Source organism: Pollachius pollachius (genome assembly GCF_949987615.1).
Source record: "Pollachius pollachius genome assembly, chromosome: 12".
Lineage (NCBI taxonomy): Eukaryota > Metazoa > Chordata > Actinopteri > Gadiformes > Gadidae > Pollachius > Pollachius pollachius.
This window is the reverse complement of record NC_136945.1, coordinates 3,659,470-3,731,558: the sequence shown is the minus strand read 5'-3', so window position 1 is coordinate 3,731,558 and position 72,089 is coordinate 3,659,470. Positions and strand designations below refer to the sequence as shown.

General features: G+C 43.6%; 1 protein-coding gene across 1 annotated transcript; it reads left to right on the top strand.

Moving 5' to 3' along the window:
• Nucleotides 1-19,493: 19,493 nt before the first annotated feature.
• cntn6 (contactin 6) lies at nucleotides 19,494-54,426 on the top strand (the record flags this gene model as incomplete). The annotated part of the gene is made up of 22 exons (XM_079747457.1): nucleotides 19,494-19,551; nucleotides 23,242-23,416; nucleotides 24,713-24,888; nucleotides 26,527-26,622; nucleotides 35,726-35,929; nucleotides 37,577-37,679; nucleotides 37,985-38,169; nucleotides 38,544-38,686; nucleotides 39,471-39,600; nucleotides 40,087-40,243; nucleotides 42,669-42,796; nucleotides 43,473-43,648; nucleotides 44,400-44,517; nucleotides 45,355-45,513; nucleotides 46,172-46,321; nucleotides 47,592-47,662; nucleotides 48,543-48,777; nucleotides 48,922-49,037; nucleotides 51,849-52,044; nucleotides 52,746-52,858; nucleotides 53,722-53,896; nucleotides 54,341-54,426. The coding sequence occupies 22 exons, from the start codon at nucleotides 19,494-19,496 to the stop codon at nucleotides 54,424-54,426; spliced, it is 3,150 nt and encodes a 1,049-aa protein (XP_079603583.1).
• Nucleotides 54,427-72,089: the final 17,663 nt, after the last annotated feature.

Below are 72,089 nucleotides of genomic sequence, written 5' to 3'. Positions count from 1 at the left end.
GATTCTGATAGTGTTTAGGCCAGCAAAGAAGCCCTGCTGGCCCTGACAGCCCGCCACTGAGTGTTGGGCATGTGAGAAAAAAAAAAAAAAGCGTAATGCATTATGTATTACTTGTTACTGTCATTTCAAAGTAATTAGTTAGATTACAATATTACTGTCTTTGAATTGTAAGGCATTACACTACTATTACATTAGTTTTGCATTGCTTTCACCAAAATAACAGGAAATATGGATTTGGTGTTCTCAATAGAACTTCTTGTGGTTAATGCAGCTCATTACAGAGCAGGAGGTGATGTGGTATGGCATAATGACTGAGCTAGGCTTAAGGCTAACAAAAGTATAATACAATGGTCGCAGTTATGATTCAATGTGAGTTAGAAATATTGTAACTTAGGTATTCATATTGAAATCAATAGAGCTAGAGCCTACTATGTATATTGTTAAAAAAAAATAACATTGAGCCCACTTTCTGGTTTGTCTAGGATGAAATAGAGTGGTTGACACACCGACATTTTTACTATTGGTCCTGTCTCGGGTATTTGGCTCATTTCGAATCGGCCCTGCCTGCTTCACAATGGCTGGCTATTGGCATTCACAAAACTGTCCTTAAAACAACCCTAAACTTTCGTTTTCAGAAATGTGCAACTCACCGAGTTGTTAGTGGTGTTCGTTGATGTCCCAAATCAAGTATCGTAGCAAAATACTGTTTCTGTCGTGTTTTATTTGGCATTTTGTAAATCCATTGATTTCTGTTGGAAGACTCATTGCTCGTTGACCGGAAACGGAAAGGCTGGTTGTAGTCTTTTCGCTCCCTTCTAGCCCTAATGTTGAGACGGAGAACCGAGCGAAAAGACAGCCCTGGACTCTGCTGATGCCGTGATCTTCTCTTCTAGCAGTAAGAGGAAGTAAACATTTGCACAGATTTTTTTCTCCTCTGCGAATCTCGCGGTGTTGGCGAATTTGTATAAAAACAACACACAAGGTAATTTTGCTTTTAAAATGCATTGTAACGCGCGTTACTGAGATTTGAACAGAGTAAAATGTTTCCTTTTTTTTTTGTAATGCCTTACATTACCGCGTTACAGCAAAAAGTAATGCATTACAGAAATGCATTAATTCTGTAAGGCGATACTCCCAACACTGTGTAGTATATGCAGTGCTTAATTTGTAAAGTGGGAGGTCCCGGAACGCAGAGGGGGGGTGGATCCGGCGACTTAGTACGGGGGTTAGAGGTAAAGAAACAAAATAAAAATACACTGCCTACTTGGGTTGTACCGATGGACGATTTCATCGTCCGTCGTGATGGCTGACTGACATCATGATGGATATCAGCCACACACTAATCCCAGTCTCTTATTTAGTTAACCTAAATACTTTGCAGGGATTGCTCTGTAAATTAAATTGAGAATATAACTGATGCATATGCATGCTATTCTAAATACGGCAGCTTTTGCCAGAGATGTGACGCGTTAGTCTACCGAGATTTGATCGCATTTCTCGAGGCGGATTACATAGTGCCATGTCGCCAAACAATGACTCTGCGGCTGGAGAAAATGTACAGCGAAGCAGCAGCCTCCAGCCGTGAGATCCTGCCCTTAGCAGAGAAAGTTGCCATCACCGACGGGTTGTGCAGAGCGCGAACTTGCAGACCCGCTCAATACCAGAGAGGCACACTGCGGGAAACATGAATTTTCGTTTCCAAATATGTTTTTTAAAACGAAGGAGGCGCGCAGGATCAATATCCTAGTTAAAAAGAGTTAGACGGCCAACACTGACACATTTTGCCGATTGTAAATTTACATGAGATATTGTAAACGTTCACAATCCAGCTCTGTGATATTTAATTTATCATAATTTCTATTAACTTGTGCGTGGCGCACACGCATGTGGTCATGAATGGTAACTGTTTTTTCCTCTCTGCTTGCTCATCTTGGGATTTGTTATGTAAATTAATATATGCATAATATTATTTTATTTTAAACATGTTTTTATTTTTTTATTTTTTTACGAGAGGTACCGGATCTGCCCAAATAAGTACTGGAACACAGGGAGGCCAAAATTAAGAGGTGCCAGATCTTGTTCCGGCAGGATCAGGCTCAAATTAACCACTGAGTATATACCTCTAACGAGTTGTTAGGGTGTTTGAATAATCTGTCGTTTCAGAGCAGTATCACAGAATGTTGGCCCGGTTCAGATTTAAACTATTTTGTCATTTTTTTGTGTTGTTTTGAGAATTCACGTTGGGTTAACTTAGATAACATAGAATATGTTTGTCTATTAAGATACTGTCCTCAAGATTGGTGTTATACATTGCAAAATAAAATCGTTAATGTTACATGGAAGGATATTACCAAAGAAAACCAATCAAAATGGTGTTCATCTCATATGCCGTTATTAGGCTGAGATTAGCAGTAATTTAGCTATGTGATGGCAAACATATGAGGGTCAACTCAAGCCAAATTTGTATGTGCTGTTATTGGTTTGATCTTGTACTTATCTTAGATAAGTACAGGATGAACTAATATTTATTTTGACACGCTGGTTGACTGTGTTATGATTTCTTAAACTGTGCTAAGCTATCATGCTACCATGAGCAGCTCAGTGAGAGGAAACCATATTAGAAATAAACCTGCCAAACATGCCGTTTGTAGGTAAAGCCTACAGGAGTCTGAATCCTGCGTTAAAACATCCATTTATCAGCTCACAGTACATTGCAATGTCCCTTGACTACCCTTTGTAGATTCAATGTTTCTTTAAACAATATAGGTTAACTTGTCATTCTCTTTGATTCCACTGTACAGAAAACCTTTTGCTTAGTATTTCTGAGTCTTCACATTTCTTTCATTGCACTCGTTCTAGACTCACAGTCTGTGAGTCAGTCTGTGAGAGACTGAGGACAATCTCCCAGGTTTCATTCTTTCAACTGGTTGGAACACTTGGAGACTTTATAAAAAAAAACCTCCCTTGCAGAATCAATCAAATCTCTTCAGGGTGGCCCTTCATATTGGGGCGGTGACATGCAGGTTGTAAACAATGTCATACCAACACGTCTTTCTTTTCCTGGGTAAAATATATTTAAACAAATTCGATGGAAAATCTTAATTTCACCAAACTTTTGGACTGAGCACACGTCTGATAAAATGGAATCAAATAATGTAACAATGGCTGGGACATTCATTTTCAGTGTTTTAAAAGGTCTGTATTACAAAGCGTACACGACATCTCCATCTTTCTCTTAAGGTATCATTTTCCGAAAACTGTAAGGGGCGTAGGTCTGTTAGTGGCATGTTATCCATGCTACTGTTCCTTCCATTTAGAAATCCCCATATGTTTGGCAGGAGGCAAGGTCTCTGACTGGCTTGTATCGCCAGCACACGCCATCGGATCATCAGGAATTGTAGGCACAAATATTCAGTAGTAGTGAGAGACTATTTAAAGCAGAAGTTTTCAAGGCATGTTTGCCATAACAGATTGATGGTACTAAAAATTACAATTACATTACATTACATTACAGTGTCAAGTGATGATTTTCTTTCATAGATGCATACATTTTATTTTTAATTCAGTTAATAGGTCATAGCTTACAAGTAAGATAGTGATTATGATTACTAGATGCTACTAAATATTACAAACCACACCTTTAAGCGACATTAAATCCTGCATTCCTTTTTTATCATGTTTGTACTTATTGTATTTATTTATTATTTTCGTGTCCAAAACCCCCTTGACACCTTCTCCGTCTTACTCCCTCTGTTGTGTTCTCTGGCAGCTCTGTCGCTGCCAAAGTGTCCTCTCCTGAGCTCTGGGCAGACACAGGGCCAGACGCTGCTGGGTGAGATAGCAGAGTCTACCGCTTTGAATGCTGGTCTATCAGGGGCCGGCTGGCTGGCCGGCCAGCCGGCTGGCTGGCTGGCTGGCTGGCTGTTCGGCACCGGATGGGATTGAAAGCCCTGGACCTCCATTAATCACATTTAAATCAGCATCCCACCGTATGTCTCCCCTATGCTCTTTAAACCTGTACAGCTGGGCTTATCTCAATGTGGGCAGATTAAGTCACACTGTCTTGTTTGTAATTTTCCTTGTTCCCACTGTGGTGTATTTGTGATCACTCTTGTTGTAATTACCCCCATAGTTGCTTCGTCCATAATTGATGATGTCAATAATGTGTCTACTACTAAAAGACACATACGGTTTGTCTGTACATCAGATTAGTGCCTCACTTCTCCAAAAATGATCCATCATTTGAGTTTTTTTCTCAAATGATTGATCTGTTTCACAAAACTGAGAAGTTTGATGCAAACTGTGCACCCTCTCTGTTTATGGGCCTGATGAGATCTTATTGTCATGGTTGAAGATGACAGGCACTTTTTGATACATCTATCTAAAATATACAGCTTGCAAAAAAAACAAAAAGCTCTAATGAGAGAGCAGTGAGAAGACGCCTGTGTGTTTCTGATGATAAGTTCCATGTTTGACTTTAAAGACAGCCTGTGTCGTATGGGACCCGACATGATTAGCCTCAGTCTGTTTGCTAGAATGTGTATTCCCTGCAAAGCTCTGCCATAAATTGGATGATTATACTACAGTCTTCCTAAATTAGAAATTAAGCACTCAATATGCATAAAAAAATACTTAAAAAAGTTTAAAAGATTTGGCTATTCCAATTTACATTGGGACAGTATTATTAATGCAGGGCTTGTTAAGTTGCATTTCAAGTAACATCTATGTTACATTTCGTTATAACCAAAATAGATTTCATGATTTCTTTTTTTTTAATGTTTGCTTGAAGAAGTCAATCAACGTTAAACATCCTAAAGTGCCCCTGAAGCAAGGCGACTCACTTATAATATACTGAAGAATAAAACTTATGTAATAATTATAATTAATTACATTTATATGCCACTGTTCAAGGTACTTCAAGCACTTCACATAGTGAGTCAGTGGCGGCTGGTGGTTTTTTAAGTGAGGGAGGTAGGACTGCGTGCTTGGTTGCCATTGGCCTGCTTGCACTGTTGGTGTATGGTGGCATAAGAATGTGAGACTCAAGTTGTTTCATGGTGTTTTGCTGAACTACAAAATAGTAGGGAGGGATAGTTATGTGAATAAAATTGATACACAGCCACCTGTGGCATCACTGTAATTTGAAAGCTGGTGGGCAGCATGTCTTTGAAATCGACTACAAGGGCAGAAGGAAAGGATGCAAAGCCCATTAGTCAAATCAGGCCAACTCTTGATTTGTAAAAGTAAATAAAAAAAACTGGGCCTATTTTTGCCCTCAATGACTGAAGTTATTGGTTGTAATTTAGCTATGTTTATTTTTAGTTACAATTGTTTTAAGAAAAGACTCAAGACCAAAAGTGATGCCGTTTAAAATGCATCATGCTCTGAATCATTCACCCTTTCCAGAATATCAAACAGAACAGTCAGAGTAACAAACTAGTAAAAGAACGAGAACATTATTTCAAACAACCTGATCTATAGGCATGGTGCCTAGCTAGGAAAGTCACATAGCAGCACCAACGTGAACTTGACACTTGTCGTGGCGTTTGGTTGAACTATCAAGAGTTTTTAACATCAGTGAAACCATGAACAGCCCACATTGGAGATTTGCCATTATTCATTAGCAAACAGGGCAAGCAATACAGTCGATTGCTAGTAATGCTACCAGTAAGCCATGAGTACCTAGCAAACCATGTAGCACCCACAACACTGACGTTGCCATTACTTTTGGTGATCTCGATTTTGCGAAGTGGTCTACTTTTTTCTTTGGTCGCTAACTTAGCACTGTAACTCAATGAATGGAATGCTTTGTAATTAAATGAACAATGTCCTTTGTTACCAATGTTTCCATTGTACACTTTAGTCGCAAATGTTAGAATCTCGTTATCCTTCAGATGATTTCACCTGCTTTGCGTCTTTTAGACTGACTGACCGACAATGCAGGCAGAGCGGGTTTGTTATCGACAGCGTTGCCAGATTGGGCCAGATTTCCCGCCCATTGATAATTTTTCCAGCCTAACGTGGATAAAAGTAGCCCAATTGGGTGGGAAATCTGCCCACTCTGGCAACACTGCTCACCAGCCAGGGATCCTGCTTATTGGTTCATAGCGCAGCGCGAATAGATTTTTGTGTGAATCAGACGCCACACCCACTCAGAGGGGTGTGGCGTCTGATTTGCGCACACCCACTCAGAGGAGGACGTTCCTCCTCTCTCCCATTGAAACCCATGTTATTCACCGGCCGCCAGTACTTTCAGGAAAATGAATGGGAGTCAACGGAGGCTGAGGGAGGACCTTCCTCCCTGAAGTAATTGATGATAGGGGGTACTAATGTCCCTTTACCCAGGGAAACAAACATTATATATTTAAAGGCATTAAAATAGTCATATTTAAGGGCATTAATTCATTACAGTATTGTATAGTATACATTTTTTATTCTCAACAATATTTGGGAGGATCTTCCTTCCTCTCCTCAATGGAGAAGCCTCCACTGTATTATGTGTGTTCGTGGGGGTAGCACTATGCGCCACGATGCTCACCACTCAGGACTGATGCGATCCAATTAGAGATGGGGGGATGATTAGTTGCCACTCTAGTTTCACACCCAGAGATTACTCAGAGTATTTGTGCCTTCAGTGTGTTTTACTCTAGTGTTACCAAGGCAACAAAGTTCAGCATAAAGTTGGAGTGAAAGTGAAAGCAGGTGGAAGACCGTGGCAAGCAGAACATATAGATTTAACACACTTCCAAATAAAGCAAGTAATTAGCTCAGGAGAAACACCCGTCAGAAGTCGATTGGATAGTGCGTAAGTGAAAAGGCGTAAAGTTTGAGGGCTGAAAAGTTGTCATTTTGCGTTCATTTAATCAGATTGCCGTATTTAAATAATTGACAGGTATTGATATCAATAATGATGAGGGTAGTCTGAGTGTGTTTACATCAGAATGTAGATCAACTAGAGCTGATCAATTAGGGAAGAAAGGCAGGTGACACTTTTGCATTTTATGTCCTGTGGAAACATTTGTCAAGATTTTCGTATCCAGCTCATAGTTCAAACCAGAGTTTTACACTTGTCAAAGTGTTGGTAAGTGGATTCTCTTCCTGAAAGAATGTCCTCTCTTAAGGGATCCACTATCAATCATAAAGTTGTTTATGTGCACAACATTCTCTGAACCCAGTGCTGCCCTTCACTCTGGCACGAGGGTAAATATTTGTGAGCACTTAACCTTCTGTGGACAGAGTGGTCTGTAAAAGGAAAGGGTTATAAGATATCCTTTTAAAAAGCCAGATACCTCTCCTCATTGTGAAGGTCAGAGAAGACACTATGAAGACACTATACAAATGTATTAGCTTTTTACCCCAACCTGACCATGGTCATCTTTCTGAACTCTGTCTGGTATAACAAACTGAAAAGAATCTGATCAAATCTTTGTTTTTTACATCTAACAGTAGGGAACTGAAAAGTGTACCTGAAGACATTTTTTGTCATTGAATGCTACAAGTAGTTTCACATTGTCATTGCCGTTGTCTGCATGGAAATCTCAGCCCTTTTCTGACTTTCTCCATTCCCATTGGATACTCCCTATACACTTTCTTGGAAAAGACAACATTACAGTGAATGTAGCTATCCGTCATCAAAGTGCATACTCCACTCTCTCTTTTCCAGGTGGCGCTACAGAAACACAGTAGCATTGAGCCACCTGGTTATATGAATATTGAGCGAGAAAGAAAAATCCAATTCCAAATGATTGTTGGTGATCTATGTTGAGACACATGTCAATTCCGCTTCAGCCTACAATCGGTCCCAGAAATAATTTCTGTTTATATAAATACATTTATGTCATATTTAGATAACAATATATACTCAATACCAACATATCTACTCTGAACAGGTTCCTATTTTTGGAACCAGAATATCGGCTCAGTGTTACCAAACATTAGATTTATAATTGTGTTAGCAATGAATTCCAGTCATGCACTACTTAATAAAACCCACACATACTCTTCACATTGTGTCCTATATGAAAATTTGTCATCAACTTGGAATCACTCCGGCAAAATACCGCAGAACACAAAGATATTGAGCAATAGAGGTGTTTTAAATCACGCCGTGGTAAGGTGGCAGTGCAAATCAAACATATTCTCTTTGCTCCCAGAGTGTGACATGTGTGATTGACACAGCCTTTTTTTTTGTTTTTTTTCGCCGGCAATGCTTTGTCCCTTGTAATGCATCTCGCTGTTCCATTCCAATAAGCTCTGCCACCAAACTAATTGGCCTTGGTGTGAAATCTCAAATTGTCCAACAGGCTCTGACAGGCAAGGGGAAAAATACTGATTGGTTCAGCTGTATTAAGCCTTAACAAATACAGTATGTCTGGTGTTCGCCACAGTCCATATATGTATATATATATATGTAAATATATATATTTATTTATATATAAATACAGTATATATTTCATTTTAAGTTAAATAAATGATGCATCCATACTTTCAAAATACTTTCATGCTCGTAAAAAATGCCTTTTATTCTCACACCTGTAGGTCGTGTTATTTGCACTTTTACCCACTGGCGACACCAGCCCTTGAACCCTGTACACAATGCCTACTTTATGCATACATCAGTGTATGCTGCCAATCAACAACTAGCAACCACAACAAGCCAACCTTGTCACCAGGGTCTCGACTTTGTGTCCCCTGTATGTCAGCATAAAATGCGTCGGTGCTCCATATCCCACTGCCTTCTTACCGCTGTGCCGTTTATCTCTCACTCTGTAAATGGAACCTGACAGATTTACATAATTAGATTCTCCCTTTGACGCCTGCATCAATCCCAACACCCATTAGAAGGAATTGGGTGAATCTTATTGTCATATTAAATTGTATTTTATTGAATGCGTCTGAGGTATGCATTCTTTATGGGTTTGTTCTCCACTGTGTCATGATCTCTTCCCGGATGCAACCGGATGACAAAGACAATAGACACTCGCTGTTACGAAATTGCATGCAAGGAAGACGGCTAAGTGAAGTACCGATAACGTTGCTATTTGTTTCCCACAACACACCTACTGCCGATGTTCCCTTTAATTGGTATTAGTTTATTTTTAATTGATTTAGGTAGTCTGGTTTATCAGCATGACAACATGCATCCGCTGCCGCGGGAACAGTGTTGACAAATAACACAGACCGCCTTTGAAATATCTTCTGTCACTTTGCATCGTGAAGATGCTGTTCGATAGCATGATGATCAAATTAAACAAAACACACAGCATCGAATCAAAGCAAAATGATTTTCACTGCTATACCCCTGTTTTCCTTCCACCATAATTGCTCGTCAATGCCAGTTACTGTGAACTGTTGTGCTGTGATCATTTGTCATTCCCTTTGGATTTGATAAGGCACTGCTCAGACCTCCTAAGACGTTGGGTGGCCAGGTCCTAGGTTTCCCAAGATTATACTTTTGCCCTACACAGTATCATGCAATTATTCCACTTACCTCAGGCAATAGGACTGTATTTTGGAACAAAATATAAGCCAATCACACACATAACCTGACAAAGCCTACAGTATATATACATATGCACTATGCCATGAACATCTAGAAAACCCCAGAGTCAGGTGATAATGTCACCATTGAACCTCTGAATGCAAACACAACACATTTTACAGAATCAGCTGCTCAAACCACGCCAACACCTGCAGTCACCAGTGCGCCTCTCGGCCACAACCCCACCCCCCCGGAACATTTAGTTAATGAACTCCGTCTGCAATATTGCCATCGATTTAAAGTGACAGGAGGGGGTGTGCGAGGGGTGTGTGTGCAAACTACAGAATGCTCCTCCACTGCGACATCGAAGCCCTAACAGGATGGGAGGTGAGAAGGAACCTGGTGCAATGCTGACTGCAGCAGCCATGCCGTGGCCCCCACATCGGGGCCCCCCTGAACATGCCAGATAGCAGCAGCGCAATTAAAGGAGCGGAGCCCTGTCTAATGAGCCAGCGGCATGAGGAATATACGGGGGCCACCAGTGTGAAGGACTTGGCATTTAAAAAAAAGCTTTTGAGGGGCTGCTTGTGTGCTTTGCTCTGGGGGACACCCGATAGACTGAAACCACTGAATGTACTTCATCTTAAATAATGGCCATACGGGCTCCGAGAGTCTCCATAGCTAAGCGAAGATCCCAAAGAAAATAGCTGTTCTGTTGAGGACTCACAGGCAATGAATCCTACGCTATGGCTCTCTTTAGTTGCTTTACTTAAGTACATTCTGCTACTAATTACGAGGTTGTACTACCTACTTGCTGACGGGTCAGAGTTCCGCTTGTGCTGTGTTTGTGTTTTCTTTTGCCAAGCAACTATGCAGTCATTTGGCAGTTACTTTTTTTGCAAAATATAGTGCTTTAAAAAAAATAAATAACATGCCATTAATGATGGCAATGGTAGACTGCTAACATTGGGGTTTGAGCCTTTCACCTGGTAGTCAAACACCCCAACCAGTACACTAGCCTGCCCCCTATCAACTTTCCCTATGATTGGCTGATAACTCTTATCTAACTCATGAAATATTTTTTCAGTTATCTTTTATCACTTAGCCAGGACATTGCCTTATTAAAGATGCTCATGTGATGATGGCTCATATCTATGAAATAAAATTATATTTTTGAGCATTGAAGACGGTAGGATTCGTAGCCACTTGCTTGAGTGCATTTCTTACTTTAGCCACTTGCATGAATAATATTGTTGTGAATCTTATAGGATTTATTCTGGTTCAGTACTAACAAAAAAACATTCTTAAACCTCAGTAGACCATGGTTAATTGTGGCTCAACCATCGATCTATTTAAATAATTTGAGGAATGTTTCTTGCAACCCTATGGCAATACATCTACTCTATATACAGCAAGCTATTAGGGGGTGGCAGACATGTTTTTTTTGTTTTATTCCCTATCATAACCCCCTCACCCCCCTTAGAAGCTTCCACCATTGTCTCCATCTGTGGTAACAGCAAAAACCGCCATGCATTTTTGATGACACTACGGCACTGGTGGGTTTTCATCCCTGGGTCCTTCTCTGTGTTCCTATAGATGCCCTTCACTGTAAATTCCCTGCCTTGGGAGGCTCACAGTAGCTTTGTTTGGGGCTCTGCAGGGACTTATGAGACAGTACTGTGAGGCCACAATGTGTTGGATTGGCATGTCCCCCAATCTCCCTCTCCAGCTCGTCATGGAAGTGCGTATCTGAATTTAGGGAAGCTAACCTTTTTTGATGCAAAAATGAGTCACTTGCACTTCTGATCTAACAGAGGAGATGATACAATGTTTGTTGCTGCTCTGAAATATGCCAGTCGTCGCCCACACATTATTAACATGAGTGACGGCCACAATTGCAACCGGCAGCCGGAAGTAAGCTGTGTCAACAGAACCACTGACTGGCTATGATGATATTGTGCGCTACGATGATGTGTCCGTTACAGAATCAGCAATTTATAATCGTGCTCTGTTTTTTTCCTTTGGCATATTTCTTTTTTTTTCCCTTGCCTTTTTCTTGGCATGTGGAGATGTCATTGCATGGCTGTGAAATGTGTAGTTTCCACAGCCCTCCCAAGAAAGCTATTGATATTTTGCCAAAGGGTTTGCCGCCTGCCCTTAAAGTAAACCCATTTATTAATTTACCTTTATATATAAACATGTATTTTACTACCAAGATAAAACATCTGATCAGGTGCTTATTTTGTGAACCACGTTATTGCCAACCTATATCCTGAATACATAAAGGTCATATTAAAGGAGAATACAAACACTTTTACAGTGCATGAAAGTACTGGAAGCAGACCCTCAGTGTGAATACTAGGTTTCTATAGTGTATTTCTTCCTGATATTTATATATTATATATTGCATCGCTTGTCGTGCAGCTGTATTGATTCGTGTCACAGTTTCACAATTCAATACTCCCTACACAAATACCCTGAGAATCAGCGAACCCAGCCAGGCTTTGTGTTTTAACAGTGTCACACTAATGACAGTGTAATCTGCCCCAGTGGTTCATATTTCCAAATTAAAGCACACCCTCACCAGTGACTGTAGAATCGACATTACCATGGTTTCTGTTTACACAAAATCCCAGTTGATCCCAGATGTCATTAAAAAAGCTTAGACGCTATGTAAAAGCAACATAATTTCTTTCTGCCTCCCCAACCCTAGTTATCTGAAATTAAAATAAGGTTGCGTTAAGGTAATTTCTAACAGGGTTGCTGTCTGATTTCAAAAGCACATCACAATCTTTATTTTAGCAGCTGCCGATGGCAGATGGAGTAGCAGATTGAGAAGACACTCTTTTACCCGTCACTTTCATTTTGAATTAAATAATTATTATTCAATTATTAAGCTAAATAATTTTATCGAGTGGGCGATAGACATCTGGCAATTCAGATACATCACTAACCCTAACCCTAACCCTTCTTGTACATCACTTGTATCAGAGGTAATCAACTGACATGGAGAGAGACTGAGGAAACACAGTTCGGTATTTGGAGACGTGTAATTGATTCTATGAATAATTCACATGAGGCTCTTAAATGGATGTGGAAGGATGTTTTCCTTATAATTCATAAGCACCACAAGTTATCTTCTCATGCTAGCGGCAAGATGGATAGTGGTCTACCTTTGGTCAATTGGGAAGTAGTGAAAGAAATATGAGTTTTCTTCCACTTGTATCTGCCAATATGGCACTGAAGGCTAATGCTTAATGCACATTTTAAAATTGTATTGAGCTAAAGGAACACCAGCAACTATGCAGGGCTGTATCTCTTACTATAGCCTAGATTGCATTGGTAGGTTTATAATGTTATGTATTTCTAACAATCCTAATCCAGTTTTTTTTTGTTCTATTCACATATATTTTAAGTATGAGTTCAATCTCCTGGGCGAATATTCTCCCTAGGGACTTTCAAACAAATAAGGTTAGAGCAGAAGGCAAAATTATTATTGTTCCATTTTTATCACAAGCAGATAGTTGAGATGCCCTTCTCATACAACTTGTGTCCCATTAACTTCTTTTGTCAGGACGTACGCTAGAGAGAGAGAGAGAGAAGGGGGAAGAGAGAACGAGGGAGGACGAGAGAGGTTGCCTGCTGCTGAACTGGTTCTCCAGTGCCTTTTATTGAGACCAGTGCAAGCAGGGGCTCCTGCCACCTGCAGAACTACAATTAATCTTTTTTTATCCTCCCAACCCCCTGCCCACCTCCGCTGGAGTCTGCCCTGCTGGAGACCAAATTATGACAACCAATGGCCTCTGTGAAAGGGAGTGCTTCCAACATTAAGGTCACTATGATTGGTTATTTTATGTTGCATCCATTTACAGTCGCGGACAGCGCCAACCATAGCCTCCTGTGTTGGGCTTTCACTTGTCGCTTGTTGTTCACCTATTATAGTGTGTTATTTTGCCGTCTCATCATGCTATGCTAAATCCACCTGCTGGCTAGCCCTTTTACCTTTCATATGGAAATTGTTTGCTCTGATTGGTTGGCTAATTTAAAACCATGATGGTTGAATTGACTACAATAGCTACCAGCTAATAAGGCAACAAGCCACGTTCTCCCTTATACGGACAGCTGCTTCCAGTGCCGACTAAACTTGGACAATGGCAAGCAACCCCACCTCCCTTCAGATCACATTAAGTGCTCTATCTCGCTTTCTCGCTCCCTCTCTCTCTCTCTCTCTCTCTCTCTGTCTCTCCCTCTGCCTCCCTCTCGGTGATTGTGTGTATGCTGTTGCAGAAGCCATCTGACTCCACTCTCTTATTGAACACTCCATCTGCGAGGAGGAGGAACACGGCTCTCTTAACCACACGGTACAACCCCCCATGACGATGGCTGTCTGCTGGTCTTCTTAGACAGCCTCGGTAGCATGTATTGATGGCAGCGCCTTATTCTAGTATTTATAGAATGTAGGGTTTAGACATTATAGCAACAGTTCAACAGTGCAACAGTTGCTAACTTTTTACTATTTACTGGTTTTGTTACCGTCAAAGCAAAATATGTTTCCCATAGCGCTTGTGATTTTGTCTTTTTTTTCAAGCTACAGGTCATTCATAAGCAGGTAGGGGTCTGGCATTTACTCAAAGAGGCCTGCGGGGAGACTAAGGATATTGGGGTTCAAAGCTAGAATTTTTCATCTAGGTGTCACAAATTAGTCAATCATAAGAGTTATAAAATGGATGTGCTATTCAGAGCAATGGGATGGTTACCTGCCCAGACTGCTAATTGCATAAAAATATCAAAGAAAGCACATTATTTGTACCCCCTCCAAAATCATCTTCAATCAGTGGGCCTATTATTTGCAATGGTGATGGAAAGACAGTAGTGACTTAACTATACGGAAACGGTAATAGTATACAATCTACTAGCACAGCATACATTATTTATATTCAAATTCATGAATACCACTCAACAATGGATATTTGCTAAGTCCAAAAATTTCTTAGTACAACATTGTGCATGAAGTAAAATCAACAAGTGGAGCATTCAGGACCAAAAACTTGTTTTCTCTTGGATCCAATTTCGTCTAGCCTTTATATCCATGTTTTCCTGCATAGCTATCCTCTCCTCTGTGTGTCCTATGTTCATGTGTGCTCTACTTATCTAAATTTGAAATCAAAGGAACTCATCTACGTTTCTTCCCTCTGCTTCATAATCTCTAACGGACGTAGGCTGTAATGTGTACTTCTAGATCTGATCATGGCCGCTTCTCTGTGCGGCTCCAGTGTCTGTTTCACTGACTTGGATCCGGACAGGATCCATCACAAAATGACTCAATTGTATAATTTGGCAGGAAGGGGGTTGAAGGAGTCTGTTGCCACAGAATACGTGGCATTTCAGAGACCCCCTCTCGCTCCCCTGTGAATCGAGTGTTGGTATTGCTTACTCGGGCATGCTCCAAAAAACATAATTTAATTACTTCTCACAAGGCAGAAAATGTTAATTCCAGCAGTCACGTGTTTAGCCTATTACTCAGGAACTAATTTAGTGGAACATGGCTCACCATCCACACCCACCCCACCCCCACCACAACTTCCCCAAATGCTTCCTTTTTTTTCCATCGTCCTAGTTTATTTGTAAGCGTTCAGCACAGGAGTACGGAAGTAATTGGGAAAACGATGAGCCAGACCAGTAGCGTAATCCGGATACGTGCGTTAAGCTGTACCAATATCCATACCTCATATAGTCATGTCGCCACGGCTATCTCAATATCGCGGCGCCACTACTGCAGCTGAGAAAAAGAGGCGGAAGCACATTATCTCTCGCCACGCTGTTATTAGGGATTATCCCTGACAGATAGTGTTCCTTGCAGGCACCATTAGCTTGGCTTCATCCTATTTGGAGTCTCCAACACCTGCGACCAAACCATCCTCTGGCCATAAGAATTATTACCATTATATATATATTTTCTTTTACCGGGGTGATAAATTAATAACGGGCGTCACAAGCAAGTGCTTTTAAATTTCTGGAGGGTGACCGTGAAAGGCATGCTTCCCTGAGGGGGGCTAGAACATAGAGGCATCATTGAAGTGGTAGAGCTTTGCCAGATGATGGAGGAGGCGGACCGCTGCCAGTAACGGGATGGGAGCCGTCGATGGGAAACCAGAATGCCGGGTCCGGGGAGGGGCGTGGGGAGGGATTGACTTTGAACGCCAGGGAGGGAAAAAGGACACTTGTGTTCCAGGACGAGGCGGACAAAAGAAAGTTGATCGTCTCCAAAGTGGAACTGGACAGCTGACAGTGGCAAGCATAAATTAGCATCGATCATTGAGCCCAGCAAGGCCACTAATGACATTGTGCTCCAGGGCCCTTGTTAGACAACCTTTGCGATTGCGATGTACTTCCTATTATCTCCTGAATCACAATGTGTTTATTCACTATTCAATGCATTTTTTTGTGCAAAGTATTGATTTTGTTTTTCAGCCTTTTCATGAAATTCTGAACTGAATGAGTGATATAAAGGTTAATAAGAGACAAAAACTTGTTGAGTGTTGAGGCCAGTGCAAAAGTGCCCTTAAGATGACGCACCACTGGGCCTGCCGGATGCTTGTTCAAAAGAGAGACAATACCCACATTACACAATAAAAAAGACTCCAACTTCTCTTGAATGTCAACAGAAAGGTTAGTGTTTCATTGCTTTGCGGTTGCAGCATGTTGCTGTGGTTTTCGTGGGAAATGTATGCCATTAACTTCCACTAAAGCTTTCTACATTAAAGTGTAAATGAACACCCTTTTTTGCTAGAATTGTAACACTACGAGACAATAAAACCTGTTTTGGCCTGAGAGTTAGAAACAGCAAGGTGTTATCCACATGGTGACGACCCACACCAACTTTGTGAGAATTGTTTTAACTATTAGAGTACAGTGATTGTGTATGAACAATTTAAGCATCCGAGAAACTTTCCGCTCTCTCAGACTCGGCCATCAACATCAACCGTTGCCCAGATGGGGCTCCACGCATCCAAACAAACATCCATACACATGGTATTAGCATATCCTCTCACTGTAGGTGTTCCTTCGTGAAGTTGAAATGTCTCGGAAAAGGCATTAACTTTCCCGTCACGAAAGGAACGTGATTTGAATACGGAGCAGAATAGAATGTTCACCAAGTGTTTTGTGGACACTTTAAAAAAACATAGGATTTTAGACCTGTTTACACTTAAGTAATTACAGTCTTATATTAGTAACTGTGACGTATGGCATCGATAACGCTTTAAGACTACATCTCATTAAAGTTATATTAACACATAAAAAAATAAAAAATACGATTTGGGGCTCACTACCCCTTTAAGGACCCTTGTTTTTTAGTTTTAGATCTTGTTGGTTTTAGAGTTGGTGAAGCAAATTCAAAGAGTGCTTGCCTCAGCTCAACTCTCCTTTCACCTCGCTCTACCTTGTCTGCCAAATTTAGATCCAACAGATACAAGTTCTGCTTCATCTTGATAAAAGTATCACCATTAGGTTGAATTGGGTAAAAAAAAATAAAAAAAGAAATACCTCTTTGAACGTTCATTGTTTTACGTTGAAGCTCCACTCTGAGAAGCTGTAGTTTATGAGGCGAGTCCTTGTTTTGCAGGTGCAATTGCCACATTTAAAAGTTGAAAGTAATTTCAACAAAAGTTTTTTTTTCTTCTTTTGCTATTTTGAGGGCGTTCTCCATCTAGATACGATTTACACCAGATTTATCGTAAAATTTCAAAAGGTTTTGTATCTACAATTTGAGTGTATATTTGATCTAAAAGCCAATTATTTCTTTATCATTCCTTCACAAATTTTTCCGACACAAAATATATATTTATTAATAGATCTTAAAGTCAATATTATTTGCCATTTCCTGGGTTGATTTTTCTTAGACTGAGGACTAATTGAGGAGGGGGAAGTTGTTACATTAAATCGCTTACAATTTCAGAACTCTCATGGTACATTATTTTACCCATGCTCATTGAGACATAGAAAAATAGAAAGAGCATCTTAAAAAAGAATGGTGATTGGAATCAACAACTACGAGCCCAATATTTTGGAGGTTTATTTTTGGGTTCAAGGTTTTTTTCTTTTTTAAAGATATTGAACGACTTGATTACCGGAATGAGTCCCATGTGTCTAGTGACGGATACCTGCCCTGGAGACGGTTAGGCAGAAGCACTCATCTATAGAACCATTGTTTGATCCATACCTCCACACAATATGCAAATTAGAAAATGTATCATTCCCTTGACAACAGCCCTTCTAAAATGTAATTAAAACTGAGATGTCTCATCTTTCAAAATGCTCCCAATGGTTCAACATCTCTGTTTAGAAGTGTATCCTAGTAGCAGAAAAAAGCGGGTAAAGAATTGTGTTGCCAATAGAGCTCTGGTGTAGTTCTAACGCATTTAGACTTTAAAATAAAGGTGTAAGTGACTGTATGTAAAACAGATTAATCTGACTTGCCATAGGTGTATATTGGTTGAAACTCTTAGTCGTTGAGATTTAAATCTTGTATCCAGAGTGTGCACGGAGAGGAGGTGCTATTCGAAGACATCCATTGTCAGTGTGTTGATGAGAGAGAGAGCGAGCTAATGCAGCTCTGTAATGGTATTAAAAAATACCTCCCTACAACTCTGGTGATTGAAAATGAAATTGATTTAACGCTCCCTTTGTAGGTATAAAGGGTTCATTTGAACGAAATAAAACAATTCTTATTTTCATGGGATTATATGTGCACATATGTTTATGTATAATCTACTGTTAGTTGGGTTGGTTAAAATCTAAATAAGTAACACATTTTAAATAATCTTCACCGTCAGTGAAGTCTGGAGTGAGCCTTAAATGCTTAAGTAAGTCATAACTCAAATCCTTTATTACTCGCTGACTAGAGCAATGATTACCATCCCTTGACTTTAAGTGGACCAGTATATTGTCATCAAGACCTTTCACGGACCACCTCATAATGGTAAACAATTGATTAATACACATTTGGAGGCTGATCAAAGAGTGACCCTTTAAACACAATTATTACTGCAGGAAGACCAAAGCCAGTTGGAAACTTTGGAAAAAATATTGAGCAATGTTGCTATTGCTCCGTGTTTTTATTAAGCAAAAACAAATGACCCAAAAACATCAATGGAAAACATACAAATGAAAAACAATTGAAAATAATGGAACGTACAAAGTGACACAATATTTTAGATAATAAAAACTCATATACTCCTACATTTACCGAACAATATTTATAATATACTTATTTTCAGTTCTCTATTAATTATTATTAATTATTGTACATTTGTCTATTTGAAGACTAAAATCTCACATACCTCTGCGGTACCCTTACGTACCACTAGTGGTTCTACAAAAAAAGGTAAATAATCACCGCTAAGACCCACTCAATTGCACAAAATTCTGCATATCAACGATAGACTCCAGACGCCAAAACCAGAAAGTAAAAAAAACATAATAATTTCACACAATGTGTAAAATGTTGAGCCGATAGTAAGCATCGCTCTTACGTCGCCGTGGGCAGAAATCTGCCTGTGTTCATCTGTTGTCGTTCCTCAACTGCTCAAATCTGCGCCTCCTCCTCCCCTCCTTGTACGCATCTGGCCTCCCTCCACCCCTTCCATTAGCTCCCGGGAGAGATCCTTTTTGCTACATATCGCCTCCTGGGGATCAGCAGTGAGCTGACCCTAAAGTGTGGGATCTAGCTCCGCTCAGAAGGATGACTGCATTATTAAAATGGCTTGCCAGGAGGTTTTCATCTCCCTCAAGTTGGAGCCATTTTGGAGCCTAAGGAACCTTGAAAGCTTGCCTGTGTGAGGCCCGACAAAATATCTGCGATGCTCATTTCCCTATGTGCTCTTTCTTCCACAGCCAAACGAGAAGAAGGAAATACAGACTTGGCCGGGGAAATATCCCTCTCCCCCCCCTCCTCTCCACTACACTCCGCCGGCAACCGACTTGGAAGAAAGGGACTCTATGACCTTGGAAAATGAAGCTGTTACCATGGGAACTGTTAATCCTTCTGTCACTCAAAGAGTGCCTGGCTGGTAAGATGTCTCTCACGCTGCCTTCGATGTCACACCTGATCTGCATACATACGACTTTGGGGAGTGTTTGCCTCTTTTCTTCTGATTCTTCACTGAGTAATCGTGTCATACGGTATCTCTCCCATCCGGGGACCCGCCATTCTAACATCAAACTAAACAAAACATATTTTCCGGGGACTTTGACATAAAAAAAAACTTTCACAACTTTATGTCAAACTACTGTTAAAGTTCTAAGACAAGGGAAGCATGTCTATCACCTTCACAAAGGGATATTAAAAAGTGCTTTGGAGAAATAAAGTCGCAGTCAAAACAGCAGTGTGATATGGTTTTAAATGGGTAAGACATTAAGGTGAGGGAGATCCATACTGAAGGAACAGGGATGAAAGGCATTTTGGCCCTGAGTAATTTCTAAAGAAGAAGCGTGAGCTTGAAATCAATTCCATGATGGATTGGAGGCCCCTATAGAGCGCCCAGGTGTGATGTGCTCATCGGCTCCCGCTGAGAAGATTATTCAACCTAAACCTTAGCTGTTGGAAATAAATGAAGGGCATATGTAACCCTTGTTGGGACATTATTTGTTTGCTGTTTTATAGGTCCCTTCTCAGCAATATAAGCAAACATATAATGTCTTCATTTGTGAGTAGCTTGATTATTTATTTTTTAGTCTATCTTTACAGGAGCAAAAGTACACAGCAACATTTTAAACTGCAATCATCAAAAAGAGAGTAAATTCATGTCTTCCCTTAAATAGCAACTGAACCCAGCCTTCTTTCTTTCACCAGCCCCTCAGCGTGGCAAAACTGCAAGGTTTTTGATCAGTATCGTTTTAATGTCAACAACAGGGCGGCTTATTATTGCATCCTCAACTATTTTCAGTCAACATCACTCACCGATAAAAAATGGCTGGTTACTCTTGGATTTAGTTTACTCCTCCTTGTCCTTGATTGCCTTTTTGTTTCGTCAAGCAATTCTCAGTGGAGGCAACCGCTATGAAAATGTAAGCAGAATTCATTCCCAACTATAATTACTTTAAGTGCAACGTAAATTGTATGGTAATCTGGTCCCCCCCAAAACGCTGGGTAGCCCAAAAAAGCGAATAAAGAAAACAAAGAAAAATAAATAAACGAAAACGATAAGAGTTCTGCATCCGCGGTGTGGATTGCTCACCTCACTGGTCCTATTGTTGTTTTGTTCATTGCAACCTGTTTCAGCTCCTAGACCACAGAGACAGATATAACGTTGACAAGTCCAGCTTGACAGATATATTCTCCAAACCCAAGAGCCATCCCGTTTACAAGCCATCAGACAGATGTATTTAAATTTATACAGTCTTTGGAGCAAGGGTCCATTGTGCTGTTATTTATGCTTCTATCTTCATTGATTTAGCATTTTGTCTGCAGTCAGCAGTTTGTGGCGGTGCTACGGGGCGGGCGTGCCTGGTACAGTGTACATATGGCGGTGTGTAAAGGCATCACATCAAAGTGGAGAACTGAAGAACCATGCCGGCTGAGCCTGACAGTTAGCGGTGGAAGTACACATCTACATCTCTCTGTCTATTATTGATGCGTGTACAGCCCATAGAAAATCCTATTACTGAATTTCGGCTCTCTGTGTTTGTGAAAGTGTGTATGTGTCCATGTGTTTGTTTGTGTGTGTTTGTGTGTATGTGTGTGTGTGTGTGTGTGTGTGTGTTTGTGTGTGTGTGTGTGTTTGTGTGTGTTGGTGGGTGTGTCTGCCTTCGTATAATTTGATGCATGCTTGTGAGTAAGTGTGTGTGTGTTTGTGTTTGTATGTGTGTGTTTGTGATGGGGTTTGTGTTGGGTGTGTTCCTGAAACACCGGGGATAGGGTCACTTTTGTGTGTGTGTGTGTTTGTGGGTGTGTCTGCTTTTGTATAATTTGATGCATACTTGTGAGTAAATGTGTTTGTGTGTGTGTGTGTGTGTGTGTGTGTTTGTGTGTGTGTCTGTGTGTGCCTGCATACAACTGGATTCATGTCTGAGTGAGTGAGGGGCTGTTTATATATGGATTCATGTCTGAGTGAGTGAGGGGCTGTTTGTATATGCCTGTGTGTGCATGCATTTGTTTGCTTGCGTGTGTGTGTGTGTGTGTGTGTGTGTGTGTGTGTGTGTGTGTGTGTGTGTGTGTGTGTGTGTGTGTGTGTGTGCGTGTGTGTGTGTGTGTGTGTGCATGCGTGCTTGTGTGATGGGATGTGTGTTGGGTGTGTTCCTGAAACACAGGGACTAGGGTCACTTTTCAACAACCGGACTCTGAAAGGTTAATTAATTCGTTGAATTTAAAGGACACCACAACCGTTTAGAGACAGGAGCGGCTCAATTTAGGAACTGAGAGCCCTGCCCTGTGGCCATGATGTCTCCCTGCAACTCATTAGAACAATGATGATGACCACGATGAGAAAGATAATGACATGGGGAGGAGGCCACACACTTGCTATAGAAGTGTCTCATCTCTTCAAAAAGTGCAAAAAAGAAGACAAATCACATAGACTGGAGAGACAGTGGTGTACTTACGAGAGAGCCACTGACCATGCAGCCGCCCGCAATGCACTGACTGATCTTCTGTAATGCAGAAGCACACATCTTCAAATAAGTGTGTGTGTGTGTGTGTGTGTGTGTGTGTGTGTGTGTGTGTGTGTGTGTGTGTGTGTCTGTGTGTGTTTCTGCGGAATGCGTACCGGTGTGTGTTTATTTGTGTGTGTGCATGCGTGAACATATTAGTATTTGTGTGTCTGTGTGGAATGCGTGTGTCTGTGTGTGTTTGGGTGCCTGTGCTCATCGGCATCAATGGAAGATATGATAGATTTGACAGAGTAATTAGCGAAACACTGGCTAATTACTCCAGCGTATTGATACTTCTGAGGTTGTGCACCAAACCGACCAGCCTACCGATCAATCCCCCGGCGCCAGACCCACCCACCAGAGGATGAAAAGGGCCCAAGGGAGGGCAAGGATAAGAAAAACAAACCGGTGCCTAGAAAGTCCCACTATTGATCCCTGATCGATTATTTCCTATGTCTGGTTGCTGTTCTATGTTTTGTTCTATGAGATGTTCTATGCAAGGGATGTGGTGAGTGTGCGTTTGAGTAATTGCAGGCATCATGTTAATACATCGCAGATTAATTAGGCGATTAAAAACCGTGTTGAAAGGGCTGTTGGTAAGATTCAAGAGCTATTATTTGAGTGTAATTTGTTAGAAATGGACTAGCCATCTGACAGCTCTTAATGAGTGAAATCCACTGTTAGAATAACTGTTTGGAGTTGACTGGGCCTCCCTCTGTGTGAAGCAATTTGACTTATTTCTTACTAATCAGGGCATCTTTACCAGGATTGGTTAGGGGAATACATCTTGCCTGTCAATTGCAAGTGTGTGATGCAGCACTTCACAATGGCGGAGAAATGTATGAATGGATGGCATGAACAGAGAGCGGGAGATTTGTTTTGGTTGTTTACTTTCAAAGTCTGTTTGCTCTCACTCTCTCTCTTGCATTCCAGGCATCCTCAACACTGAACCATCACATAAACTTCACAAACAAGTGTAGAACATACAGCTCATGTTCACATGTGTGTGTATACATTAGGATAAAGCAAAAATAAGTTCTGCAATAAGAGAATGAAATGAGAATAGATATGCATGGCGCATGGTGTGTTGATGGTTGTGTTGCTGTCATCAGGGTCTGTGGCGTGGCATCGCGCCCCCTCCACTGCTGGGGCCTCCCACGCCGAGAGCCCCCACCATGGCCCCGTGTTCACCCAGGAGCCCAGTGACAGTGTGCTGCCCCTGGGCGCCCATGATAACCAGGCCTTCATCAACTGCAAGGCCAAGGGGAATCCTCCACCACGCTACCAGTCAGTGTTTACTATCTTTAACTGATTGACAGTTTATGGCTCAGCACTGTGTGCACTATACTTTTGTTGTCACTCGCCTCTTCTTGCCTGCATTCCTGTATTTCTCTCTTTCTCTCGCCTTCACTGTCTTTCTATCTATCGCTATTCTTACTCTCTTGCTCTCTCACTTGCCTTAACTTTCACGCATCTCTCTCTCCCTCTCTCTATATTGCTGTCTCTGGCTTTCACTCCCCTGGCTCTCTCTGGCTTTCGCTTCTATTGGCTTTCTCTCGTCTTCACTCTCTCTATCTCTCTTGGTCGCTCTCTGTTCCTTCCCTTCTGTTCTTCTGTCCGTGTCTCGCTCCTTTGTCTCAGATCGACAGATAAAATATGAATATTCAAAGGTGACTTTCATCTGAAACACACACATACACACATATACCCACAGACACCTACACACAAACACATACACACACACAAAAAAGCAAAGTGGATGCTTGTCCATCCACTGTGTGTAACCAGACAGGTGTGCCCTGTATTGATAGACGCTCTGTTACTGCACTATTCCCACTATCTCTTTTCCCTGTCTTCTCCTGGTGGCATATTTAGGACATTTTAAAGGAATAAGTTCTCCCTTCTTTCTTCTCCTATCCAGACAATTCTCCCTGGCCCCATGAAAACATACTGCTTTCTTCATGTGGTTGTGTGCGAGTGCACGTTTGTCTCTCGTGTCTATATTTGTATGTCTCTGTGTGTGTTAGTTTGTCGCTGTCTGTATGTGTGTGTGTGTGCGTCTGTGTCTCTGTTTCTTTGTGTGTGTGTGTGTGTGGGGGGGGGGGGGGGGGGGGGCGGGGGTCTGGTGTTAATACGTGGGCATGCATGCCTGCGTGTTTAAAGAGTTCTACAAGTTTTCTGGGACGACCCCGCTTTCATCACATTTCCCATTTGATTGCAATTCCTTCATCAGCCCCCTCAGTTAAATGTCCCCTGTTTGCGTCTTCAACTGCTAATCCCGGGCTTCTAAATCTGACCAGTCGTACCCCGGGAGAAACATCAGACATGTCTAGGATATAATAGCCTGTCGCTTGCAGAAATCCCAGTCACAGAGAGACAACGGAAGTCTAGCTGGCTCTAAAAGGCAAAATAATAACAATGAGGACCCGTTATGGTCGTAATGGGAGGGCCCATTAGAAAACAAACAACCTTCTTCTTCAATCCCTGCGTGACGGAAAATGTACCCATTAAATGACCCACACAAATAATCAACACCATTACCCCCACCCAGCCCCAACATCATCATTACCCCTCTGTCCTCAGGTGGAGGGTGGACGGAAGGGAGGTCAACCCCACCCTGGACCCCAGCTACAGCCTCGTCGAGGGGAACTTGTTGATCAGAGACCCCCTAGCCACGCAGCACGGGGGGGTGTACCAGTGTATCGCCACCAACGCCATAGGGACCGTCGTCAGCAAGGAGGCCAAGATCAAGTTTGCATGTGAGTCAGTGACTTGTTTTGGTGGATCACTATGGCTGTGGTGACGCCTTATTCCCTGGCTGGGACCCAATTCCTCAAACAAGCTGGAAGTGTCAAGAGAGAGGGAGGGCTTTTTGAGTATTGTCTCAAAACTCCATAGTTGTAATTTTAGTCATCGTTGTTGTTGTGGTAGTTGTTGTTCTTTCCCTCGTCATGCTGGCGTGTGTATTTGTGCTTCAGCGGGGACCATTTGCTGACATACATAGCTTGCAGGGAGTAAGAGATCGGCTGACGAATGCTATTCATGCATCGTGTTTTACCATTCATTTACCTTCTGGGATTAATAAATGAAACATATTGACAACACATTCATCTTTTCTATCTTTTAGAGTACATTTTTGTCACTTCTTCCATTGGTTGGCGTACCTATGTCATAATGCACCATGATATCCACTGGCGATATATCTCCATTTCATACTGTGTGTCATGTTTTTTCCATCGTAAAGGAATGGTGCTAATCTGGGGGCTGATGGTTATGGGCAGCCATGAGTTGGGTTCAATTTGTGTGGTTACTGGAGTGTGTCTGTGTGTGTGTATGTATGTGTTTGTGTGTGTGTTTGTGTGTGTGTGTGTGTGTGTGTGTGTGTTTGATTTTGTGTTTTAAGCATGTATGTCTGGGTGTATTTTTTGTGTGTGTGTGTGTGTGTGTGTGTGTGTGTGTGTGTGTGTGTGTGTGTGTGTGTGTGTGTGTGTGTGTGTATATGTGGGCGTGCAAATGCAGAGCCGGGATTAATAGCGTGTGAAAAGTAATTTCAATCTCCCTAAATCTGATTTGTTACCCTGGCTTGCCATGTCTAGTGAAGTGTCCAGTTGCGAGTTGGAGAGAAGCCATTGTTTGGGTGGTACACATTCTCTCCATCTTACTATCGCAGCAGTATCAATAATGCAGTACAGGTGGAATTCATTAACGGATGTTTTTTCCAATTCGTCTCTTAATTAGATTTCCCCCTCCCCTTGTCCCCCCTCTGTCTCTTGAGCCGAGTTCCACTTCATCATGACTGATATTTGCTCCAGCTCTCCTGGGATGCGCTTGGTATTTTCAGGTGCTCCGGGTTTGGTATTTAGACCAATCCTTGCACGCAGCAACATTTAATGAAAGTTTTTTTTCTTTTTGTCAACCAACCTCCTCCTCCAGTATCTCAGAGGGATTAATTCTGCGGTGATATTAGTGAAGATGCTAGCGCTTGACATCCAGGCACATGCACAGACTGGAATACACTCCTGGGAGGTAAAGGAGAAAATAACGTTCCCTTGCCTCAGATTTTCACAGGAACCTAAAAAGAACTGTCAGAGCCTCAGAAACTTTTCTTCTGTTATTATTATTTTGGTTTGCATGTACAGGATAGTCTAGTCTAGTGGAGCAGGGGATTGTAGTGGTTGTGTATTTTGACTCCCACAACAGAATGTTTCTGGGTTTGGAACCCCAACATCTGCTGTTTAGGCATCCACGGAGAGGGGGTACCGAAACCCCTATCCCTGCCTCTTAACCATACGCATTTTGAATAATTCACTGTGATGGCTTTGGATTAAAGCACCTGCTAAATTACTTAATATTAGGAAACTGTTGGTGTGTGTGTGTGTGTGTTTCTCTCTCCACAGTTCTACAGAACTTCAGCCGGAAGTTGAGGAACACGGTGTCGGTGCGAGAGGGCCAGGCGGTGGTTCTGCTGTGTGGTCCGCCCCCCCACAGCGGAGGTACTGGAGCACCTTATGTTCTCTCTAACCACCACCTCCCTTCTCTGTCTCTCTCTCTCTCTCTCTCTCTCTTTGTATCATTGTCTTCACCGGATGCATACACATTCCTTGCGCCAGCAGTCTCAATTGTTTCCTCCCCTGCTACTTTCGCTATCTCCTCCTAACACCAGTGTGTGTCTGTGTGTATGTGTGTTTGTGTGTCTGTGTGTGTGCGTGTGCGGGCACCGTCTTCTTTTCATGGCTAACCCCCTCTTTCTATTGTGACGCCCTTGTTTCAAACACGCATCCTCTTGCCCTCCATTTTCTAGGCTTTCTCCTTGTCTGTCTGACAGAGGGCCTTTTTTCTCTTCTTTTCTTTTGGATCATGGCTGGCGGATCAGCCAATGTTCAAATGTGTGTGGATATAGTAATATATATACCTCCAAAACCTCAATAAACAGCCCTATCGTTAATAGCTAGTTTATACTGCCCCTAACTTTGAGCTCAGCTTTTTATTTTATTTCCCACGTATATTTTTTTAATGATTCCCTTTTCTTCTTCATGTATCCCCCCCCCCAAAGCCAATATGATCTGTGACCAAACCGTCCTCTATAAAGTCTTTGGCATTACGCTGTGCTCCTCCTCCCTAACAGTCATGTCTGCCGGTGTTGGCCAGGTTATCTGTAGGTAATAATAAAAAAGAAGGAAGAAATGAAGGAAGGAGGAAAAAAGGAAAGGTGGGTTCTGGATCCGGGGAGAATTTATCCGGCGGCCCAGCTGTGAGCCGGCCCGCGTGTCTGTGTGCTGCTGATTAGCAGACCCTCAAAGTGGCTGTGCACTCCTGTGGCCGCCCGGTGCCCACTGGCGCAATTTCACGCCAGTGCGCCAGTTTTTCAATTTTTTCTATCCGCTCTCTTCCTTCCTCGCTCCTCCCTTCCAACCAGAAACACACGTATCCCCCGCAAGGCTCTCCAGCGAGACATTATGGCAATTTACTCCCCCCCCCCCCCCCAACACCCCGTTCTCACCACTACCTCTCTCGTCACCTCCCCCACTTCACGAACCCCCCCAATTACAAAAGAAAAAGGTATTTTTTTCAGAATCGTCATCCTTTTCTCACGGTCTGAGGCCCATAATGACGCTATTGTGCTGTTTTATTTTGAGACTTGAACAACAAAGCAGCCCAAAAAATTTGTAAAACGCAGGAACGTCTTTCCTCTGACCAATCAAGAGTTGGACTGGGTCGGCGGAGGACCTGAGATTATGTGAAGGGGCGCTGGGTGCCTGGACCCCAGGGGCCTCTGAGACCGCTGGCTCCTGAGTGGAGTCCCGCCTGGGTCTCTGTAATCATGAAAGGTCTGTTTGTGGGCCGTCTGTAACCGCACAACTTCTCTCTCTTGCTCTCTCTTCTTTTCTTTCGCTTTATCTCCCTTTTTCTCTCTCTCTTCTCTCTCTCTCTCACTCTTTGTCGCTCTCTCCCGCTGTCTCTCTCTCTATCTCTATCTCCATCTCTCTCTCTGTCTCTCAGTCTCTTTCTCTCTCTGTCTCTCTCTCTCGCTGTCACTTTCTCGCGGTCTCTCTCTCTCTCTCTCTCACGCTGTTTCTCTCTCACTCTGTCTGTCTTTCTCTCTCTCTCTCTGTCTCTCTCGCTCCCTCTCTCTCTCTCCCCATAATAATTTTAATTCACTTGAAGTCTATGGTTGAGAGCTTTAAGTTTTATGAGCCGCCTTAGCCTGTCATGGGGGACAGGAGTGGGGGAGAAAGTGGGGGGAGGGGGGGCTCTGCTACTGCCGCATGTCATGTGTTTCTGACATGGGATGGCCGCTGTAATAGCCCAGGTCCCCCACCTCCCTCTCTCCCAGCCTCCCGCCCTCCCCCTTTCCTTCTGCTTAAACTACCTTGCCAAGCCACTTTAACGAGCACATCACTCTCTGTCTTCCTCCCTCACTCTCTCTCTCTCTCTCTCTCTCTCTCTCTCTCTCTCTGTCTTTGCCTCCTTCTCTCTGTCTCTTATTTTCCTTCCCTGGATGCCCCTCTATCTATCTGCCTTCCTCTCGCTCTATTTATCTTTCTGTCTTATTCTCTATCTCTCTCTGTCTTTCTCTTTCCCTCTCTCGCTCTCCATTTCTTTCCCTCTTTCTCTCTCTCCGCTCTCTTTCTCTTCATTCATCCATCTGTTTGAACCTCTCTGTCTCTCACCATCTCTCTCTATATCTCCCTTCTAATCTCTCTAGCTATCTCTGTCTTCCACCTTTTTACCCCTTTCCTTTTCTATCTATTTATCGCTCTGTCTCAACCGTTTTATCTCTGTATTTCTCCCTCCATCTATCCATCTCTCCCTGCCTTACTCTTTATCTTTCTCCTATTTCTCTTCCTCTCGTCATCCCACTCCCTCTCTCTCTCTTTCTCTCTCTCTCGCTTTCTTTATCGTTCTCTCACTCCCACTGCCTTACACTCTTTCTTGCTTTGTGTGCATGTGCACATCTGTGTGTGTGTAAGTCTGTGTGTGTATGTGTGTGTGAGAGGATGGGGCAAGACGCTTGTGTGTCATAAGAGCTGTCACTTGATTGTCTACCCAAAGCCTGCAATTCCCCAACACACACGCACATGCAAAAGCATTATAATAAGATGGCAGGGGTAACGTCAAGCCATTCTGTCCCATTAACCCCTACCACACGTGTCCCGTCCAGACAGCTCCTCTTACTAAATTGGACCGCGCCCCATGCTAGACTGACAGAGGCATCGGTGACACACTCATCTGTACACCTTCCAAATCCCCCCGCCCCCCATCCCTTCCCTCCCCTTTTCATTCCTAACCTCCCTTCCTCTACTTTGTACATACCATTAAATCTCTGCCTGTATAGGTAGCCTGACATCAGCCAAGAAATGTAATCCTGGCCCGACCCTTCTATTTATACCTGGATATATTTCTGGGCCTGCTTCTTCCCTGTCGTCATTGTGCGGTCTGGTAGATTTTTTGGAATGCCATTGAAAATAATATCTTCTTTTATTACCCTTTGTCGATATTCTGTTCCCTGTGGCCATGTCTGGTCTATAGTATTACATCACCGCCATACCTTTTCCTTTAATATGTATATTCTCTTTATTTTCACCGAGATCAAATATTCCTGGGTGTTGAATTGGCCGTCTGGTCTATAATGTGACTATTACTGCCTCTTGTAATACGTATCTAAAGATACCATATTCTGGGTTGTTCAATGGGCCGTTCTTTAATATGTATTCATATATATTTTACCGAGATCAAAAAGAAAAAAGTTTCTTGTGTTACTTTTATCCCCATTATTTTATTTAAATATATATATATCAATAAAATAGAATAATAAATATATATACACACACACTGTCAGATCTCTAGCCATTTAAAGAGATCTGACAGTTTTCAATGGGCTGTCTGGGTAGCAGCAATGCTATTACCGCCACGCCTTTTTCTTAAATTTATTTCAACATATTTTCACAGAGGTCATCCAAGGGTTTACAATTAGTTTTGAACATTAACATATATTGTGGCAACCCGTTTCCCCGATTGTCAGACACCCGGCAGGAATCACACAGAAATCAAGGGTTAAAGCCGCAGTCTGCGTTTATTTCACGAGAATAATTAATAGTCTGTATACTCGTGCTAGGGTCTCCGTGAGCCTCTAGATCGCCGGCGTGGTGCGGACTCCCTCCGTGTCGCTTCGCCCTTCTCCCGGTCTAGCGAGCACTCCCGCCGTGTCACTTGCCCGGCGCTGTGCGGAATCCCTCCGCGTCCCTTGCCGTTCGCCCGGTCTGGTGCTTACTCCCTCCGTGTCACTCTCCCGTTGGTGCGGACTCCCGCCGTGTCTCTCTCCCTGTGGTGCGGACTCCCGCCGTGTCACTCTCTCTTGGTGCGGACTCTCTCCGTGGCACTTCCTGGTTCGCCCGGTCTGGTGCGCCTTTTAAGCCCGGCTCCTGGTCCTTTCCCTTCCTCCGGCCAGGTGTCTCCGATTGCGCTGATTGGGGGGAGAGACGTGGTGCTCTCTGTCGCCGGCTGGAGGGTGGCGACGGCAAACCCCCGTCTACTGCGTGTCCTCGGACCCGCCCGGTCCGAGGTCCGGCGGCGGGATGCCACACTCCCCCACCGCTTGCTCAGGCCCCTGGTCGTCGGTGAACCCGCTCAGGCAGGCATCCCGGCGTGACAGGGCGTCGGCGTTCCTGGCTCCGGCCATCCGCTTCAGGGGGGCGTGGTTGGTGACCAGGATGACCTCCCTCCCTAGGAGATAGTACCTGATGTTTCGGAGGGCCCGGAACCACCGCGTCACTCGTGCGTTGGTGTCCCTGGCTCCGGCCATCCGTTTCAGGGGGGCGTGGTCAGTGACCAGGATGACCTCCCTCCGCCCTCCACCGGCTCTGGGCTTGATAGGCACACTCGTGGCCCACTGTGATTTGCTGCAGCGGCTTGGCGGTCGACGCCTTCTTGGAGCCGGGGTCCTTGGTCACCTCCTCCATCAGGTCGTCGTCGTCATCGTCGTCGTGGCCCGTGGGTCCAGAGGGGACCCGGTGGTCGTCCGAGCTCTTGTCGGGATCTGGAAGCTTCACAGGTTTACCTGTCTCCGGGAGGTCGTCCCCATCCACGTCCAGCGCGATGGCGGCTTCATTGGGGATCGACACGGGCAGGTGGTCGTCCTCAGCTTCTTTAGCGGAGTCCCTTGCTCCGACTGACGTCTCTGCCGCTTCCGTCTCTGCCTCTGCCTCCGGCTCGGTGTTGACGTCGGCCTCTGGCTCGGCCTCGAGCTCTGGCTCCGAGTCGGCCTTGAGCAGCGCCACGGCCCCTGGTTCCGGTGAGGCCGCGGGCTCAGCCACCTCTGTTCGCCCTCCGGGGGGCGACGGAGGCCTGGTGGCCCCGTGGCCCTGTTGAGCTCCCCTCACCCCTCTGCGGGGTGGTTCTCTCCGGCTCCGGAGTTCACGCGCCGGGTCCTGTAGCCGGTGGAAGATCGGGCAGTCCTTTCCGATTAGCAGCGGCACCGGTAGGTGGGGTACGATCCCTGCCCGCGTCGTGAATACCCCGTGCGGGGTCCGGATGACGACGTGGCAGGTCTCGAACGTCCGACTGTCCCCGTGTGTGCAGGTCACCTCTATGGGCGCGCCCTCCTTCCCGCCCGCCAAGTCGGGGCGGAGGAGAGTGACCACGCTGCCGGTATCCACGAGGGCCTGCGTGTCCTGGTTCATTACCCGCGCCGGTATGGTCGGGCTTCCCGTTTTCCCCTGTGCCCAGCAGGTCGCTCGCATGCATGGCTGCGTCTGCTGCCGGCGTGGCTCGTCTCGCGGCCCCGCCTCCCACGGCCTCATCTCCCGCGGCCTCGTCTCGGGCCGCGTCGTCTCTGGCGGCGTCGTCTCCGGCGGCGTCGTCTCCGGCTGCAACGGGGCGGCGGTCGCGGCGGCGGTCGCGGCGGCGGTCGCGGCGGCGGTCGCGGCGGCGGTCGCGGCGGCGGTCGCGGCGGCGGTTGCGGCAGCGGTCGCGGCGCTTAGTTCGGTGAGCCGTAGTACGACCTCGTAGAGCAGGGCCAGACTCTCCGTGGTCTCCCACTGCTGCTGCTGGGCGGGCGTCGCCGCGGTCCCATCCGGGTTCTGCATGCCGGCTGAAGGGGGCTCCCTCACAGAACCGGCCCGTAGCGCGGTCGAGTTGCCCGCATTCTCCACCATATGTGGCAACCCGTTTCCCCGATTGTCAGATACCCGATATATTTTACCGAGATCAAAAAGAAAAAAGTTTCTTGTGTTACTTTTATCCCCATTATTTTATTTAAATATATATATATCAATAAAATAGAATAATAAATATATATACACACACACTGTCAGATCTCTAGCCATTTAAAGAGATCTGACAGTTTTCAATGGGCTGTCTGGGTAGCAGCAATGCTATTACCGCCACGCCTTTTTCTTAAATTTATTTCAACATATTTTCACAGAGGTCATCCAAGGGTTTACAATTAGTTTTGAACATTAACATATATTGTGGCAACCCGTTTCCCCGATTGTCAGACACCCGGCAGGAATCACACAGAAATCAAGGGTTAAAGCCGCAGTCGGCGTTTATTTCACGAGAATAATTAATAGTCTGTATACTCGTGCTAGGGTCTCCGTGAGCCTCTAGATCGCCGGCGTGGTGCGGACTCCCTCCGTGTCGCTTCGCCCTTCTCCCGGTCTAGCGAGCACTCCCGCCGTGTCACTTGCCCGGCGCTGTGCGGAATCCCTCCGCGTCCCTTGCCGTTCGCCCGGTCTGGTGCTTACTCCCTCCGTGTCACTCTCCCGTTGGTGCGGACTCCCGCCGTGTCTCTCTCCCTGTGGTGCGGACTCCCGCCGTGTCACTCTCTCCGTGGTGCGGACTCTCTCCGTGGCACTTCCTGGTTCGCCCGGTCTGGTGCGCCTTTTAAGCCCGGCTCCTGGTCCTTTCCCTTCCTCCGGCCAGGTGTCTCCGATTGCGCTGATTGGGGGGAGAGACGTGGTGCTCTCTGTCGCCGGCTGGAGGGTGGCGACGGTAAACCCCCGTCTACTGCTCGTCCTCGGACCCGCCCGGTCCGAGGTCCGGCGGCGGGATGCCACACTCCCCCACCGCTTGCTCAGGCCCCTGGTCGTCGGTGAACCCGCTCAGGCAGGCATCCCGGCGTGACAGGGTGTCGGCGTTCCTGGCTCCGGCCATCCGCTTCAGGGGGGCGTGGTTGGTGACCAGGATGACCTCCCTCCCTAGGAGATAGTACCTGATGTTTCGGAGGGCCCGGAACCACCGCGTCACTCGTGCGTTGGTGTCCCTGGCTCCGGCCATCCGTTTCAGGGGGGCGTGGTCAGTGACCAGGATGACCTCCCTCCGCCCTCCACCGGCTCTGGGCTTGATAGGCACACTCGTGGTCCACTGTGATTTGCTGCAGCGGCTTGGCGGTCGACGCCTTCTTGGAGCCGGGGTCCTTGGTCACCTCCTCCATCAGGTCGTCGTCGTCATCGTCGTCGTGGCCCGTGGGTCCAGAGGGGACCCGGTGGTCGTCCGAGCTCTTGTCGGGATCTGGAAGCTTCACAGGTTTACCTGTCTCCGGGAGGTCGTCCCCATCCACGTCCAGCGCGATGGCGGCTTCATTGGGGATCGACACGGGCAGGTGGTCGTCCTCAGCTTCTTTAGCGGAGTCCCTTGCTCCGACTGACGTCTCTGCCGCTTCCGTCTCTGCCTCTGCCTCCGGCTCGGTGTTGACGTCGGCCTCTGGCTCGGCCTCGAGCTCTGGCTCCGAGTCGGCCTCGAGCAGCGCCACGGCCCCTGGTTCCGGTGAGGCCGCGGGCTCAGCCACCTCTGTTCGCCCTCCGGGGGGCGACGGAGGCCTGGTGGCCCCGTGGGCCTGTTGAGCTCCCCTCACCCCTCTGCGGGGTGGTTCTCTCCGGCTCCGGAGTTCACGCGCCGGGTCCTGTAGCCGGTGGAAGATCGGGCAGTCCTTTCCGATTAGCAGCGGCACCGGTAGGTGGGGTACGATCCCTGCCCGCGTCGTGAATACCCCGTGCGGGGTCCGGATGACGACGTGGCAGGTCTCGAACGTCCGGGTGTCCCCGTGTGTGCAGGTCACCTCTATGGGCGCGCCCTCCTTCCCGCCCGCCAAGTCGGGGCGGAGGAGAGTGACCACGCTGCCGGTATCCACGAGGGCCTGCGTGTCCTGGTTCATTACCCGCGCCGGTATGGTCGGGCTTCCCGTTTTCCCCTGTGCCCAGCAGGTCGCTCGCATGCATGGCTGCGTCTGCTGCCGGCATGGCTCGTCTCGCGGCCCCGCCTCCCACGGCCTCATCTCCCGCGGCCTCGTCTCGGGCCGCGTCGTCTCTGGCGGCGTCGTCTCCGGCGGAGTCGTCTCCGGCTGAAACGGGGCGGCGGTCGCGGCGGCGGTCGCGGCGGCGGTTGCGGCGGCGGTCGCGGCGCTTAGTTCGGTGAGCCGTAGTACGACCTCGTAGAGCAGGGCCAGACTCTCCGTGGTCTCCCACTGCTGCTGCTGGGCGGGCGTCGCCGCGGTCTCATCCGGGTTCTGTATGCCGGCTGAAGGGGGCTCCCTCACAGAACCGGCCCGTAGCGCGGTCGAGTTGCCCGCATTCTCCACCATATGTGGCAACCCGTTTCCCCGATTGTCAGATACCCGATATATTTTACCGAGATCAAAAAGAAAAAAGTTTCTTGTGTTACTTTTATCCCCATTATTTTATTTAAATATATATATATCAATAAAATAGAATAATAAATATATATACACACACACTGTCAGATCTCTAGCCATTTAAAGAGATCTGACAGTTTTCAATGGGCTGTCTGGGTAGCAGCAATGCTATTACCGCCACGCCTTTTTCTTAAATTTATTTCAACATATTTTCACAGAGGTCATCCAAGGGTTTACAATTAGTTTTGAACATTAACATATATTGTGGCAACCCGTTTCCCCGATTGTCAGACACCCGGCAGGAATCACACAGAAATCAAGGGTTAAAGCCGCAGTCGGCGTTTATTTCACGAGAATAATTAATAGTCTGTATACTCGTGCTAGGGTCTCCGTGAGCCTCTAGATCGCCGGCGTGGTGCGGACTCCCTCCATGTCGCTTCGCCCTTCTCCCGGTCTAGCGAGCACTCCCGCCGTGTCACTTGCCCGGCGCTGTGCGGAATCCCTCCGCGTCCCTTGCCGTTCGCCCGGTCTGGTGCTTACTCCCTCCGTGTCACTCTCCCGTTGGTGCGGACTCCCGCCGTGTCTCTCTCCCTGTGGTGCGGACTCCCGCCGTGTCACTCTCTCTTGGTGCGGACTCTCTCCGTGGCACTTCCTGGTTCGCCCGGTCTGGTGCGCCTTTTAAGCCCGGCTCCTGGTCCTTTCCCTTCCTCCGGCCAGGTGTCTCCGATTGCGCTGATTGGGGGGAGAGACGTGGTGCTCTCTGTCGCCGGCTGGAGGGTGGCGACGGTAAACCCCCGTCTACTGCTCGTCCTCGGACCCGCCCGGTCCGAGGTCCGGCGGCGGGATGCCACAATATCCATTTTATTTTGCAGAGATCAAACACTCTTTTCTTTAGCATGAGCTCTAAAACAACAATTATCTATCATCAATAACTGCTGTTCCTCCGTGTGTGTATGTTTTCACAGAGATCAAGTATTCGTGGGTGTTCAACGGGCAGCCCCGGTTCCTACTGCAGGACAGCCGGCGCTTCGTGTCCCAGCGCACAGGGAATCTGTACATCGCCATGGTGGAGGCGTCAGATGTGGGCAACTACACCTGCGTTGTGAGGAACACCATGAACAACGCCACGGCCTTCAGCTCCCCCACGCCTGTTGTGCTGCGCACAGATGGTGAGCGCACACACACACACGCAGGCATGAACAAGTACACACATACATCCCCATGAACAGACACACACATATATGTATATACACACACATACACACACACACACACACACACACACACGAGGGGCCGCCTGGGACAGAATTCATACTTGGTCTTACACACACTATTATAATCTCGCATATACAACACTATACTCATACACACACTATTATACTCCTTTTACATGTTTGTATGAGAATGTGTAGTCGTGTATGTGAGAGAATATAGAAGTGTATGTGAGAGAGTATAGTTGTGTGTGAGAGAGAGTATAGTAGTGTATGTGAGAGAGTATAGTTGTTTATGAAAGAGAATGTAGAAGTGTGTGTGAGAGAGAGAATAGCAGTGTGTGTGAGAGAGTATAGTTATTTATGCAAGATAATATAGTAGTGTCTGTGAGAGAGTATAGTTGTTTATGTAAGAGAATAAAGTAGTGTGTGTGAGAGAGAATCGTAGTGTGTGTGAGAGAGTTGGTAGCTTCTGGCGCTCAAAATACTGCCCTGTCATTTCACTCTGGAATTTCCAGCAATTCTGTATGCTATACACTCTCATACATACATGTAAAAGGTGTATAATAGTGTGTCTGTATGAGTATAGTGGTGTATATGCGAGATTATAAAAGTGTGTGTAAGACTAAGTATGAATTCTGTCTCAGGCGGCCCCTCATTCTCTCTCTGTGCACAAGCATGTATTCACAAGTACAACGCAACTCAACCCATCCGTTCACACACACACACACACATACACACATACACACACACACACACACACACAACAGCCAGGCCCTGCAGCATCCTGCTCTTATGGCAGTGAAGCAAGCTGCTGTGTTGGATGGGAGGGGCGGGGAGATCCGTCATTGTTGGAGCATGAAGCTGTATTTACTGGTTTTATTGCTTTTGTTTTGGCTTATGTGCTTACAGAGGAGGTTTTCATTGTGTGCTTTTACAACTGGCCCACTGAACAGAGCTGTGTATAGGAGAACACTCCCTGTCTGCATGAGGGCACACATTTACATATGCTAGTCTGTTGCCTGCTCACTCACAGGGAAGCATGAGCATGTGCACGTACATACATACACACACAAACACACGCACACACACGCACACAATCTCACACACACACATGCTCAAGAAAACACACATATACACACAAGCACAAATATTCACTCACTACACACACACGCACAGATGTTAAATTACTACACACGCAAGCACACACAAGCATACACTTACAACACACACGCACACTCACACATCGACTGGCACAACCAGTGCAGTGTGAAGAAGGCACCTTATCACAGCTCGGTGTGTGGAGCACTTAAGATCTGAGCTCAAGCACATGTGTAATCCCAACCCATGCTTCCGTGAAAAACCACCAGATTGGAGTACCAGCTCCACAGAAACTGAAATAGTGATAGCTACAAGTTCACAGATATCTGATTTTGATTGCCCAACTTGTTGTCTACCGGTGAATATCGTCTTCATGATTGCAAACCTGGCAGATGAAGAACTCATTGATTGACTACGCAAGTGTCATTCAAGGCAAGGATTGTCAGGTTAATGACACTCTTTTATGTTCCGACTGAGCATTGGTTGTCTTCCCTCTCACTGCAGCCGTGATGGGCGAATATGAACCCAAGATCGAGGTGCAGTTCCCGGAAAGCCTTCACGTCCCCAAAGGGTCCTCGGTTAAGCTGGAATGCTTCGCCTTGGGAAAGTAAGTGCTTCCGCACCCCTCCCCCAGGGCCACCCTGCACACACACACACATCCTCCCCCCACATCGACCCCTGACCCTCCCGATTTATTATCTTCAATGTTGCCTCGGTGATAACGCTCCCCGGCGGCCGTCTTCCACCATCGCAACAGCGAGTCAGCAGGCGGACACGTCAGTCATCCCGGTCCCGCACAATCAGGGGCCGCAGACATGCCCCCCACCGCCCCGCACAGCTTTACGCCGCCTCCTTGTGCTTCTGCTGTCATATGTGTGACCTCTCTCTGCCGCTGTCTGATGACCCCTGCAGCCCCGTGCCCTCCATCTCCTGGCGGCGGGCTGACGGCAGTCCTCTGGCGGGGAAGATCCAGATCCACCACTCCAGCGGGGTGCTGGAGATCCCCTACTTCCGGCCCGAGGATGAGGGGCAGTACGAGTGCGTGGCCGAGAACAGCAGGGGGAGGAACGTGGCCCGCGGACGGCTTCTCTTCCAGAGTAGGGGTTTGTTCCACTACGGGCCTGATGAATGTTCTTCGATGATGTGATCTGAATACCGAGCAGTCAATGTTCTCAATATCTATTTATGAAGTCAATAAAAACAACGACTCAATATTTTCTTCTTATGTAGTATTATTTAATTCCACCTAGTGTACGTGCATGTATGCATGTAATATTAACATATGTAATATTTGATAGAAATGTAATATTTTATTAGTATTAGTTTTATGTGAGTATTAGTTTTATTATATCTTGATTAAAACTTAACTTGGAAAGAAAATTGGATTGGATCCGCAAACAAATTATTGTCCTTGAAAATCACGTCTAAAATCACAAAAAAAGGTTTCCTGTGTTTGTGTTCATATCCCCAGATGTTGAACACCTGCAGTGGCTCCAGACGTTGAAGGATGCTAACATCGCTATCGAGGCTAATCTGCAGTGGGAGTGTAAAGCCAGCGGCAAGCCGACGCCCACCTACAGATGGCTGAGGAACGGGCAGCCTATGGCACTCGGGGTATGCATGATCCGCTCGCTAGCTCAGAATACCCCAGAGGTTATCAGCATATTGTTTGTAATTTCTTTGACATTCATCGTAACCCCTAGCTCGGGGTCTTGGGACTGCAATTCTTCTTTCATATAAAAAATACTCCATAAAAGAACACTATGCCTGATCTAACACGTTTTTCCCAAATTCTTGGAAATCATTCGTTTAATTATACAGCTGGTACTAGAGCCGTAATACCAGCAGGTAGAAGAAATCAAACAGAGGTGCATCACTGTTTTAGAATGATTCCTTTTTAAAACCTCAGACCCTTTCACTCTTGGTTCACGTGAGTCGTATTTTATTTCATTGAATGAATGCAGCAGACTTTTTTAGCTCTACCAAGAACAAACAATGAACTGCCTGAAACCCACTACGAGCCCTAGAGGATTGAACAGATGTTGTATATGGGAAGATAAACCAGACTTTTCCATCTGGTACCCTGCTGGCTGAGATTGCAAGTGTCCAATATCTACATATCAATTAAAAACAGGACACAGACATGCACAGTATGCCTCAGAAGTACAACAGCCAAACACAATTCAAAGACAAATTAGATTCCCCTCATGTTGTATTTACCAAAAACTTTTGGTAAATCGACTTTTGAAAATGGATTCATGTTCAAGATTTGGATTTAGCATTCTAGTCTTTCCCAACCCCCCTCACACCCCCAAAAACAAAAACAAAAACAAGAATAAACAAGAAATAGAAGGAAAAGTGTGATCGGACATGAATCATTGGTTGATTTACTTTTCAGGAAAGGATTCACATAGAAGATGGGAGGCTGGGCATAGCCAGTGTCTCTCTCACCGACTCGGGAATGTATCAGTGTCTGGCGGAGAATGAACACGGTGCCATTTATACAAGCGCAGAGCTCAAGGTTGTGGGTAAGTCGTGTATTTTGCTGTTTGCTATGCATACACTACATGTCTGCAACAGTACATTAGACTTGTTCCGAAAGCTCACTTCCCAGTAAACTCTGCCAATTGTTATGCCTGTTTGGATTGTTTTGATATAGAATAGCAGGCTGCTGTCAAGTTTTCGGTCTTCTTAAGCCCAGTGAATGTGCACTTTGCTCATCATTGTTAGTTACTAGGGGACATAACGGGTACTACCGGGTACGGTATAACGGCTGGGTTGTTCGGCTCCCGTCCCGAAACTAGGTTTGATCCCCAACGTCTCTCCTGCAACCTAACCTGTAGGCATCCTTGAGCAAGATAAACCACTTCCAGCTCCTCAGTGACTATATATATATCCCAATTCACTGCAAGTGGCTCTGGATGAAAGCGTCTCCAAAGACTCATTAGTAAGATATTAAGACAAAGAAGTAGCATGCCATCGCCCCAATGTTCTTCTTTGCACCCCTTCCTCAGCCTCCCCGCCGGACTTCTCCTGGAGCCCCGTGAAGAAGTCCACCCTGGTCCAGCGTGGGGGGGAGGTGGTCCTGGAGTGTCGCCCGCGGGCCGCTCCCAAGGCCTTCATCTCCTGGAGGAGGGGAGGAGGAGGGGAGCTACTGAAGGACACCAGGAGGTAGGGGGGGGTGCGCCACGCACCACTGCTCATGCCGCTGCTAGCATGCATTAATGGGAGGGGGGGGTGGGGATGTGTGGAGGAGCATCCCCCCCCCCCCGCCCCCCCAGCTCATTGCTATTTATGGCTCACCTCAAGCGGACTTTGGAAGTCATTGTGGCATGAAATACACCCCAGGTGGTGTAGGGTTTTGGAGGGAGATCTTTGAAAATCTTTTGTTGTTGTTTTATTGCTTTTTTCGAGCGCCTTCTGGAAAAGGTTTTGTCGAGCAACAGTTAAACATGGAGGCCAAAGAATGAAAAAATTTTAATGGGACGTATTATTTTTTGGGTTTAGCCCCGCATCCTCGGCGACGGAAGGTTAAGTGTGTTGCCGACCGACCGAGCGGTTCGTTGTGCTTAGCCTCTTGATCAATCTCTAGCAGTGGCCATAAACACAGGCCGCGCAGAGGGTGGCTGTCCTTGGGACCATGCAATATGCATGAAGAAGTCAAGGTGGGGTCTTTGTGCAGCATGAATGTCACTTTTATGGAGGGGTTCGGGGAAAGAGAGGGAGGAATAAAGTAGCCGCTTGCGATTATCCCTAAAAGACCTATTAGGATCCGTGAGATGCAACAGCATGAGTATGCAAATGTGATTTCTTTCTATTTGATATATTCAATTAATTTTAACTGCGGCCGACTGACACCCAGCTGACTCAACAGTGCTCCGTTTAAAAACATCAGGCTTTTGAAGTTGTCATACAAGTTTAATGTCCTTCTGAGATAGTTCCACTGTGCTGGGAACAAAGACACAAAGACAAAGAAACAAGGGTTGCCACGTTTTTTCTACAGTTACTTTTCAGCCAAACTTTAATGTGTATAGTGTTTCAAAGAGTTGTATAATATCAGTGAAGTTTTTTCTTTATGTTTGATAAGAAGAAAAAGTCGCTCAAGCTAATTCAATTTTGAACCATTCAACAACATACATACGTACACGCATGCATACATACACGTATACATGCATGCAGACATACATACATACATACATGCATGCAAATAAATAATGATGACCACATATTTCGGCATTTTGCCAAGTCAATATAGAAATGAATATTTCAGCATCATCACTTTTTCTATGAGTGAAGTCATTTTCTGCCTGTACAATGACACAAATGAGTGACGGTATTCAAGCTGACCAAGGTTTGCAGACCCTAATTTCCTATTTATTCAGTTTGCCGGGGATGAGGGAGGAGGAGGACCAAGACTGAGTAACATACATCGGCTCTCTCATCTCCCGCTTTAGTGCCTGTGTCTCAAATCCATAATTCCAATGCTCACTCCACATCTCCATAGTCCCCCACGTAACTTTCCAGGCCTGCCTGACCACATGGGCCCCACGATGGATGAGCTTTCATTCTGAGAAGGAGTAAAGGAAGGGGGAAGCGTCCAGGCAGGCGGCCCGGTGGGTTGGGACGCAGGCAGGCCGGCTCCCCTAGTGCGCAGGCAGCTCTCGTCTGTGGAGCAGATAGTTCTTTAGGTTTCTATTTGTTTTACAGCTCATTGGCCCTCAGGTCATGTCCTCAGCAGGCCTCCATCACTCAGTGCTTGATATTTTGGTCAATAAATCAGGGCAAAGCACCCGGTGTCAGACATGCTCACTGGCTCTTGGCTGGGGCGCCTGCTGGATACATATTTATTCATAGAAATGTGTTTGATTTCTGAGCTGTTGCTCGCTGCCACCGATCACCTTTTTCACTCTTCTGTTTCATTTTTTGGTGAAAGCAAAGGTTACAAAAAGTGGAGTCTTGTTTACATGTGCTTTGCAAATGTTCTCGCTGAATACCAACAATGGCAACGTGAGCATGTTATCGACGCGAGCAGCTTCTGGCATATAGATACATCTCATACTGCGAGAGACAAATATGAGGTTGACTGTTCTTCCTTTTCATGTCTGCAGTCTCTCATCAGTCTTTCTGCATTTGGTATTTTAGTCAACGTTATCCTCATACTATACCCCCGGAAACTGTGATATTTTAAAGTCTTAGATCTAGGAACCAATGGCTTGCAGTTGGACGATTGTATCTGCCACGTATGTTTTACATTGATAAGGATGTATAAAGTGATTCCACTGGTATTGCCTCGCGCCGCTCTAGCCTTTTTACTCTGGATCTTTCTAACAGGCCCCAGTATCCCATTGGGATCCCAGCGCCACTCCGACCCCAAAAGCACATATGCTTTGCTCAAACTACGACAATCGCTATCTCTGGATTTACACTGATGTGCCTTTAGAAAGGACTTCTCGAGAAAGAAATAGAATGAGAAAAAACTTTAGAGCGCGGAAATAGGGGCAAGGAAGAGAATAAAGTAATTCATTTAGTCATTGATAATGATCGAACAAGTGGTGTGAAAAATGTTTTAAAGAGGGAGTTCTGTGTTCATTTTCAGACGGACGATCAAGGGGGACGGCTCACTGCGCATCACCAACATCAGCCAATCGGACGCAGGGAGGTACACGTGCGTGGCCCAGAACATTTTCGGAACGTCAAGCAGCTCCGGCTCGCTGGTGGTAAAAGGTACATTACTCTTGGTGGGCTTTCACTACCTTTTAAACAGAGAGTTTAAATCTTTTCTAAGGTTAGAAAAACAGCAAGCCAAGCATGAAATTGATCATGAAATATACAGCCATTTTATGTTCCCGCAGCTTTGACAGAAGCATAAGTCTTCCCTGGGTTTGTCAGCCCTGAGTTATTGTTCACACCGAGGAGTGGTGAAAATATTTGGCATGTGTACTACAAATAGTTTAGATCGTTAACAAACATAATGAAACAGTGGTGACGGGAGGGAGATTTTGCAAAATAAAAGATGGTTATTATACGCAAAAAAATCTTGTCTCACTCTGGAGGAAGTTGGAATTCTGATTGCAAGGGGTTTAAGTTTTTGGTAGGGAACTGCGCACATATGAACTCATGAAAGGTCACTTGATCATTGAGCGCTGATCATTTTAAAAACTTACTTACTTACTTTCTGTCCGTTCGTCTTGGGCTCTTTGTCTTTCCGTCTTTCTTTCTTTCTGACTTTCTTTTTCTTCCACTCTTTCTTTGACTTTTCTTCTTATTGTTTATCTCTCTTTTCACTTTCTTTATTTCTCACTTTTTATTTGGTGGATTCATTCTCCTTTACACTTTCTTTCACTTTTTCTCTGTCTCTATCTTTCTCCCCTTCTCCTTTCTCTCTGTCTCTCCCCGACAGAACCAACCAGGATCGTGTTGCCCCCGCTGGCCCTGGACGCCACGGTGGGCCAGAGCGTGGTGCTGCCCTGCGAGGTTGTCAGCGACCCGACGCTGGAACCCGTCTTCAAGTGGTTCCTCAACGGCAAGCCCATCGACCTGGGCCATCGGCGGGAACACTTTGAGATGATCGGAGGGGTACGTACGTTTCTGCCCTAAGCCCAACCCGGCGCAAATGATGCTTCGCTTGACCTACGATGATGGGTATCTCCAATGTACAAGAATGTGCTTACAGAAAGAAAGACAAAAAAAATATGATTCAGAACTTCTGAACAAACAAGGCAGAGAACTGCAGAGTGAGAGTGAGAGATATTGCAATAATTGCAATACATTTCATAATCATTTTGCATGAGAAACAGTATATTTAACATAAAATTTAAAATATAACATGCCTGTATATGTGGTGTAAAAGTGACCACCAGTTACACAATTTTAATCAGAATCAAATTCAAAAAGAGTTTTATCGTCAGTATGTACTGTACTTATGAGCACATACTAATTATTACACGAATACACAGTCTTAAGGCTGGTGAAATCAGATTCCTCATGCAGCCTAAAAAAGTGATTTCACATTGTATTCCTAGTTCTTACTGAGGAACAAGGAATCAGCGGATTCAGAGGAATCAGCAGCAAAATGTTTGCCCTTGGAGGTACTTGAGTACCTTAACATGAGGACATTTTCCCCAGTTTCATTATCTAATTATTTTTGAGAGTTTCCAAATGTCAGCGCTCAATTCTCAGGAGCCGCTGCGGTACACAAACATGTTCTTCCCGTGTCAATACGTTGGAAAAGTCTAGCAAGACTTATCGTTTCTGGGTGACTACTTTGCTCTTTCAATAGACCCAGCCCCTCTGAAAATGTTATTAAATATGTACACCTTGTCATTAGGTGTCGGCAGGTGACCTGATGGTACGTAACGTTCAGCTGAAGCATTCTGGGAAATATGTATGCATGGTGCACACAGTGGTTGACAGCGTGTCGGCTGCAGCAGACCTGATTGTCAGAGGTAAGGGCCTTATGTATGCATAGCTTGTCATCCTTTCATATTAGCCGTTTGCTAATTAGTTTATGTGCTGTGTCATTTTTCAAGGGATTTGGATGACATTGAGGCATACTTCTTTTGGCTGTGAGATAAGCACAGGCAAAAAAAAAATGTGTTTTCTCTTCAAAAATAAACTTTAAAATGTCATGAAATGCCGTCATGTTTATTTATTTGCCCTGTTAAATTAGTTTAGTTTATTTCTCACCCAAATCTCAAATGAAGTGCTTGCCCGGTTTTGTTTTCCTCCTCTGTCTCACAGTCGCCTGAAAAAAGCTCTGAAACAACAATAGCTCATCCACTTGTTCTCTAGACAGACAATCATTGTATGAAGTAGAAGAGATTGTTGTTTTTTAAAGCTTTTTATCAGCAATGTCACAAACAATAAAAACAAGGTTTTAGAACTCCTACAACGCTGTACTTTTAAGTATTATATATGTACATGAATACAATATTCTTCAACTGCTTCTACTGCTCCCCTTCCACCACACTCTCCAAAAGAACACAGCCTCTCTATTTTGTCTCCAAACAGCCGTCATTTGAGGCTTCTTTAGATGAGTTATGAAGCCACACACTTCTTCTTTCTTCTACCCTCTCTACTCCTCTTGGTTCTTTCCAGTGCATGCAACAAACCCTGATCGATTGCTTTGGTCTCAGCTGCTATGGAACTATAAAGCTGATAAAGGCGTCTGCCCTTTTCCCAAACCCTCCCATTCACCACCAACATCACCACCACCGCCAACACCACCACCAACACCCCCACCACCACCCTCCCCAACACTACTATTTTATTTTGGGCTATAGGGCCGCCGGGGGCCCCCGTGGACCTGGTTGTAAGCAGGATTACGGACACCAGCGTACAGCTCTCTTGGGGGTCTGGACCCGACAACCACAGCCCCATCACCAGCTACACGTTGCAGGCCAGGACCCCCTACTCTATAGGCTGGCAGACCGCCCAGACAGGTGACTGGTCCTCCCCCACGTCCCCATCCACTGAAAGGCTGCCACAGCATATATTTGACTGCTTGATATTCTTTTATCTATTTTTATCTTGAAATGCGACACAATTGGCTAAATTCAACGGCATTAAAGGGAATGTTTGCTAATCATGGAGGTTTTAATGATCGATCAATATGTGCTGAACATGGCACTAAGTGAGATGGATTGACTCCACCTTTTTCTTTTTTTATTCATGGAGGTTGTGAAAGGCCTCTTCTTTATTCAATGTGTTGTTGATAAGAACATTGCTCCCTGTTCACCGAGAAAAAGATGAGGATTTATTTTATCTGAGGATTTTGTGATGGTCATTGAGGCAGGAGTTGTTCACCTTTCAACTAATAGTGTGCATGGTAACACCCTGTATGTTTTAATGATAAGTCAAGTTATTGCATTTATAATCACTTTAGACGCAATGCAAATAGTGAATATATTATATAGTAGTTGTTCTTTACATTTTAACAGTTTTTTTTCCAATCAAGTCAACCTTTATAGAGCGCTTTATAAAAGCGAGCAATGCACACTGCAAACCGCAATAGTAATGTGCTTAGATATATTTAAATAATAACAACTACACACTTACTCCTAAAGTAAAATCTTTCAATTCTGACTTCTTTAATCCTAGTTCCTGATTGTGTGCCTGGACAGATGTCGCACGCCTCAGTGACAGGTTTGAAACCCTGGGTGGAACATGAGTTCAGGGTTGTGGCAATCAACGGTGTTGGCGTGGGGGAGCCCAGCATGCCCTCCCGACACGTTCAAACTAAAGCCGCAGGTACAACAACAAACTAATGATCCCTAACTCTGTGTTCATGTCTCTGATTGCTCACTCTCAATTTTAGATTTTTTTTAGAATTTTAGTTTGTCTATCAAATGTCGCTGCCTCTGTCTCTGACTCTGTCTGACTCTGTAGCCCACGGGAGAAATCGGTAGACTTTTACCGAGGTTAATCTATTCGTTGTTGAATGCATGTCTCATACTTAATAACAGCATCAATTATCTTTAGAAATTTGATCACATCCTGTTCAGCTGTTCCAGATTAGGGAGACACAATTTATATTTAGTCATTTAGTAGGCACTTTTATCTGAAGCAGCTAACAGTAAATATAGATACATGTCATGAAGGAGCAGATAGGGGTTAGATAGTGAATAAAGAGACAGGGCATCAAGGAGGAGGTAGGGGTTAGATAGTGAATACAGATGCATATCATAAAGCATCAGGTAGGGGTTGGAAAGTGAATACAGAGACAGGGCATTAAGGAGCAGTTTGAGGGAAGATAGTGAATACATATGCATGTCATTGAGGAGCAGGTAGGGGTTTGATGGTGAATACAGATGCATGTCATTAAAGAGCAGGTAAAGCTTAGATAGTGCAGACAGTTACATGTCATTAGGAAGCAGTTAGCGGGCCATGGCATCTTGCTCAAAGACGCCTACAGGCAGACTGCAGCCCATCGAGAGCCACTACATCATGTTATTATCAAAATTTAAAGACCAAATTATGAACAATGTACGGTGTACGGAAGTAGAATGGTGAATAATGTATAGTTAATCAACTGGAAGCCTAAATGGAAACTAATACTCCAGCATTGTCTCTATATCAGCCCTCCACAATTTGAATGCCACAATTATAGAGGACTCAAGTAGACGGAAAACATTGAAGAGAATATCCCCCTCCACACCGCAAAGCAGTAAATTAATGGGCCTTTATATTACATTATTTTGTGTACTCTGAAGAAGCATTGCCCTGTGTTCCCGTCCTGCTGGTTAAATCCCAGTGTGACCGGACTCCCACTGGTTTCCTGCTGGGCTTCATAAAATGACATCATAACATAACTGATGTTCACACAACTGATTATAATTGGACCCCACCACCACCACCACCACCCAAAAATAAAGGGTTTGTAGATTGTGTCACGGTTTGACATAAATCCTTTGTGTTTGTCTTTGAAAAGAGAGAAGCACCACTCTACGATGAAAGCATAGTGTTAACCTGCAGCATTTTGAAGAATGACGTTTCTGTTTCCTGTTTCCTGCACATTCAGTTCCTGAGGTGGCCCCGGTGAACGTGAGCGGGGGGGGCGGCAGCGGAGGAGAGCTCGTTATCTCCTGGGAGGTAAGAGGATCCTGACTCATGGCTAAGTGGGGGCCACTGCTGTGACACATCACTTTTGAGAGATTTTGCCAATGGTGGGATTTTTGCTGAGTAATAATAGTAGCTGCATTTTGGCCAGCATTGATGAATACAGGTTATTTTTTAAAGGCCTGGTTTGTTGATTTGCTGACACAGACTTATCAAATAAAGAATGTCATTTCAAAAAGTGTAAACTCAAACATGTCAATCAGAATCCCTTTGGACTTTGATGGTCATTGCTGAGGCATTTATTCATGTCTATTTTTTGTTGTGGCTGCAGAACAAAAAGCCCAGATGCTTTGTGTATCTTTCTCTGTGATATAGTTTGCCAAAGATCAAACTGTGTTGCTTATATCTTTTTGTCAAACCTGATGAGTGTAGATGTGAGTCATGACAGAACCTTGATATCTTTGTCCTACCGGTACTCTGGAAAAACCCTGCATCTGACGGAGGAGAAGAGGACTTGAAACAAAGAAACTTGGCTCATAGGCGAATCACAAGCAAAGCAAATGTGTCACCAAGCAGGATGTTTACCCGTTTGTCTGTTTGCTCCGTATCCCTGGGGAGCCAGTGTGCTTAAGGCATCACTACCCATGAGCTCCTACTGGCACAACCTTGAACAAAGATAGAAAGGAGAAGAAAAAACGCTATATAGAAAATAAAACCTTACTTTTCCCAACAAAATATACCCTTTTTAACATTGCTATTATCTGCATCTTCGCTAAAGAATATCTAGCTAACGAAATCAAATAACAAAAAGTCAGAAAGAAATATCTATATTTTTTATTTTCTCTATCTATCTTTACATGGTCCGTTCTCCTCTATTTATATCACATTCTACTCTACTCCGTCTCCATCCCAGCCCATCCCAGAGGAGCTGCAGAGCGGCGAGGACCTGGGCTACGTTGTGGCGTTCCGGCCGCAGGGCTCCGGCGTGTGGTCCCAGTCCGTGCTGGCCTCGCCCGACGCCTCCCGCTACGTGTACTGGAACGACAGCGTCACTCCCCTGTCCCGCTATGAGGTGAAAGTAGGGGTCTACAACGCCGTGGGAGAGGGGCCGTTCAGCCCCGTGGTCACAGTGTTCTCCGCCGAAGACGGTCAGTACTGAAGTCACAAGGCAATGTCCTGTTTTTCGCTCACACACACTACCTTCCAGGTGCTCCAGGTGTTCAGTCTTAGAAGGCCCAATAGTATTACAAATAAATGATGAATCAAAGGTATTTATGGTTGTGTATTTTCAGAGCCCTCGGAGGCACCGTCCAGAGTGTGGGCAAGGAGTGTGTCGTCCTCAAAGATTGAGGTGTACTGGGAACCAGTGCCACCAGCTCCTGGCAGTGGACGAATCACTGGATATGAGGTTTGAACAAAAGAAAGGAAAATGAACCGTTTCGGGCCGAGAGCTCCATGGTGACGACCCAAATAAACGTCGGGATACTTCGTTTTTTCAGCTGTAAGCTTTGTTTTTATGTTCCATCGTTGTGTAGGAACGTTATATTGAGCAATGTTGCATAGGAAATGCTCCACACACCCATGGCGGAATATCACAGGTATCCTAGTGGCTTAACCCTCTGTCAGACCCGGCCATCAACATACAGAGCTCCACACATCCACACACCTCACCGCTGGTGTCCCTTCTCACATCTTAGTGCCTCAGAGAAGGCACTTCGGCGCCACAAAGAGAAGGTCAATCGGGTTCAGGGTGTATGTTAACAAACAGGTTGGCGTGGAGACTGTTGAAAACATAGGATCGGTCTTTTAGTAGTAGTGACAAAATAGCATAATTACTTTTGTTGAAGATCATATTAGAAGTATATCTGCATAAAAAAAATATGATTTTTAGTTCACTACTCAAAACCACTACTGCTTGGGAATATTAAAGCCAAAGGGAAATAGATCACAGGAATCCCATGATTTAGCCGACAAGAGCACAGCAGGTAGTACAGCAAGTTTGTATGAAATTGACACCTGCCAGCCAAAAGGCATATAGATATTTAAACGTTCAGAAGCCATGTACATGGGAGCTGTTTATTAGTCACAGTCTAATCTCAAGGATTAAATAGGGACGATGTGTGTTCACAGCTGCTCTCGTTTTCCAAAACAACCCAGTGCCTTGGGAAGCCATAGCTGTGAAAAATAAAATGTGTTAACATCACGGCACTCTACAACAAACTCTCCCCCGGGGATCGACGTGAGAAAATCTGGATATTTTGAAAACCGTGATCTTTCAAGGAAAAACACAAGGTTACGGCCGTGGCTACCTTTAAATCTTTGTGGAGAAACATTGGAGATTGAGTCGTCTCACGGAGGGGATATGTTTAGTTGTAGTCCTTAAAAAAGGCTGTGTAAACTTTAAATCCTTCTTTAAATTGAATTGTTTGGCACTCCCTCAATGACCTCCTTAAGAGCAATTCAAACAGTCGTTATCGTAAATTGATAGAAGATAGGATTTGTCATAATGTGGAACTAAAATGTTTTTGACAACCTTTTGTAGTCAAGAAATGCTTAGTAAAAGCAAAACTGAAAAGGGAAATCAGAAGTACATACATTTCATGAATAATGTATGTTGTAATGACCACTATTTTACTGTATGTACCATGGAATTGTTTGCAGACATCACTGTTAACCTACATTAACAAGAGTTGTGCCTGCAGATGTAACTACAGTTACATAACCATCCAGTCTTAGCGTAGCTAGGCACACAAACCATGTCATGTACACGGCAGCCAATCAGAACCATCCCATTGATGGCACCATCCCCAATGCCTTGAGCGCATCTTACTGGTCCACTAAGTGCGGCCTGAGACCATTCCTCTTCTGCTCTCCCCCCCGACGCTTCTCCAGTACTTGGAATAGGTTGATATGTTAAAGGGCTCCGTTTACGCTCCTCTATTCCTAGTTATAATGATGTTATATCTCCCATGTGCTTTGCCCTTTATGGCTTTTAATAGCTTAAAGGCAGCCATGATAAATGCAGTCTGTTGGACTAAACTAAGTACTGAGAGAGAGGACGCAGAGGTAAAAAAAAAAAAACTGTGCAGAGGAAATGTTAATCAAAGTATCAAAAATGTACATGGTAAATTAAATCATACCATAAAACACAGTTTACATTATTGGAAATCCGCGCTACATTATGGAAGCTATATCTAATTGACCAGAATGCTGAAGTTTCCAGTTGATCAACTATATATACAACTTATTCACCATTCTACTTCCGTACACCGTACGTTGTACTCCCTGGTACCCATGGCTTACGGGAGAAGGTTGGGAAGAACATCTGAACCCTTTTCCCCCCAACAGCCGTCGGCAAAGGGTGGGAGGAGGGGGGGGGGGGGACACAGGGGGGACATGGGGGACAAAATGGCATGTGACTCGAGTGACTTTGCGGGACCAGAGGAGGTCATTTGATAACTGTGTATGCCAGACGTCTCACTAGGCCACTGTCCACCTGTCTACGGCGCTGAATAGCAGATGGCAGACGTATGATAAGTGTGTGGCGTTGCTCGCCTGGCTCTGGGCGAACGCCGCGCACATCAACAAGCCTGCCGTCAGGATATTGGCAGTGATGATGTCATCTGCATGCATTCAAATGGAGAGTGAGAGAGCGAGAGAGTGAGAGTGAGAGAGAGAGAGAGCGAGAGAGCGAGAGTGAGAGAGAGAGAGAGAGCGAGAGAGAGAGACCTTGCCAATGGGACAGTGTCCAACAGTATTGCTTTTTTGGGGCGATAACAATATCATTTATTTGTATATATTTTTTGTTATTTTGTATTCTTTGTATTGTAAATGAATACACGTAAACAAGAATACTGCTTATTTATGTGATTTTATCTATTTTCACCAAGTTTAGTCGTTTTTAAATGTTAACGTTGTTTAAACACTCTTTAACAACACTGTAAACAAATTAACTATCATATATGCAAATGAACCATGCAAATTATGTTTTTGTTATTGTTATGATTATTTTTATAATTATTATTATGATTATGACTATTATGATTATTGTTATCTTACAAGTGAACTATATTATATGCTAATCAACCACACAATTGCACTATATTATTATTATCATTCCTAGTATTATCATTATTTGACTAATGAACGTCATTATTCTCAAATGAGCCATTCAAACGATCCTCCAAACAGGGTAATCATGATCATGTCTCCGGTGAAGGTCCTCTGCTGGGAGGAGGGTACAGAGCAGAGCGCAGGAGAGTGGATGAGGGTGGCAGAGGGAGCCCCAGGGCCAATGGGGGCTCTGTTCTCCGGTCTGAAGTCCAGCGCCGTGTACCTAGTCACTGTCCGGGCACGCAACAGTGCCGGCCTCGGCCCCCCCAGTGCCCCTTGTAGCATCACCACCAAAAAACCCCGTAAGTCCACCACTATGCCATGACTCTAGCATTCACCGTTTAGATCTTTTGGTGTTTGATTAAAGGGATGCCAGACAAAGCAGCAATTGCTCAATTATACTGTCAATAAAAGTACATACATCATAACGCTAAAAGTGAAATGACATCAGTGCTTAGAAAGATATGATTGCTTAAAGATTCCTGTGATTCCTGTGAAGTGATTAACTAATAAAAGATGTGTTACATTTTAACATTTATCATCAAATAAACAGGAAACAGTATTCTCAAAATAACTGATGTAGACCAATTAGCAGATGCTTCTATCCAAAGTGTCTTAAAATTAATACTGTTGACATTGACATCGTAGTAAATAAACTTTTAGGCTCATCCAAAAAAAGAGATGTGTTACCATGGAACTGACCTCGTTAATGATAAAGTGTTTTTTGAGCTTTTTTAGGGGGTAGAGCTGTCTTATAATTATACACACATCAACACCAATAAGAAAAAAGACATGTTTTCATTCATTTGTGGTTTTAGTTTGACATGGGGGTCAATAAAGAAAGATGTCCCAAGTCATTTATCAATTTGCTAGTGTCTTTAAGGATGAGTGAGCGGTTCTGTGGATACAATCAAATGTGAGCCTGGATTTTCATGTGTCGTGCTCGGATCTATTCATACATGCACACATGTGTCGTTATTGTGTCTATTCTGTCACATCACAGCTCCAAGTCAGGCCCCAGGCAGTATTGAGTGGAACCTGACAAACTCCAGGATCTTTCTGAATTGGGAACACGTCAAAGCGCTGGAAAATGAGTCCGAAGTTACGGGGTATAAGGTCAGTGTGTCACCTTGATAGCAGAAAGACCTTAACTGGGAAAACAATATCCTCGCCTGCTGCTATCATAGCAATAAGGTGCCTCTCTTGGTTGCTGTACGGTGGGGGGGTTGGGTGGCTGATGGAGATCACCACTCCAGTGTCACGTTATAGATCCCTTCCTGTCTGACTCCTCCAAACTAAAAGATCTCTCCCAGGTGATACAAATAATCTCTCTCGTTGAGGACTGGATGAATTGGGGGACCCAGGTCATCACCCCCAGTAAAACGATAAATGTCATTCTAGACATTTTGCACAGACTTTGTCTTTGTAGCAAACCAATTGCCCGGACAATTTCTATGAATTGGGGTTCTGTCCGCATCCTCAGTGTTTTCTATTATTTATTCATTTACTATTTTCACTGATACTTGCTTACTTGCTTACTTGTTTTCATTTTAAGCCTCTCCAATTCCTAGACTTTTACTTTTCATTTCTGTTCCAAATGGTTGTCTGAAGTGTGTCTATGTTGTGTTTAAAGGGTGTGACATAAATAAACGTTCCTGGCCTAACCTGTAAGACACATTTGTTTCTTGGAAATATCCACCGCATGACATCAAACACATCCTTTGGCAACAACATTAGTAATCAGTTTCTCAACAGCTTCAAGCAAAAGCTGTCCATTTATTTGTTGATCGTTCCTATTTTGATTATTTGATCACGTAGCAACCTTTCTATGTGTGTGTATGTGTGGGCATGGGCATGTGCATGCTTGTGCGTGTGTATGTATGCATGTGGGCATGTGTGTGTGTGTGTGTCTGTGTGTGTTTGCGCATGCATGAACTTGTGCGTGTGCGTGTGTGTTGTCGGTGCCCTACCGTCCCCAGGTGGTGTACCGGGAGACCTGGCAGGGAAGAACTCACATCCTGGAGACCAACAGGACCAGCGTGGAGCTGCAGGTCCCCTCCGACGAGGAGCAGGACTACCTTATCCATATCAAAGTCCTGACAGACGGTGGCGACGGCGGCAGCAGCGGCCCCATCCGGATACCAAAGATGTCAAGTAAGGCCCACACCAGTACTGTGATGAAGATAGGAACGGAAAAAAGTGGATAAATGATTAAACTAGCAAGAGGTCACGCAAGATTTAACACATTTAACAAGACTAAGTATCTTATTAAGTAGCCCTTTCTGGCTGCCCGACGCAATCATTGCGAGGAACTTTTCTTACAGCAGTGACAGTAAATCTGTGAAGGGAGACATCGAAATGACCTCCAAAGGGAGACATTAAAATGCCGTGTATCTCTGCTCTATGGCTCAATTTGGAGAGGGAGAGAACATACTGTGATTGCTGAAGAGAATTCTAGCTAGGAATCTTGTGAGGTCGTAGTGTGCTTCATTAATAAGATAAACATTTCATTAAACAACGTGGCATTTTAAAGGCGATCACAGGACTCTTCGTTTGAACCGCACATTGAAGGAATCCTTGTATTCTTCTTGTTCACAGGTCTTAACTCAAAAGGAAGCGACGACCCAAAATCGAGATGGATTTGTTGTTTTGTACTTTTGATAGTCTCACTGATGACCTATTAGCAATGTCTCTGTCTAGTGAGCACACTGTTTAGCAGTCACCGCCTCTCCTTGTTGATAAATGAGAGCGGCAACTCTTCTCAACCACATGATATGCATATTAAAATAGGTGATGGATCATACTTTTGTCAAAGTTGTAATCAAAAGATATATAGCTGGACTACTGCTTGTGTCAGTTTCAGATTGTGATTATGGTTGTATATTGATTTGATGCGGTTTTGTCTGGTGATACTCTGTGGTGCATAGGGTTTAAAGGGACCTGTTTTAAGGTTGATTGCATAATTTCTTAAGCCTTACACTCTCACCTGCTTTCCTTGAAGCATCGTGCTACTAACCTTTCCAGCCTTGAGCAGGCTCCATTTTCCTTCTCAAAAATAACCCTTATCGTTCTTGTTAGTGCAAGTATGTGAAACATCTTGCATATTTCTTCAAATTTCTTCTGTTCGCGCCAGCTCCAATGTGATTTCACACACACAAAGTCAAGAGTTAAGGGGAAGTGAGATGCTCTGGTGGAGGGGATTATACAAAGAAACAGCAATGTGGAGACAAGTTGTTCTTATTAAACGATCGAAGTATGGAGAAAGCAGATCTTTCAGAGAGGTTCACAGATTTCTAAGTGGAGCCGATTCTCAAAAGTACTTGCTGTTAATAGAAGGCTAATTTCCCATTTTTTAATGCTGCCTTAAAACTTCAACTAGATCATAATAATTTTTCAATTTGCTTTGAAACAAATGATCCTATTGGGATCTATATAGCTGAAAAGTCACGCTTATCAATGGCATGGGGGGAGTCTTGTATTTTTCTCTCTCATTTGTGTTATTGTCCCTGTAAATGTCCTTGATTAGTTTTCTGGCTCTGAAAATACATTGTATTTCTGTCAAAACTTTTCAGAAAGCATATTAATTCTAAATGTATGTCTTCCACGGTGCAATATGTACATGACATTTACTTTTAGCAGATGCTTTTATTCAAAGCGACTTGCAAAAATACCTTGGCAGTTAAGATGCGGTACTAGGATGTGCATTATTTACTGTGTATGTGTGTTTGTGTGTGAATGTGTGTGTGACTGTTTGCATACGCTCATCATCCTTACATTATTTTCCTTCCTTATTTCTGTTGACAAAGCAGCCAATCAACACAATTAGTGGAACACCTACTGTTCTTCAAACACACACACAGAAACACACACACACACACACACACACACACACACACACACACACACACACACACACACATCCACGGTATGTGGCTTTCAATGTGATGGGGTAAAAGCTGTTAATCATAGAGGAAGGCTAGTGCCATGCTGCGTAGCTCAGTTCCATTCTCATATTGTTCTGTTGATAGAACAACACAACCCCGACATTTGTTTTTTCCTTTCCTGTTTAAATTAAAACAAAATATTGAAATGTCTTTCTTCGCCTGCATTTACTGCCTTATTTGAGTATCGTGCCGTCCTTCTGAGACTTTTATTGGTAGTTATCCCAATGTACTGTATATGAGTAACTGATGTATGACTTTAATTACATTTCTAAGGGATTTTCCACTGAAGTCTTCACTGTAAGACACTGAAAAATAACGATGGGCGGCAACATTTTAGAGTAAGGATACATTAATGAACCATCCATTCACATTAATGAATGAAGTAATAAGCATTGACTAACAGTCAATTAACAGTGAACTTATGGTATAGTTACCACTGATTAACTTTTCCGTGGAATAATGAGCTTTAAAAAGCATAAGCGTACAGGCTAGGGTTAAGGGTAGGGAACATGCACACCATAACCTTAGTTTACATCAACACCATTAGTAAACATGAACCATTAGTCAATTATTATTTTACTGTTAACTAAGTTAATGCCTATTACTGCATTGACTAATGTTAATTAATTGTGAATTAATTTATCCTTATTGTAAAAAGTTACCCATTTGGTACTTCTTAATAATACATCTTAACATGCCCTGTGCCTTCTTTAATCCTGAGTTTTTATCTTTGTTTGATTTTGTTACCGCACTGTGGTGGTTCTTATTTTGGGTTGATGGTTTTATGGGATTTTTTATTTACTCCATTGAAGGACCATGATAGGGCGGCATCCTTGATGTCACTGAAACAATATTAGATAGAATATATTTAACTATAAAATCCACTTTTATCTTGCTGATTTAGTTGGGGAGGGGGTGTTCTCATTTATATTCATCAGCCATATATATGTATAAATAAGTTTAACAATGAGTATTGTCTAATTTCTGAGGATTATATGTTTCTGGTCTTATATAATAACTATACTATTGCGTTAGTATCTCAATACCATTGTATTCACGTGTGGATTATCTCTGTGAGATGATATTAATGTTCAATAAAGATTTCACATTGAAACTGCTCTTTGTTTGACCTGGTTAAGTTCATTATGCTCTGAAACTGTGCAAGACGTTTGCTGAGAAATACAAGGTTACCAGCCCTGTTATCCTGATCCGGCCGGTCAAATAAATGGAGAGTGACAGCCAGAGGGCAGACCCATCAATATTCAACAAACATTAGGCAGATATTATGTATCTTGGTTTATTGCTTGTTTGAGTGCGACACAGGATTATAAGAAAGAGGGGTCCACCCTCTGAATGTAAACTGTATATCCCAGCCGATAGGACATCTGAAACAGAGAATAGGAAAAATACCGAAATATTCATGGCCCTTTGAGAGTACACACTTTACACAAAATTAGGTTATATTTACATGTCATTTCTAAGTTTTATTTCTTCACAGGGTCATCCAAAAAAGAATCCACTATCAAATATGCAAAACGGCTAACGACAGGTTTCTAGATGTGTTCTCTTTCAATTAAATATAATGGTGGCATAAGTACAGTTGTCAGAATCCAATTGGACAAAGCGAAACAGAAAATGCAGTTTACTTAATGCAATTAATTTAAACAATTAACACTAAATGCATGTCATTTTAGTTTCTTTCTCTGAAGGCTGTTCCTCCCCAAACAGTTAGTGAGATAGGGTTTGGACCACTTATCTGCAAACAAACTGCCTTGGACTATTTGGCCACTTAAATCTCATATAGCCATCGTACAGTCATTATTAAACCCCACTGTCGAATGAAAATTGTCCCAGTCACCATTTGTAACCCTAAGTATCATTCCTATGTATAACATTTTAGTGCAGCACTTATCAGTGCTGTTTTCCTAAATTCACTGTCACACAATATGTTAGTGACAGTTGTGTGTTTATTCAGAGTTCATTTTGATAACAGGAAGTTGATGGTAGCTGTGTTCAGACAGCTATGTCCTTACGTTGCATTTATCACAGCCTTCCGTTATTTTAATCATTCAACAATTGACTTTCCTTAAAATTCCTAGTCAACTTCTTCACTCGTCAATGGGGGGGGGGAATACTTCATGTCAAAAACACAACCTTAAAGCTCCTGTAGGTAGGATTTCACAGTTGTAAAGAGAGAGCAGAAACAAGTAATATTTTTATACTTATTAACCAAATAACGTCCCCCCCCCCCCTCTCTGCACCCACCCATCTTTTAGAATGCAGCGCCTTTCAGAATGACTTAAAAGGCACTTGTTAGTTTAGTATTAAAACAAGGCTCATCAAGTGAGCCTTGTTTTCGAGGCCAATCTAGGATGGAGATTTATATCATCTTCTTTGCAGCAAAAAAGTCTCACAAATAGTGTATAAATCACACATTACTTCAAGTAGAACTTTCAGAGTACATTGCGGTGATGTTTCGCTGTATTACCATCCTGATGCCGTACATACCGCCGGCGCATTTGGAAATAATCCATATCACATCCAACTTGCATTTTTTACGCACTATTACACGTGAGGAATTGATCAGGTTAGCTGCTGCTAACCATCCCAGCCCACTCACATCAAATGAAGTCGTGTAGCAAGTCATTTTGAAAAGTGCTGCACAACCTCGTTTGACTTGACTCTAAGCCGGGCGGTTCCACAACTATACAACTCATCTCGACTTAAATATGTAAAGCAAATTGAAGGAGACGCAGAAGTAGAAGAAGCAGAGCAAGACTCGTGACTTGCTGCTAATCCTTTATTCACGGATGAATCATCTTGAGAAGCCTATATCATCCCAAGGATGGCTTTACCTCCACCGGGCGAATAGGGAACGGCATGAAGCCCTGCATGGAGCTCAGCTTCACTCAATACAGTCATGTGACGCCTCGTGTAGGACAATCTCAAGGCCCCCCCCATAGGTAACAAGGCGGCCTGCTTGATAAGGCCACAATGAATTTGCTAACTACATGCAGACTCCCTTTTCCCCTATTTCTACTTTTTAATGAGTATTTTATCAGTGCCCCACGGAGCTTGTAAGGCAGGGTTTATATTCTGTATATTAGAAGGGTGAGGGGTGGAGGGGTGCCTGCCTCCTCTCAGTCTGTATAAATAGGACTTGTTGTCGGGTTAGGTGCGGTGCTCGGGTGGAGGGAGGCTGACAATATTTGGGGAGAGTATTGTCTGGATGTGGGCTGCGAGACATGTCAAGAAGTGACAGCGTGTGGACCTGCATGGGGCTCCAAAGCCGGGATGAAGCGGGCGGTGATGGACAGAAGATTGGCTGAGAATTAAAAAGGACTACGAGCTCGCTCCGAGCTCGGCGGGACAGCTGACAGGCAGTGCTTCCCCTCCCCTGGTTCCCCCCCGGCTGGAGCAGCCTCCGTACGGAGGACTCCTGCCGCCAGAAGAACGGACAGACACAAAGATTGGAGACATCACCCCTGTTCTTACCTAAGCCCATATGCCTTTTTCTTTTTGCATTTGAGCTTAGTGCTCAGAGTATTGTCTCTTGAGAGAACAGTCCTAACTATCGCACCCCAATTGTCTTTGGGTTGCTTCCAAAAATAATACTAATAGAAAAGAAGCAACATGCTTTCAACAATAAACCTCCACTTGAAGTAGTATAACTGGGAAACGATTAGCCATGAAAAGCATGAGAGTGAAGTGGGGAAGAGGATTTGGGGCATGTCAGTGGGTTTGATTGATTAAACTGGACATTGAGAGCCTCCATGTTAACTTGCATTAAACCTCTATCAAACACAAAGCGCTCTGTGATGTTTGATGAGTTTACTTCAGTCTCTACCCCATCGATTCCTTGCTATTCCCTTGGGCCACGACAATGAAAACCCACACCTTGATAGTCAGAAGATCTTAAGATCAATAAATTAGATTAAATGCTAAATCACATATGGTTACAACTCGACTTCTCGACTCCCCTGACAATCTCAAAAAGTATTTAATGATATATGTTTGTTGAAAATATTGTCTCTTCAGGAAAATGTATTCCGATTTTGATGTGATTGTTGTTCTCCATAGCATTTACTAAATCGGACATCAAAATATTTAGCTGTTGAGGTAGAAACACTGTTCTGACCACATAATTGCCCCCAGACTTGCGACACAGCGCAGGTCACCAAAGGGTGATTAGCGTCAACATAAGAGCCTGTGCCGCCTGTCAAATCCGGCCAGTTTGTCCGGAGCACGCAAGATGTTAAATTTGTGGTGCGCACATCTCTATCAAAATTGCGCCCATAGGCCAACCCTCACTTGTTATGTGACAAAACAACAGGCCCATCCTCGCCATTTAGAAAGCCCTTTTGAGCTTAAAGTGGGACATCATTCATTTCCCAAAGCAACACTGACTAATGGTTCACCGGCATTTGTGACACGGAAGCACCCTGACTGACGCTCTTGGCTTTGTGTGACAGTTTGCACATTACCAGAACAGAAAAGTGTCGTTCTTTCGGCCCATTATGGTGTATTTTCTTTAGATTTTATTATGCTCTTATGGGGAAATGTGTGTAGATACATTACAGCATTCATGTCATGAGACAGAGTGTAAAACCTTCCATGTCTATAAGTTATGATGTAATCAAATAAGAACGTATGTGTTTCTTGCTTATACGTAATACCATTTTTTGAGGGGCATGATCATTATAATGACAGGGGTGTCTGGTGCTGGAATATCCCTCCTTTATTTATGATCGCAAGATTCCACTTACAATACAGAACCAGAGTAATTCATTAATTTGTTCAGTACTTCGTCATCCGTGCTTTAAACCATCCAAAGGTCTACTGTGACTTGAGAAAAATACAGAAAATTAGATTCTCTTCCAAAGACCAGGAAGGTCCAAAAAAAATTACCAGCAAGAAGCAATTTCATGGGATCGGAATTGTTCAATGTTTTGTACAAAGCAATCGAATAATCGTTAACGCCTCATTGGAAGGAGATTTGCATAATACTCACATGTCGCCATAAAAACTATGACATGACACCTGTCACTTGTCATGATGATGGGAGTCTTTATGAATGTTTATGTCTGTTGTCATTTTTTGAGATGTCTTTGTTATGACAACTTGACATTAACCAAGACAACATGACCTGTCAATGTCTCTGTTATGACAACTTGACATTAACCAAGACAACATAACCTGTCAAATACATGCCATAACAGGCCAAATTATAAAACCATACTAATATCTTACTTTACCCCACCTACAGTGATACAATTGTCATTGAGATGTAAATAAATGTTGTGACACTGTCAAATGTTTTAAAATACCTAAACAAAAGCAATAGAGAAGTCAAGAGATAGTTTTTCCATCTGTGTATTTGCACAACAAATATTTCTTAAGAAAGTTGTAATGGTTGTCAGAGAATGATTCTATTCAGATCAGTACAAATAAAAAATTTAAATAAGAAAATATGACCTTTATATTATATCGATTTCGGAGGCAAATAAATGCAAAATTGTATGAAAGAGTGGGGGGGGGTTAAGCTTTGCAAAGAGAAGACATGTAGTTTGAGTAGTCAGGTGGGCAGAGTGAGGTCCACGACGCCTCAACAGGGCTCATATAAGGACACATCTCTTTTTTATGAATTGTTCATTGTGCGAATACACAAAGGTAAAACTATTTATTGTATTCTCTCCTGCTTGTGCTATGGTATTTTAGTATTGTTTTTGCTACGACAACTCGACCTAAACCAAGACAACATAACCTGTCGAAAACATGCCATAGCAGGCCTTATTATAAAACCATACTAAACAAAACTTCCTTTACCCAAACTACAGTGACACAATTTTGACTTTTCATTAAGGTGTTGTTTCACCAGGTGAAGTCAATGGTAGTTTTTCCTTGAGTGTATTTGCACAGTCAATTGTTTCATAAATAAGATGTATCCATGTGATATGAGCCTTGTTGAGGCGTCGTGGACCTCACTCTGCCCACCTGATTACTCAAACTACATGTCTTCTCTTTGCATGGCTCCACCCCCCCCCCCCCCCCCCCCCCCCCGCTGTTTCATTTAATTTTGCATTTTTTTGTCCCCGGAAATTGATATAATATATTGGTCAACTTTCTTCTTTAAATTGTTAATTTGAACTGAAATGAATTGTGCATCCTCTGACAACTATTAAGAAGTTTTGTTTATGAAACGTTTGTTCAAATTCACAAAAGGAAAAACTATCTGTTGACACCTGCTTTTGCTTATTAAAATAATTTCATAAAATAACATTCAATGACATCTTAATGAAATGTCAAAATTCTAACACAGTAGTTGAGGTGAATTCACTTATTTATGACACAATTATATTGATCTTATGACAGCCAATGTCAAAACCAACTCCAATGAACATTTGAATCTAAGCGAAACAAGTAATCTAAACGTCTTTTTTGTAGGCCTGCTATGGAATGTATATGTTATATTGTCTTGGTAAATGTCATGTTGTCAAAACAAATCAAGTCAACTTATCATGAAATAACATGTCATGTCATGGTTATGCTGGTGTCATGTCAGTCTCTTGCACACCCCTTCAAATAAGGTGTTGCCTAAACATCCACACACACTCATTAGTCACTATATAAGATTGACACATGACAGCTTTAAGTTAAAACGATACAACTCCAGTTGTCAAGTTCAGTAGCAGAATCAGAGGATCCACTGTATAAAGGAAAACCCTTCTCCCTCCCTTGGTGAGTAGAGGCATCTACACATTGACCTTAAGAAAGTGAATCAAAATGTCAAACTCAAGCTCTTGACACCCGGGTGGATTGCGAGATACCCAGAGTCCTCCGCGTTCCCCCACTGACAGTGCAAGGTTATATTTAGGCAGACATCTCTTTTGGATAAGGTGGACATTTTTCCCAAATTTGCCTTCTCCTTCGTTACACCATTAGAACGCCACTGGTTGGAGGAGCAGAGACACCCAGCCAGACACAGGCTCGCACACATGGACACACACAGACCTACACACACATACACCCGTATACCCACGCACACACACATGTGAGTGAGCACAAATAAACGGACACACACACACACACAAACAAATCAACACACATGCACCCATATGCACACACACACACATACACATGCACATGTATATACACACATATACATGTGCACACACACTGCAATCAGCTCCAGATATTTTGTCCTCCCTCCTGCCGTTTTAGAGAGACGGTGGATCCGTTATCTACATGAATTGATTTTTGGTCAGACTACGGCGGAGCACGATACCCCCCCAAGCTTTCAGATGGTTATTATAACCCAGCTTATCCTCATATCCCCCCTGTACTCCTTTGTGGTGCTCCCATGTTCTCACCTCACCCTCCAACCCCCAAATCCTCCACCCCCACCCCCACCCCCACCCTTTGCCTCCCTCCTTATATGTCTGATTGCTGACTGAGCCTGTTAAGCAGATTCTCCAGGGGTCCATTTCCAACCTGTGTTTATAGTCGGTGCTGCACTGCTGATAAGGCGAGCCAACCGAGCTGTCACGGAACAGATTACCAAGCGAGTTGCAGATTTTAGATTTCACATTTAGCCTCACATTTGAGCATTGGCCACTTTTAGCTTCTCGTGTGCCCTTCACATTGACATCAGCCTCGCGATTTTACTAGTGCCCTTTATGATAGCGTGTAATTTTTTTCTCATTGGCACACACATTATGTGAAAGTACCCAACCATCACAAGGACACTATTTACTTTACTTTGTCTGAAATCCTGTGCCATAAAAAACAAAGAAAGGACTGCTTTCAGGCTGAAGAATTTATAGACAGACTGATTTAAAAGTTGTTCACACTAAAGGAAAAATATAAACAGATATATCCTTATTAAAATGGTCTATAAGTAAATTGAAATATATTGTTTTGAAAACTTTTTTTTTTCTTGACTCTAAGCCTATATATTACTGTGTTAACATCAATATCAAACATTGTCAAATGCAGGATTACAATAACATATATATATATACATATATATATATATATATACATATATATATATATATATATATACAGGGTGCGATTTGTGAAAAAACCAGGGGGGCATAATTTTGAGAAACATTTTAAAATGTTTCAAAATGAAGACGGACCCTGTGTATTTTGGTTGTTAATTATTACGATGTAATGGTGAAAATACTTTGGGTGGGGGGGATAATTTTTATCCCCACCGAGGATAAAAATAATTCAGCAGAGGGTAGGACGTGTAAACCAGAGGGGGGGATAATCCCCACCATCCCCACCGGCAAATCGCACCCTGTATATATATATATATAAAGTGAACAATACAAATATTAGTTTGGTCCAAAAGCAAATCAAAATAAAAGGAAATACTGTCCATTGTCTTAAGTGGTCAATAATTTGAACATAACATATTGGCACAACTCTTGGGTTTGATATCATCATCTAAATAAATACATTTCCTGGAAGTGACAAACAATCAGAAACTTAAATTAGCGTCTGCACTGTAATGAAAGTATGATTAATAGGATGCTGCATCACAGTGATGTCAGATAAATAATTACTCGACTTCAAGATAGTGAACAGAAGATAGGAAAACAATAAGACATCACCACTGGTACTATTAAGACTACAATAACTAAGGACCGGCAGTGCTCAAAAACCATGCAACAACATAATTATTTTTGAAGAGATCAGACACGTATCAGGAAATCTACAGTAGTAATGTTATTAAATTCAGACTGAAATTTAGAATTTAGAATTTCAGCCTCTACAATCAATGAGATATGTGTTCTACCACCTAGATGCTGCCACTGCGACGTCATGGCTCTTTAGTAAAAACAATGTTTTGAGGAAGGAAAAAGCATCATGCAGAGACACAAACTACTGCTGTGAGGCTTAGGAGGCAGCAGGGCAAAGGATGTGTAAATTCTAGGTTTCTCATTCAGTAGTACACCAAAAGGAAAATACCCATTAGTAATTCATGAGGCGACAACCCAGTTGTGCTGAAAAGCGCAAAGGGTTAAAATTCGAGTCAAGACAATTTTAGACTAATTTGTCTCGTTTTTGTCATTCTTTTTTTATGTTTTATTCTATTTGTACATTACAATTGTCCAGAACTTTGCGGATAATATGGGATGTAGAATGTCCAAACGATACCTAAAGCAGATTTGCCTCATCTTTCTGTGTAATTTGTCTTTTTATTCTTTCCTTGTATATTATTTGTCTAACCTTCTGGTGAATGAAATAGCACTTTAGAGGGTGAAACATTTCACAGGATCCAATGCTCATCTGTTTTTGTGAGTTTCTCAGCAAATTTGATTCTTATATATTGTGTCTTATGTCCTCAGTTCCATCATTTTTAACTACAGCCCATAGATTGTCATTATCTTAGCAAACTGAATTCGTCAATAATCCGACCTCTCCTTTTTGAGGGTGAGGATCTTCTTGACATCATCCAAATACAACTCACTTGCCAAAAATTCACTTACCTCGGCTTCACATCTGTTTCAGGGAAAGATTTCAAGTCGATATGTTCCTTGGAAAATATTAAAATTGATCCTCCGTTAAAGCTGTACCTACTACACTTGACTGCAAAAATCCCATCCAAAACACAATCATCATCGCCTAAAAGTTCAGAATAACTAGGCAGAGATTTGAGAGAAGCCAAAGAAAGACACGATTAGTAGTGGTTTCATTTAATTAAGTGCTGTATGCAGCGCTCAACTATTGTTCTTCTTAAATTGTATTCTTTCTTTCTTTCTTTCTCTCTATCTTCCTTTCTTCTTTATTATTCTCTACAAACTTTGGGACCTGTCTCCTTCCTCAATTTTTCACCTAGAGACTCCATTCCAATTTTAAAATGTTCAGAATAGCTTGGAATCGCGCTTCTTTTCAGATTTTTATATACTTTTTAAGATATTCTACTTTTAAAATACCATTTTTTTTTTTAACATTGGAGTCAATTTGACTCCCATTTCCTCTGGTACTTCAACTGTTTAAGATGTAACCATAGGCGCCGGAACCTATGAGGCCGCGGGGGCAATGGCCACCACACTTTTCGTGATTTTTTTTAAAAATAATTATTATTTCTTTAGCCTGTATTGATGAACTATTTTGTTTCTTAGTTATGTTTTGGCCTAATATTGTTACTATACAAAAGAACAGAGCTTTGTCTCCCCGCTACCTTATATTGATTGAGTCTAAAACGTTCTCAACGATTCAGCCAATGAGAGTACTACAGCAGGTAGCAATCGCGTTGCCATGGCCCATGGGTAAACAAATGATAAGGCACCACCACACAAGTTAACAAACGATCGCTGTAGGCTTCAATATCATGCAAGCACTTTCGCATGTTTTCTTTTTCTTTTATTCTACATCACAATTGCATGCTTTAATAAAGTATTGTTTTTACCTACCATTACGAGTCTCGCTTGGTCTAGTAGGGAATTCGCACAATGGCGCTGCTGCTGCTTGCTTATAGCTGGTTTAGACGACACGATTTCAGCCCGATTTTGCCCCGATTCGTTCAAATTTGCAAGTCGTACAAGATTTTGTAAAGTCGGCGATGAGACGAGGTTTTGTAATGTGACATGCTTGCGATCTGCAATCTTTTCGTCTGTGACGTTCGAAAACCCCACAACGAAAGTTTGGCATGCCAGAAATTTGGGGGAGTCGCACGTATCCATTGTTGACATGGAGGGAATCCCGCGAACAGCTTGAGCTCACGGGCAGTGTTTATTAACTAGTAAAGAACTAACTAGTAAAGTAAAGACTAGTAGAGATGCACGGTTATACCCGCAGACACCGTGGATAATCCACGGGTTCGGTGTATTGCGTGGAAATAAAGTAATACTTGGAGGAATTGCGGGCGGGTCGCGGTTGAAATAAATAAATAAATAAATAATAAGTAGGTTAACATATTGACTAGGCAAACAGCAAACTGACGAATTATATTTTTCTATAATCTCCCTGCTTCTGAAATCTCTGCCCAGCGCTCGTCCGCTGGCTTTCCATAAGCATTCCACTGCGCGATCATCCCTTCGGCATATGCCCTCACACATTGTTGAAATCATATGCTGGATGCTTTATTCTTTCTATGTGGCTGTAAATTAATGATCGGGCTATAATAAGGCCACGTTGGCTATGTTCGCTGACAACAGGGGACATTTCATGTCGCGTCCCGACAACCGGCTTTTTGTCGGGACGCGGAACACACAACTCAAAATCGGGATGACATTACAGCTCATCCGCGCATCGCTACTAACTAGACTTGCACTACACTACACTACGCAGAGGACTAGTATAGGAACTCGGGATCCATTGTTATTTACACTTTGTTGCTGCGTTGATGCTGCGTGAAGCACTGCATTAAACACAACCAAAGTTTCTACAGTCAAATCCAAAAGTCATCTATAATGATGATTGCGATTATGATGACAATGGTGACAATGAAGAAGGTTATTATGATGATTCAGTGTTTACTTTGCAGACACATTATTTGGATCACAACGGTGCTGCAGCACGCCGCTTCTTATTGGTGCTAGGGGCGGCAATTGACACGCGTGAAATACGCACCGTGGCGCTTCCGCGCCGGTGTGTGGCCAGCTTTAGGATGATTAGGTGTCACACGCTGTTCAACACATGCACGCGCATTTGCCCCCCCCCCCACCACCACTGAAATCATTCCGACGCCACTGGACGTAACTAAATACATTTTCCACCGTTTAACTTTGTTCAAACCATTTCAAAAATCGACATACTTCTATTCAAACCTTCAATAATATCTAAACGGAATTTCGATATCATTTAAACTTTCTTCAGAATCACAGTTTTAGTGTCATACCGGCTTAGTTTTCAGCTGTTTTCATTGAAGACGTCTGCCCATTCTGACACTCCTACTTCTTAAGACATCGTAAATCATTTTTCAACCGTATAACTTCATTCAAACCAAACCACCGGCTTCTTTTTCAGTTGGTCTCATTGATTTACGTTGACGCTGGAGCGTGAGGACGTTCAGTAGTGTTGCCAGATTGGGCGGTTTTACCTGCTCTATTGGGGTACTTTTAATCATGCTTTCTATTCTCTTAAACACACACACACACACACACACACGCACACACACACACACACACACACACCGTCAGTGTAGGGCAATACATTTGACCTTTCAGATTCTTCATTCAGCTGTCACTATTTGTTTCAAACCATTTACATTTTCTTAAATGGTGTGCATGTTTACATTGTTTACTCCATTTAGACTCTTGAACTTTTGTTCAAACCCCTTCACTTGATTTAAGCCATTTAACGTTTCTTCATGTCTTAATCTATGTGGTGTGGAGTGCAATAAATGAGGAGACAAGAGACGGAGATGTGTCGAGTCAGCTTTACTCTCAGCTTTACACTCGCTATGACATAACCCTTTCCCTTAAAGGTACGGCCCCTTGGTGAATGTCTCTTAATCGTATTTGTGGGTCACCACACAGGCCCCCCCAGAATTCACCCAAAAGAACAGAGCCAGACCTAACAAGTACCCCAAAGAGAACACAGGACACCCACTAGTGCAAAACAGAACAGACCAGCTCATAACAGTCCCTAGAAAAGTCAATGTATAGGGGGGCGGACCAGGTGGCCAGAACGGCTGCGATAACAGTAGAAGAGCAAAGGGCGGGGGCATGTGTCGAGGCCGCCGCAGGGGGGCGCCCTCGCCGCGGGGGCTGGGCCAGCTGGAGCGGTTTGCCAATATCGCAGGGGCTGGCCGTACACCAGCTCGGCCGATGAGGCTTGAAGATCTTCCTTGGGGGCAGAGCGAAGGCCCTGCATAACCCATGGGAGGCGGTCAGCCCAGTCACTGCCCGTAAGGCTGGCCCTGAGTGCGGCCTTCATGTCATGATGAAACCGCTCGCAAAGTCCGTTGCTCTGTGGGTTATAGGCTCTGGTACGGTGGACCTTCACCGCCAGGACCCCGGCGACCGCAATCCAAAGTTCCGATGTGAACTGCGGACCCCGGTCCGAGGAAAGGTTGGACGGTGTGCCGAAACAGGCCACCCAAGCCATAATGAACGCCGGGGCCACTTCCGCTGATGTAGTGGAGGACAGGGGAACCACTTCTGGCCACCTGGTGGTCCTGTCCACCATGGTGAGGAGGTAGGTGTAACCACGGGAGGGAAAAGTGGGCCCACCAGGTCCACATTCACATGGTCAAAACATCTCTCTGGCACTTTGAAGGGTGCCAAGGGGGCCTCGGTATGATGAGTCACCTTTGCTCGCTGGCTTGCCACACAGACAGCAGCCCAGGCCCTGACGTCCCTCCGCAGGCCGGCCGGACGAACCTGGCCCCCACCAGCTTGGCAGAGGCCTTCACCCCCGGGTGGGCAAGGCTGTGGATAGTGTCAAAGACCTTACGCCTCCAGCCAGCAGGTACCATGGGGCGCGGTTGGCCAGTGGAGATGTCGCAGAGGAGTGTAGCGTTGGCCGCGCCAAACACCACATGGGATATGTTTTGTATGATAACGAGTTGAAACGTTTGTTTTGGAGCACAAAAAACACATATAGACGCTTTCTTCAGTTGGCTGTTTTTAGCCGATTCTATCAAAACGTTATGAACTTGGAAAGATGGGGGCAATGGTTATGGTAAAAACTAAATCGCTCTTTCATACCACTTAAAAGGCTAATAATCAAAAACAAAATGGCGTCGACGGGTGATCTACTGATGGTATTGTGTGTATAAAATGTCATTTTTAATAAACAATCTGTACAATTACAAAGTTCTCAATGCCTCGTTTTATATGTTAAGACCCTTATTATACTACCAAAGAAGTGTCGGCCTACTTTTAGCCTTTTAAGTGGTTTAAAATAGCGATTTAGTTTTTACCATAACCAGTGCCCCCATCGTTCCAAGTTTATAGCGTTTTGATAGAATCGACTCAAAACAGCCAACTGAAGAAAGCGTCTATATGCGTTTTTTGTGCTCCGAAACGAACGTTTCAACTCGTTATCATACAAAACATATCCCAAATCCATTTTACACCGGAATTACCCTTTAAACCGGAACTGCTATGAAATAACCCTTTCCCTTATAGGTACAGTCCCTTGGTGAATGTCTCTTAATCGTACTTGTGGGTTACCACAGTGGCTTTATTAAAAAATATTTTCAACCTCACTACAGCGCTCACCGCATTTTCTGCAGGAAATGCATTTTCAAATTAGAAGCTGCTCCCTTCACAGAGCCAAACAGGGTATAAGTGACAGGGGGAGGGACTGACTGAGGGCTTGCTGATCTGCTTCTGCTTTGCATTGTTTTCTGTCATGCAATATTGTGACATTAATATAATTGATTCTAGACTTTTTTGGTTTTGTTTTTGAAGTATTTTCACGTCAAAGAATACTCAGATTCCTCAAGTATTAAACACTAATATAGTTCAAATCCCAACTTAGGTCAGACACTGCTTTAGTGTCGACAATGTATTCATAGGCTAAGGCCTCGTTTACTGCAAACTATAGTGGCCCAAATCCAAATAGTGGCACACTTAATTTTTTGGGGGGGATCTCGTACTTAAAAGGAGAAATGGGCAAGATTAGCTTATCTAAAAAATGTAGCCCCTTTGGAATCTAGTTCCATTCTAATATAGAAATAGCCTGGTTCGTTCATGAGGATTGCATTAGCTTTTAGAAGAGGTTGCATATATTCCATTAGATTCTGGGGGAAATTTAGCCTCCGCCCATGTTACAATCATTCTCCCTTTTTGTTTTCACTTCCATCAATCTTGCTTGCTCTTATGACTTGACAGGGAATCTTGAGGAAAGCAAAATTGATCAGGCATTTCCCTACTTCGGTGCACCAGTGGTCTTCTAACTGATGGATACAAGTTAAAGTAATTACAATTTAATTAAAATTAAATATGTTGTGTTCTTCAAAATTAAATTATTGACAACATCTTATTAGTCAGTTTACCCTTCAGTATCCAGTCATTAAACAATGGTGTTTCTGGCAGATTAATTCTGTTTTGTAAAGGGTTGACAGTTGATCCCAAACTGAAATAAAAAGGGTGGTTATTTTCTAAATATTAAGAAGACCATCTAAAGGGATGTATCAATTATACAGCATTATGTTGCTATTATGCACCAAAGTATGGTATAGTGTAATATGCCTTGCACTTACAGGTCATCTAACTTGACCTTCATCCACTACTTAAGTGCCATTTTTAGTATCCATAGAAATGCTTCCGTGCTTCCATGTGTCCTTTGTCTGTTATCGCCTGTCAAACAACCTCTTACATTTCCATTAATGCATGGTTGCCATTAACCTTGCATTCCCCTGTGGATTGGATACTGCCCTGTCGATCAGGAACATTCACTTCCAACGTAAATTATTGATTGTGGGGGAAACCTGAGTTTATGATCCATCATTTGTTGTCTAATGAAAAAAGAATTGAAGGTATCCGGGATATGTATTTAAAGTGTGTGTGTGTGTGTGTGTGTGTGTGTGTCTGTGTGAGTCTGTGTTTGTGTGTGTCAGTGTGCGTGTTTTGGATATGTGTTCTTATTGAGTACAGAATGGATTGAGCCAAGCAAATAACAACACCCATGTCAGTGAATACTGTGTGTAGCTGTATTCACTGACATGGGTTGTGTATGAATAAATATGTAATAATTTAATTCTGTTTTGGTGGATACATTTAAAATTTGTAATTAGGTAACACTTTACAATAAAGTCACCCCCAAAATGTGTCATTGTTTAAGTCTCATTCTTCACTAAAACTGAAAAGGAACTATTTAACTGAGAATGTATAAATACTAGTTAAATAAGACACTGTTGTTTGGTTAAGTATCTTTTATAAATGCAATAATTTATCAACCTCCAAAATATAGTTAATATAGTTATGCTTCTCCTATTTTTTGTATTCCTCAATGTGAAGTCACCCCAAAGAAAAATATATATTTAGGATCACACCAAAATGTGATTTCCTCACAGCCATTCAGTAGTCCCTTGTCTTATGGCAATTACTTTTTTGAGAAGACAAAATAAAAAGTGGAACAAGACTTCAACGACTCTGCCGGCCTTCAGCAGGAATGAACCGGTGTAATCCTGTTTTCATCTCGGGAGTATGATGTAAAAGATTTTGTTTGCATTATAACACATGAGCAGCTTCTGAACAACAAGCCAGTGTGGTCCGTAGAGGACTTCTGTGAAGGTAACCTCGTTCATGGGTTCTCCCCTCTGAGAAAGATGCACCGGCCATATGGCAAGCATAAACAACTGAGATATACTCTTAAACCTGAGGGACCATGTAACTCTTATGAGCCTTGTTCATTAGCCCACGATGAACTCTGAAGGTGAGAGAGGGGGAATGGCGTAGTAAAAGAACTGTGTTGCGGTGGAATAGTGAGCTTGA